Source organism: Helianthus annuus, chromosome 2 (genome assembly GCF_002127325.2).
Source record: "Helianthus annuus cultivar XRQ/B chromosome 2, HanXRQr2.0-SUNRISE, whole genome shotgun sequence".
In the NCBI taxonomy this organism is placed as follows: Eukaryota; Viridiplantae; Streptophyta; class Magnoliopsida; order Asterales; family Asteraceae; genus Helianthus; species Helianthus annuus.
In genome coordinates this window covers 112,185,330-112,257,418 of record NC_035434.2, presented here as the reverse complement: position 1 = coordinate 112,257,418, position 72,089 = coordinate 112,185,330, and the positions used below count along the sequence as shown (strand labels likewise).

At 35.5% G+C, this 72,089-nt stretch overlaps 4 protein-coding genes across 4 annotated transcripts; 3 read left to right on the top strand and 1 right to left on the bottom strand.

Annotated features, from left to right (window-relative positions):
- The first annotated feature begins 30,455 nt into the window (after positions 1-30,455).
- LOC110925915 lies at positions 30,456-33,409 on the top strand. The gene is made up of 5 exons (XM_022169710.2): positions 30,456-30,818; positions 31,419-31,825; positions 32,148-32,253; positions 32,340-32,441; positions 33,138-33,409. Exons 1-5 carry the CDS (start codon positions 30,627-30,629, stop codon positions 33,258-33,260), a joined length of 930 nt encoding a protein of 309 aa, XP_022025402.1. The 5' UTR covers positions 30,456-30,626; the 3' UTR covers positions 33,261-33,409.
- Positions 33,410-34,865: 1,456 nt separating this feature from the next.
- LOC110921043 (classical arabinogalactan protein 5-like) lies at positions 34,866-35,539 on the bottom strand. The gene has a single exon (XM_022165307.2). It carries the CDS (start codon positions 35,429-35,431, stop codon positions 35,075-35,077), a length of 357 nt encoding a protein of 118 aa, XP_022020999.1. The 5' UTR covers positions 35,432-35,539; the 3' UTR covers positions 34,866-35,074.
- Positions 35,540-52,341: 16,802 nt separating this feature from the next.
- LOC110925547 (replication protein A 70 kDa DNA-binding subunit A) lies at positions 52,342-55,986 on the top strand. Its single transcript, XM_035983999.1, has 13 exons — positions 52,342-52,478; positions 53,203-53,218; positions 53,259-53,358; positions 53,453-53,720; positions 53,835-53,934; positions 54,040-54,167; positions 54,264-54,348; positions 54,438-54,573; positions 54,657-54,853; positions 54,933-55,053; positions 55,141-55,317; positions 55,415-55,468; positions 55,567-55,986. Exons 3-13 carry the CDS (start codon positions 53,338-53,340, stop codon positions 55,807-55,809), a joined length of 1,530 nt encoding a protein of 509 aa, XP_035839892.1. The 5' UTR covers positions 52,342-52,478; positions 53,203-53,218; positions 53,259-53,337; the 3' UTR covers positions 55,810-55,986.
- Positions 55,987-57,108: 1,122 nt separating this feature from the next.
- Positions 57,109-63,357, top strand: LOC110924579. Its single transcript, XM_022168575.2, has 14 exons — positions 57,109-57,199; positions 57,289-57,327; positions 57,413-57,496; positions 57,585-57,623; positions 57,730-57,912; positions 58,022-58,060; positions 58,160-58,198; positions 58,282-58,644; positions 58,748-59,186; positions 59,283-60,223; positions 60,318-61,400; positions 61,693-61,823; positions 61,912-62,641; positions 62,744-63,357. Exons 1-14 carry the CDS (start codon positions 57,109-57,111, stop codon positions 63,355-63,357), a joined length of 4,815 nt encoding a protein of 1,604 aa, XP_022024267.1.
- The last annotated feature ends 8,732 nt before the right edge of the window (positions 63,358-72,089 follow it).

The window sequence follows — 72,089 nt, the reverse complement described above, 5'->3', positions numbered from 1 at the left end:
GATGCTGCCCAGGGTGATGGAGTTCTAGCTGAGGATGTCATTGTTGTTCCATTCGTTGGGATTCCTATTATTGAGGTTTCATCTGATCATTCTATTCCAGATTCTTTCGAGTCTGTGTCATTCACCGCCTTGCATGCAGTGGGACTACGACGTTACGCCCCTGATACTGATGACGACACAGCCATGTCGGCTGCACCGGTTCCCTCACATGACATTGAGCCTGGACATGAGATTGACTTTATTCCCGACGATCAGCCTGTTGATGCACTCGCTGATCCTGAGCAGATGCCAGCTCCTGAGCCGATACCAGCACCTAAGCCGATGCCTGATCATGATCCTGTACCATTTGGCATACCTGTTGTTGCACCCCTTATACCAGACCCGGTTCCTGCACCCGCTGACCCTGCTGCTTTTGTCGATCAGATAGATCCCCGATACGCCTTCACCAGCAATGGGTGGATAGAGGATGATGATGATGATATGCCCCTTTTTGTTGAGCCTGTTACTCCCCCTCATACACATGCACCTGTTGATGTTGCCCCTTTTCACCCGATTGTGACCGATACTGGCCTGCCTATCACTTTCTTACAGGTCATTCTCGCACCCCCGTCCAGGGGAAGGTCCGTCTAGCCAGCAGCCTAGCCATGTTCCACATGTGTCAGCAGCTTTTTCTCACATGCCTCAGTATACACCTACTGCTCATTTTACTTCTGCACCGCCAGGCGAGCCACTCATATGGTTTCTGCCGAATACTATGCCATTTTCTGATCCATACCATCCCTCCCACTTTATTGGTTACACGAGGGATGAGTTACTCCTGTCCTTGCAGCTTCAGCAGGAGATCCTGTGTCGTAGAGTTATGGAGCTTGAGAGGACTCCATGTCCTCCACCTTGTTCATGTCCATCACCTTTTGCGACTCCACCTGCTCCTCTTTTGCCTTATCCGGATTTTGATGTTCGATTTCTCACCATGGAGCAGTAGATCAGTTATCTGTCGTGACACGTTTATGATCTTGAGGAGGAGCTAGCGCATGTGCACAGCTTGCTTTTTGTTCCTCCACCTCCTCCTCCACCGCCATTAGCATAGCCGGTTTTTGGTTTTATGCAGGTAGCCTATTTTTGATGAGAGTATCGCTATTGAGCCTAGCTTGCAAAGCCTTTTGGAGGCCGCTTTTTGAGTATATGACTGTTGTAGACTGATAGACATTTTGGACAAGGTGGTGTGACCCTGTAGTCCCTTTTGATGAGATACGATACATTTGTAGAACATGTAACTGTATTTGTGGTCGATGATTTATGAAAGCTAAATCGCAATGTTCTCATTATATGCGTTGTTAAATTATACATTGGTAATATGAATGTGACGTTATGTGCTTACTTGCGTTTATAAATGATATTACATACACGTACTACATACTTAAATACATAAGACCTGACCTATACAATCTTCTTCTAGAAGATGCCTCCTCGAAGAAACAATCAGTTGCCCACAACAGAGGCGGAACTACAAGAACGAATTTCACAAGCAATAGCACAGCACGAGGCCTTGCGATCTGAACACAGCGAGGATACCTCAGGAAATAACCCACCTCATGGTAATGTTTAAGTCACTAAAGACACATTATGTTGCATTTGGATATTCCATGTGTGTTCGCTAATGCTTTCTGTGAATGATGTTGCTTATACAGCCTGCACCTACAAGCAGTTCCTTGACTGCAAGCCTCTAAATTTCGACGGCATCGGGGGTGCTGTAGCTTTTGTTAGATGGGCAGAGAAAACCGATTCTGTGTTAAGAATGAGCAAGTGTGCGCCGAAGTACCAGGTCACCTACATTTCTGGACTTTTTCTAGACAGAGCTCTATCGTGGTGGAATCTCCAAGTTCAGACTCTGGGAGAAGAGGCTGCGTATGCTATGACTTGGGATGAGATGAAGGAACTTATGCGCAAGAAATATTGTTCAAGGGATGAGATTCAGAAATTAGAAACAGAGTTTTGGAACCTCAAGATGGATGGTCCAAAGATTGCTAAGTGTGTGCAGAGATTTCATGACTTATCTCGCGTCGTTCCTTACATGGTTGAACCGGAATTCAAGCGTATCGAGCATTTTATTTGGGGATTGGCACCCCAAATCATGATCATGGTGACGACATCAAAGCCTCCAACGATCACCGAGGCCATTGATCTAAGTGTGGCATTGACTGAATAAGCGATTAGGCTGAACAAGTTCTCAATCTCTGATGGAAAGAAAAAGGAGAATCATGTCAAGTCATCTGGAGAAAACAAGCGGAAGTTCTCTAACTTCAAGAAAGGTACTCAAGGAAGCAATAGTAGCAACAAGAATAAAGATGCAAACCCACCAACCGAGGTCAAAACTGGTGTTGAAAACAATGGGAAAGGATACATGGGCATTTTGCCTAAGTGTGATGTATGCCTGTTACATCATGTCGGCCCATGTAGGTATAGGAAGTGTGAAAATTGTGGAAGGAATGGTCATTCAAAGGAAACGTGCTGGGGTGGTAATGGTAATGGTCATGGTTATGGTGGCCAGAGAGGTAATGGTAGTGGAAGTGGAAACTGTGGTGGAAACGGTACTGGGAATAAAAACAATCAAGGAGGAAATGGCAGTAATGGTAATCGTGGTGGTACTGGGAACCAAGCTGGAAATGGAAACCGCAACAACAACCAAGGTGGTGCTGGAAACAAGCAAGGATGCTTTAGTTGCAGGGATATTGGGCACTTCAAAAGAGATTGCCCAAAGAACAACCAAGTTCAGGGGAGAGTTTTTAACATTGGAGCTAGGGAAGCTCGCCAAGATCCGAACGTAGTCACGGGTACGTTCCCTATCAACCAACACTTTGCATCTGTACTGTTTGATACTGGTGCCGATTATAGCTTTGTATCCCTAGAGTTTAAGAAAATACTTGGGCTAGTAGCTAGTAAGCTAGATATTCCGTACTCGATGGAGCTAGCTAATGGAAAACTAGTAGAAGCAAATGAGGTCATTAGAGGCTGTGTAATAGAGCTTGGAGAGCATGAGTTTATGCTTGACCTTCTACCAGTCGAGTTGGGAAGCTTTGACGTGGTAGTTGGAATGGATTGGTTGTCGAGCAACCGAGCGGAGATCGTATGCCACGAGAAGATCATTCGCATTCCGATGGCGAATAGAGAGACGATTGTAGTGCATGGAGAGAAGCGTGATACGCCTCTAAGGATTATCAGTTCTTTGAAGGCCCGAAGATGTTTGCAGAAAGGATGTGTTGCCTTCTTGACGCACGTCGTGGACAAGGAAGCCGTTGCGCCAAAGCTGGAAGATATCCCATGTGTGAGGGAATATCCTGAAGTCTTTCCCGAAGACTTGCCAGGATTGCCGCCACAACGACAAGTCGAATTCCATATTGACTTGGTTCCAAACGTCGCGCCTGTAGCCAAGGCACCTTATCGACTTGCGCCTTCCGAGATGCAAGAATTGTCGACGCAACTTCAGGAACTTTTAGACAAGGGATTTATCAGACCAAGCTTCTCTCCTTGGGGAGCTCCAGTGCTGTTTATTAAGGACGGTAGTTTCCATATGTGCATTGACTACCACGAACTGAACAAGTTAACCGTCAAGAATCGGTACCCTTTATCGAGGATTGATGATCTTTTCGATCAACTTCAAGGTTCAAGTTATTACTCCAAGATCGATCTTCGATCAGGTTATCACCAGCTGCGAATTCAAGAAGAGAGTATATCGAAGACTGCCTTCAGAACTCGTTATGGACACTACGAGTTTCTGGTAATGTCATTTGGGTTGACAAACGCGCCAGCAGTATTTATGGATTTGATTAATAGAGTTTGCAAGCCATATCTCGATAAATTCGTGATTGTGTTTATCGACGATATTTTGATTTATTCAAGGACGAAGGAAGAGCATGAGCAACACCTTAGATCCATCTTAGAATGGCTCAAGAAAGAGAAATTATATGCAAAGTTCTCAAAGTGCGAGTTCTGGTTGCGTGAGGTTCAGTTCCTTGGTCATGTAGTGAATGAGGATGGAATCCATGTGGATCCCACCAAGATCGAGGAGATCAAGAATTGGAAAACTCCGAAGACGCCAACAGAGATCCGCCAGTTTCTAGGTTTAGCTGGTTATTACCGCCGATTCATTGAGGATTTTTCGAAAATCGCTCAACCTTTGACCTCCCTTACTCAAAAGGATAAGAAATACGAATGGGGAGATAAATAAGAAGAAGCTTTTTAGTTGCTGAAGAATAAGCTTTGCGATGCACCTATTTTATCCCTACCCAAAGGCACCGACGATTTCGTGGTGTACTATGACGCCTTGCGTTAGGGATTAGGTTGTGTGCTGATCCAGCAGCAGAAGGTTATCGCTTATGCTTCGCGCCAGTTGAAGGTTCATGAGAAGAACTACACCACACATGATTTGGAATTACGCGTAGTGGTGTTTGCATTGAAGATTTGGTGACATTATTTGTATGGTACGCGATGCATGATCTTTACAGATCACAAGAGCTTACAACATATATTCGATCAGAAAGAGCTTAATATGAGACAGCGCCGATGGGTGGAGCTGTTAAACGATTATGATTGTGAAATCAAATATCATCCAGGAAAGGCGAATGTAGTGGCAGACGCCTTGAGTCGAAAGGAGAGGATTAAGCCCATAAGGGTTAGGGCTTTGGAGATGATTATACAGTCAGATCTCTCGTTGCGCATCCGTGCTGCGCAGAGAGAAGCTCTTAAGAAGGAGAATCTTGTGGATGAATATCTCCGTGGGATGGAGAAGCAGTTGATACCCAATGAGGAAGGAAAATTGTGTTTCATGGGAAGAATTTGGGTTCCCCTCTTTAGTGGTCTTAGAGACGTGATTTTTTATGAAGATCATAAATCGAGGTACTCGATCCACCCAGGATCGGATAAGATGTACCAGGATTTGAAGGATTTCTATTGGTGGCCTAGATTGAAAGGTGATGTTGCAACTTACGTTGGAAAGTGCTTAACCTGTGCCAAAGTAAAAGCCGAGTATCAGAAGCCTTCAGGTCTGCTGCAGCAATCCGAGATACCCATGTGGAAGTGGGAGCAGATCTCAATGGATTTTATAACCAAGTTACCAAAGACACCTAGAGGTCATGACACGATTTGGGTAATCGTAGACCGTCTGAAAAAATCTGCGTTGTACCTAAGGGAGATAGTAGCACGTCATGGAGTGCCTATCTCGATTATTTCTGACAGAGATGGAAGATTTGTGTCAAGGATTTGGCAATCTTTCCAAGAAGCGTTTGGTTCTCAATTGAATTTGAGTTCTGCATTTCACCCACAGACGGATGGTCAAAGCGAGAGAACAATTCAGACGCTTGAAGACATGCTGCGAGCTTGTGTTATGGACTTGGGTGGCAGTTGGGACACTCACCTACCTTTGGTCGAGTTCTCCTATAATAACAGCTACCATACAAGCATACAAGCTGCACCTTTTGAATCCCTTTACGGACGCAAGTGTTGATCGCCGTTATGCTAGGCAGATGCGGGCGATAGACAGCTAGTTGGTCACGAATTGGTTCAAGAAATGACAGATAAGGTTATACAGATCTGAGAGCGCATTAAGGCCGCTCGTGATCGACAAAAGATCTATGCGGACCAAAGAAGGAAACCTTTGGAGTTTGAAGTGGGAGATATGGTTTTGTTGAAAGTCTTACCTTGGAAAGGTGTGGCACGCTTTGGGAAGTGTGGAAAGTTAAACCCACGATTCATTGGACCGTTCAGAATCCTGGAGAGGATTGGTTCTGTAGCATATAGGTTGGACCTCCCTGCGGAACTTAATGGTGTTCATGATACATTCCATGTATCTAATTTGAAGAAGAGTCCAACATAGGAAACGGTTGTTATTCCTGCTGACGAAGTATCCATTGACGACACACTCCACTTTACAGAAGAACCCGTTGAGGTCACGGATTGGAAAGTTAACAAAACTAGAAGGAGTAGCGTTAAACTTGTTAAGGTTCGATGGAATGCACGTCACGGCCCAGAGTTTACTTGGGAACGTGAGGACCGCATGAAAGCTAAATACCTGCACTTATTCCCTAACACCCTTGCTGCTAATAGTAAAGCTTAAAATTTCGGGACGAAATTTTCTTAACAGGGGGAGAATGTGACAACTGTAAAAAATCCAGGTATCCGTACAATTAATTAATCTTGATTAATGCTTAATGACTGTGCTGAAATTACAAGTAACTGCGTTTTGATTACTGCCATACACAAACATGTGCATCATACATTGTTAAATGTTATATCAATATTGCATGAAAGCTATATTGCCTCAAATGATGCATTAAATACAGTTAGCACAGTTATCCGATAAATCAAAAATATGTTGACGAAGTTCAGTACATAGACAGACAGTGTTTTTGAGACCCAGGGTGGACCAACGACTAAGCACTACACTAGTATAGAGTGTAGGGAAGTAAGGATAACAAAACTGCCTTTCTAAATGATAGTCTAAGTGTCGGAAAGTGCCTAAAACTCACCCAAAGTGTTGAATTCAGTAGAATTCATCATAAATCCGCATTTTAACAAACTTATTTTATGCAGAAACATGATAAAATGGTCCTGAATGCTTTCCTAAGTGTCTGGAATTAAAAGTGTCACAAAAGGGTACATAAAGAACACTAAACTGTATAGTTTAGCACTTTAACAAAACAGTATCTAACCAAACAACCGGACACTACCAGAAACATCAAAATTACACTAGAAGCATTGTTTTAATGTTTCCAAGCTAGTTATGATCCCCGAACATCATAACAGCTCCTAAAAATATCTAATAACCAAAACATATAACTAACACTTGGTTTTCAACTAGATTGTAACTAAATTGGTTTAAACCTATGCTAGACCCCTCCCCCCCCCCCACCTATCTCACGGCCCACACATGGCCTATTTGATAGATTTTATTTCATTTGTTTATTGGATTATGTTGGTACTTCACTAAACACTAAAACCATTGGAAATTATGTTGAGTTTGGATATAAGTAAGACATGGAAGGATAAGAGCTCATTATCTCACACCCACTAACGCACACTTCTTCTTCCCTCTCCTTGCTTGTTCTCGGCCGAACCATCACCCACACACCTCCATCATTTTTGTTCAACCTTCAACCATTACAAGACCATACAAAGGTGTTAGAAGCAAGATAAGGAAGCTTGGTGGCTTTGGAACTTCAAGGACCTTCTCTCATTGCTTTTATCCACTCACTTTCTTCACTTGAATCTTCCCTAGCCTTGAGCTAGTGGTAAGATCCTTAAACACTCTATTTTACATCCATTTTTAGTGGTTAAAGAAGTATCATAATCAAAACTTCAAGAACACTAAAGAACATAAGCATGTAACTTGAACATAAGCTTGATTTATGAAGTAATCTTGGTGAAACTAAGTTGTTTATGGTATGAATGCTTGTTGATCATTGATTGTTCGTAAAGATGATGTTGATCATCATAACATCTTGCTAGATCATGATTAAAAACATAGTTTAGCAAGATGAGAAAGTAAGAAAGTTGTAGGATGAAAGATCATCCACACTTGACTCATGAACTTGAAAAGGATACTTTGGTTTCCTGAAAAATAATAATCAAAGTGAGTTAATAATCATATAGATCTAAAATTTATGAATGGTTCTTCAAAATAACCAAGCTTAAAATATGAGTTTTGGTGGATCTTGGTTCTTTCATAAACAAACACTATTTTTAATGGTTAAACAAGTGTAGAAACACTTGTGTAACAAGAAGATTACATAAAGAAGCATTTTTAGAAAATGTGTTTTGAAGTTGTAAACATCCAACTTCTTTAAAAATGAAGTTTTTTAAAGAAGTAAACACATTCTTTAAGGGTAACTAAACACACTACCAAGTTACTACAAATTTTCATAAACTTTCAAGTTCATGAAGTAGTAGACTAAGCATGATTTTGGCAAGATTGGTAAGTGAATGTTGTTTGTTGATGATTGTAAATTGTTTGTGGAGATTTTTACAAAAGAAAATGATAAGCTTGAAAGCATGGAAACCTCCATTTTTAAGGGAAACTATGGCAAAATTTTCTAAAAATATAAACACTTAGAAAAATATTTTTAAACAAATATTTATAAGTGTATTTTAACCATGAGTTTTCTATATAAACCATGCCATAATTTTTGTTGCAAAAATACAAATATTGGAGGTTGGTTTTTATAAATAAAAACTAGGTTATGGACCCGTGTGTTACACGTGTTAAATAATGAAAACCGTTACAATTTTGGAAAAAAAAGCCATTTTGGAAGCATAATTGTAAGATTTACATATCGGTTTATGGGTTTTAACGGACACACTTTCATTCATCAATTTGTGTAGAACACATACATCATGTAGACACAGAAAATTAGATAAAAGATGTAAAGTTACCTGACGAGTCGAAAAGTTAAAACATCAATTTTGTAATCAACTTGTTGAATAATCAAACAATTTATAAATACAAGTTCAAACAACAAAAACACGTCCAGAATACCATATCTCCAGCAGTACATTCAGGTAGGTACCACTACCATCTGATTATAGTTGTCTAATTCACGTAGTCAGAGTGCACATCCAAACACCCCATAAATGCATTTCAAATTTGTAATCAAATGTAACTATGCCATCTAAAAGAGATTAAATAAACAAATGTCAACCAACCAGAAACAGAGGTTCCCCAACGATTCTTAATATCTTCTACAGTAGCTGCAATGGCTTTCCCCTTTTCAATAATTCTCTTCATACATGCAACTGCATCATTATAAACATTTTGCTATAAAAAGGTAAGAAGCAGTACACTGGTTGAATAATGATAACAATATAATTCATAAAATAATTTATAAGCATTCCAAACAACCTTCCATACAACCCAGTTGACATTTCTACTTCTTTTAAGCAATTAGTTTTTACCTTTTTCAAATGTTAGAGATAAAACATATATGAACCGACCCGTATACAGGGCAAAATTGCAACTTTACTTTAATACATAAACTTCAAATTACAATCACATTGCTATATATATTACTGTTTTGACCCGTTAAACTAACCCGGCCGTATTGCCGCCTCCAAACAAAAAACTTGAACTTGCAAAAAAGTTCATAGAAAAATTATCGAAAACTAACAATGTTGTAGTATTTATGTTTAGAAAGGTTTTTTTTAATATAAATACTATTTTATGGCTCGCTTAATAATTGAGGATTTTGATTATCTTGAATAGGATTAACAACCTATGAACTGTTTGGGTTGGCAACAAAAGAGGCTACAAGAACTGAGATCTAATTCTTTTAAGTTATATAGTCAATTCGATTAAAAGTAAAAGTACTAACAAAAAAATGAGTTTAATTATATTATAACTAAATAATAAAACATGTTTCACCATTGTTATTGATATTGATTAAAACATAGATATACACACGTATATGGCATAGGGGAGACAGTAGAGGTAGCATAGATAAATATAATGCTAATGACGGAAAATAAGCATAGAAACATGATTTGCATGCTTACCTCATTAGGTTGTTCAACATCAATCCAATGTGAAGGATGCAAGCCAAATCATGCGTTTTGCACCGAACTTCCGCTGTATTACCCATTGCTATATGATGAAAGACCATCAAGAAAAGGGCTTCTCCCTAATTTAACCACTGTAATATTATCAATAAATACAAAAAGAAAAATGAAAATCAACAAATTTAGAGTTCTTTACATGAATAAGTACTATATATATATGGTGTCAAATGAAGGATAATTACAAGCAAACGAATAGTAATTCCCAAACATGAAAATATATTGTTACACAGATACCATTATGGTCCATAAAGTTTGATGAGCCTTTGTGTATGGATGCTACCATGACGATCCTAGCTTCATTCAAAAACAATAAGTTATTAAAGAACAAATCTCATAAACAGAGCCTTACTTCTAGATACAGCAAAAACATAATCTCAACATCTTTTACCCGTAGAATTTCCAAATATACTATTATTATTTTAAGATTACAAGAAACTGAGTTCCACCACAAGCAAAAACAATGAAAAAAAATACTACAATGAATTAACTGTAATCAAGAAAAACAAAAACAAAATGGAAAAGAAAGCATTTTTATCAATTTCAAAGTTGACATTTAAATGAGAAGATCACAATAGCTATATGTACTTCAATTAAACCTAATTCAACAACATGTATGTAGAGAACACTTACCAGCTTTCAGTGGTTTACGCAAAACGACTTGGTCAGGAAAATCAGCAAACTTGTAAAACGACACCACCGGGAGTTGAAACTCGTCATCATCTCCGATTCTTCGATTCCAAACACCGAAACGGAATCAGCCACCGCAAATGGCAAAGAGATCGTAACGCTACGAGATAAGCAAGATGAGGGAATATGTGGAACGGAGAACAAAGGAAAAAAAGATTAGTGCTTCACTGCTTCTCGTTGAAGACGATGATGAATAGATTGAGGAGATAATTCTAGAATTTAGAAGTGTGGCGATAGAATTAGGGTTAGAAGGCGAATTGGGCTTCATAAAGAATGGTCGGGTTTAAAGATCCGTGTGGATGTAAACCGGTATATGGTAATGGGTGGGAAAATAAGGAGAGGTTGGATGTGAGAACGACACGTGTCCAAATTTAGTTTCTTTTATTAGATTAGTAAGATGAATAAATATATATTTAGAATATATATGAAGACACACATGTGTGATTATGTGTATAGTTTGTGTAATAGTTATGTTATTTTAGGACTTAAAATAATATAACACATTAAAACACCAAGAATTATAATCCAAAATCTTACCAAAATCTCAAGGAATAAGCATACAAGTTACACACAAAAATATTGGCGAAACCGAACAAGAAATGTAACTTACAAAATATTCCGGAAAATATGTTCACAAAATATATTTTGGTAAATAGTATTTTGGATACAAAGGAATGAAAATATGATTTTCACAATTACATCAAGGGTATATCAAGGGAAAAATATAGTATTTTTGACAAGTATAAAAATATATATTTTTTTTGGAATTATTTGAAGATATATGATTTTTGGGAAAGATATATATTTTCTTGAATACACTTGAAATACATTATTTTGGATGAAAATAAGTTTATAAATATTTTCTAAGATTAGACTTGAAAATATATTATTTTGGAACTACAAATGTTTTTGAATAATTTTTCTAAGTAATACTTCTTAAAATATATATTTCGGAAATATATATGTTGGTGGATTTTTATTAGAAATAATAATCCTGAAAGTTTGATAATTAATTAAGTATGAGGATACTCAATAAATACATTAATAATACGTATTCTCGTACGTATAGATACACACCAGAATACGACCACAAAATATGGCAAAATAGGCAAGTATAAGACACCCCATCCTTGGGAAGGAAATACAAGTATTAATACATGAGGAGTATTAAGTTAATATATATTGCTTAACAATTATTCCAAAACTTATAAATATAATTTAAGTTAAAATATTGACTATTTTGACAATAATTATATAACTTGGAATAATATCGAAGGCATAAAAGAAACGTAACTTAGAAACGTTAACACTAAGTCAAGGCACGGCCCGTTCGTCTAATAGACATTAGTATGTTGTAGGTAGTCGTGTTCACCGGAGAAGTACGAGTTACGATTGTTGAAGACACAAGACTGTGAGTTCCGTGTTCCCCCTTTTACTTTAACTGTTTTCAGTTTTATAACTTCGGGGGTCAAATACATGTTACAACTGTTTACATACATTGTTATTTGGTATGGTTAGCTAAGGAAGGGTACACTTAGATCATGTGAGTGGTGGGCACAACGCTTAAGGCCATCAATCCTAGTTATAGGACCGAGAGACGTGAGTGATAGATTTATTTGGGTGTAGCGAGCCCCGCCCATGTTGGACCAGGGTTTGGCCCATGGGTAGACTATGTCTTACAGCCGGAAGCCCGGTGCAAAATTTGCTAGGTTTGAGCTACCTGCATTACGTCACACATATCAATGGCCTTACAACCCATTGGTGATCTGTTTTCTTTGTTGCTTTCATACCGGGATTTATAAACATACATACATACTTACAGTGATTTCAAAGGTTTAAAACATACACACAAACAAACACACGAACTCGCTCAACTTTTGTTGATGTTTTCAAAATACATGTATTTCAGGGAATTAGTAAGTGGATCTGGCGGGCGTTGGAAGTTTCATGTTGCGTTGTGAATAAAGATGTCATCCATGGTTTTGAGGTCTGGGTTGAGTGTCTTTTTCCAGGACGAGACACATCTTCCAAACCTTGGTTTTATTTAATGTCTTTTAATGAGTCCGTAGTGAACTCCTAAAACAATTCGTAGGGTTGTAACTTGTGTTTGAAGTCTACGTTTTAAAACAATGTTGTTATGTTTTCAAACTTATTTAATGGATGACAAATCTATGGTTTTATCATATAGTTGATGTTATGATTGAATGCAATGGTATTAAGAAAGTCACACCATAATCACGCTTCCGCAAAAGTCAGGGTGTGACACGTGCGGGCACGCGCGAACGTGGCTAGCGAATCCAATCGGTCAAGTGATGAGAAGACTTACCTTGTGTATGAAAACGGATGTTTTCGTCACGACAAGGGATGCAGTAACAACAACAGTTACCGCAGACAGCGATGCGGCTTAGCATCGCATCCTATACACATCTTCGTCAAAGCAAGGGATGCGGAAACAATCGCGGTTACCGCAGATATCGATGCGGCGTAGCACCGCACCCTATTGACGATGCAAGTGGGACTGAATCTTGACTCAGGTGGCCAAAACAAAAAGTGGCACTGATGACGGTCATCTGTCAGCCCACATGTAAACAACGCTGGCACACAGAGTGACAACCACAGTGGGACGTGGCGTCACCTCCATTGCCTACGCGCCTAACACACCTGCAAGGGGCTGTGCGTTGTCAGTCTAGACACTCAATTACCCTCCTTCACTCCTCGGCTATATATACCCATCCCAGACCAGGTTTGAGTTATCGCTTATCAACTCTCTCACTCTTACTATTATCACACACTTTACTCTCAAGCAAATTACTAATTCTCACGTCGGAGAGTGGTAACAAGGAGGAGCACCACCCACCCTATCCTCCTTGTTACGAGTCACGGTGTGTTTTTCCCTGTGCAGGAGACAGATCTGCGGACGATCCAGCCACCGATCCTCGAAAAGAAGTGATTAACCCTACTTAACGAGACCAGTGACTTAACCTCTCTTGGTTAACCACTGTTTCATCAGAGTCCAAAAAGGTTTCATTGTTGCCATTTTAGTTCACTGGGTTACCTTCATCCATTTTTTTTGTTTAGAGAAGGGCATTTAGGTCATTTTATATGACCGAAATGCCTTCTAGTTAACAAAATTACATATAAAATGACTGAATTGCCCTTCTGGTTAATAGAAAAAATGGATGAAGTTAACCTAGTGGACTAAAATGGCAATGGTGAAACCTTTTTGGACCCACAGGAGATAAATGAAACCTTTAAACTTGTGACACCCCGTACTCTCGATCCCAATCATCGAGAGGAGAATATTCGAGTTATTATTATTATTATTATATTATTATTATTATTATTATTATTATTATTATTATTATTATTATTATTATTATTATTATTATTATTACTATTGTTGTTATTATTATTTACTAAAATAATAATTTAGATTACTGATATGTTATTATCAAATAACCGAGCCAGTATAATTGAGCAAGACGCGTAGTTGTTTAAACGGGTTAAGTTTCCCACACACGACGCAAACTGCCCTGCGTTAAGTTTCCCACACACGACTTTTAAACGTCGCAACGCCCGCATTTCTCGACCGTATACGCAACCCCTCACGATTGTGACTTGAAAGAGTATCACCTGACATTAGGAAGATGCACAATAATCCGCAACTCCAGCAATTAAAAGATATTCTACGGGGTGCTTCTATCGTATCCTCTCCTATCCCAGGGCATTGATGAAATATTTGCCGGTACCTTCATGCGATCGAAGAAACCGACAAGCTCTCGAACTTGCAACCATCTACTTGATAGAAGTAGATGCTGGGCACGGAGTGCCGACTTCTATCACTTTTGATCGAAACCCACGTTTTGCATCCGATTCGTCGCAGGCTTTGCACAAAAACTTTTGGCTCACTGTTAGACATGAGCACTGTTTACTACCCGCGGATGGGGTGGTCAACCGAACGCACTCTCCGAAACCCTTGAAGGCATGCTGAGAGCATGTGTTATCGACATTGGAAAACAAGCGACACTTCCTGTTGTAGAAGTCTCTCCCAACAACAATTTCCACACTAGCATTCAGGTAGCACCATTTGAGGCATTGCACGGACGCAAATGCCGATCACCTCTGTGTTGGGCGGAAGCCAAATTACCGGCCCAGAACTTGCACTTGACACAACGGGTAGGATTGCCCAGAATAGATAACGCATGGCGGCAGCTCCAGACCGTCAGAAAAGCTACGCAGATAAGCGTAGGAAACCTCTAGAATTCCTAGTCGGAGACTGGGTTCTACTTAAAGTTTCACCCTGGAAGGGTGTGGTACGTTTTGGCTAACGGGACGAGCTTAATCCGCGATGAAACATTCGTTGTTCCTTTTTAGGAACTCGTGATCAGCAACAAACTACGCTTCATTGAGGAACCGGTTGAGATCAAGGATCAAGAAATCAAAACCCTCGAGCGTAGTGTAACCAACAGACCGAGTTTGTTTGAACTCACGCAGTGGCCCAGAGTTTACCTGGGAACGGGAAAACTAGCTGATGCGCATGTATCCCCAGTTGTTTACAAACATTACTTCCAGCACTGAAGCTACAACTGAATTTCGGGAAGAAATTTCAAGCCAACATGGGGATGATGTGACACCCTACGAAAACGTTTAATCACACTAGCTTGTCAATGGCTGCGCACTAAATTTCGGGACGAAATTTCTTGAACTTGGGGATGATGTGACACTTCGGGTCTCCCTGTACGTAACTTGGATGTTATAATTAAATTTGTGAAATTCTATACTATGCGAAATACGTACGAACTCTATGGATCTTGTGCTACATGATTTTCCGTGCTATGTGACTGTATGTGCTATGTGGCTTACATGTTCATTCTGTGGACTTTCATGAAACTGATTGTATCTACGTATAGTAATGGAAATCTAAGTATACATTTAGAGTGAATCGCATGACTTTTGCTTAAATTTCGAGGACGAAATTCCTGTAACATGGGGAGAATGTGACACCCCGTACTCTCGATCCCAATCATCGAGAGGAGAATATTCGAGGTATTATTATTATTATTACTATTGTTGTTATTATTATTTACTAAAATAATAATTTAGATTACTGATATGTTATTATTAAATAACCAAGCCAGTATAATTGAGCGAGACGCGTAGTTGTTTAAACGGGTTTACGCACTTGGGCTAGGCCCAACCCAACTAACCTAAGCCTAAACCCTAGACCTTTTTAATACTACTTATACCCTCACCCCCTTTAATTTTAAACCCCTAAAACTCTCATTTCATGCTCCAGCCGACACCCACACTTTCTCTGCCTTTCCGGTGATCAGAGCCGCATCTCCGGCGACTTCCGGCACCCCCCCCCCCTCTTTCTCGACTGATGATCTTCATCGCACGCCCTTCTCCCTCGTACACCTCCACACCCATCCATCTACACGCCATTAGCCTCCATCACACACATATAGAAAGAGAGAGTGAGCTGTTGACAGAAACAGAGCAGAAATGGACAACGATGCTAATGGCGACATGAAGGTGGTGGCTGCGGTTCAATTTCCGGCGAATGACATCAGCAACGGCGCTGCAGCAAAGGGGCAGGGATGGGGAGGCTCGTCGACGCCTGGTTGCAACGAAGCCGTGACAGCGGCGGCGGTGTTGTGTCTCCGACGAATCTCACCGGTAAACCCCCCCCCTTCCTCGTTTCCCTCATTTTTATCCTGTCTCTGATGAACTGATGAACGTTGATGGTGATGATGTTCAAATTTTTCATGTCCGGGTCTCGGGTCAAGACTAGTCAACAGGCCCGAGTTGTGGTTCGAAGCTCTGTTTTGGTTCGGGCTCAAAGTCACAGCAGCAATGGTCAAAGCAAACCCTTCGGTCAGTGTTAAATCATCATTTGCACCTGTGTGATTTCCGATTTTTACATGGATTGAGTTAGTGTTTGCTTGTGTGAATATACGAGGCATGAAAGTTGTATAAATTGATTATATGTTCATTTGTTGGCACTGATAAATGTTGATTTCATATTATTAATTAAAAATATGCAAATGATTAGAATGATGATGATAGGATGTATTGTATTCTTTTCAGACCTAAATATAAGTGTGATGATACTGCCTTTGAGTTCCTCATATGTTGTATTGGTTGCTAGAAAGGAAATTTAAAAGCATGATCAAAATAACCAGGCACCAACTGTTTTGTATACGGATTCAAAAGGAGGATATAAAGTGTATTGTAGAAATAGGTTTATTACATTGATGAGGATTCTTAATAATAAATTGCTTGTTGATAGGCTAGATATTATATCTTCAGTGTTTTGAAAAGCGTGTGTTCCTTCCTCAAATTTGATAAGTATGATGATTTAACTTAGTGCTTGGTAATGAAAACCTTGATGAACTGTTGAAAGTTCTAAAGATATTTGAAATGTGTATATTTGATCTGTTTTGGAAAGTGTACGGTAGAATAAGCATGTTAAAGAAATATGATTGGATCATACACATGGATAAGGTTCTAGAAAGATCCCACAATGTTTGCGAGTCGAGACCAGTGGATCCATCAGTGGTTTCGACCCAGCAATTGCTTCATTCGAGATTGCGACTCGAGACCAGGGCGTGCATATCAGGGACTCGAGACCAGCTAGGTTGCGACTCGAGACCTCCTTATCTCGACTCGAGACCTGACTCAAGACCTCTATGGTTGCGACTCAAATGTTCACAACTCGAGACCACCTAATTTCGACTTAGAGTTTAGTGGTTGCGACTCGAGACATCATAGTCTCGAGTCGAGACTATCCGGTTTCGACTGGGCTGCTTGACTCCGTTATTGGGCCGCACTATGTGATAACCTGTTTCGGACTGTGTGTTATTTTCCACTGCTTAACTGGACTTTGTGCTGCTACTATGTAACTGCTCATATGTTAGGATAGGCCCAATAACGTATATGCCAGTATGACTTACGTGCTATGTGTTAGATACGTGTAGTTTGTACGTGACATTTTCTTGCATGAGAACCTAATAAATATTTAATAACCATAATAGGGTATGGTTGACCAACGTAACACGAGTAAATTGTCAACCGAGCAAAGCAAAGGTGAGTTCACTACTTTTTACTTAAAGCATGCGTTCCCGGTGGTTGGGAAACGGAACGAAACAACTTTTCCTGGTTTGGAATTGCTTACTATCTCCTTGTGCGGGATGCGGTATTTCTATCTCCTTGTGTGGGACGGGTAACAACACTATCCCCTGTGGGGGATACAAACCTACTTTTCTCCCCTTAAGCGGGACCCTTAGTTAATTACTATTTATACTGGATGCAACAAGCGAAACTAAACGAAACTCTATCACTCAAGTCCTCACTACTTAATACCGATTAATCGCCGGGGCCTGGCGAACGGGTTATTAGTTGATAGCGCTATTTAGGTCTCACCAGCCTCACACCGTGCCCGTGTATTGGATCGGGAGTGAACTAATAGACTCTGGTAAACCGTCAATGATGATAGAACATTGACAAACGGGGCATTACGGAAACGTACGGATGACTAGTATTCGGTATTGTAAAAACAGTTTAGTGGCTTACTTATGGGGTAGCTCCCCATGGCACGTATAAATGAGTAAATTAACTGTTGAAACAAGTTTTTGGAATTAAAACTGGAAAACTGCAAACACGTGAACTCGCCAACGTTATGTTGACACTTTACTGCATGCTTTGCAGGTTGCTCGATACAGCTCTGGACGGACGTTGCAATCAGATGGAGTGCGTGGTGCGTAAGTATCATAATAACAAACTTGTGGTTTTCAATTACGATGCGTTTTCTTCCCCTTTCCGCTGTGAACTTAAACTATGTTTTGAAAAATTTAAATTAAGTCACTAATTATGCTAATGTTTATAACAATAACTAATCCGTTCAAAATAATTAGTGGCTAAGATCTTGGTCGTCACACACCTCGTGGTAAAACTCCGCGAGTGGATTTTGAGGGTGTGACGAAACTAAACTAGCAAAATGACACAAACCACAGGGCCTAAAATGACATTTAACTCAAAAGTTATTCTACAAAATCTCCTAAAAAGAAGAAGTGTGCAAAGACATAATGGATCGTAAAAGATGACACAATGTCGAGCAAAATATAACATAATGCCAAAAAATATAACACAATGTCGAGTAAAAAAGACACAATGAGGTATAAAAAAGACACAATGACGCAAATTATAAATAAAAGACACAATGACAATAAACAAAAATTGTAAAATCTACAACCTATAAATCCAAAGGTAAAACCTAAAATCTAACATCGTAGAGTTCAATAAGACGGCTCCAATCCCACTTGAATTGGGTCAATCACAGTCCATTTGATACCATTTGTACTACTTCTTATTTTTATGAGCCTTTGTATTTGATCCTAAACAATTACTATATTATTTAATAAGATCTATGGGTATTTTAGTTATTTAGCCATTTTCCATTAAATACTAATTCCACTAAGGTTCTTTAAACTAAAATAAATTTTATATACTTAATTATTGTTTTTTTAAAATATTATACCATAAAATCAAGTATTTTTTTATCTTTAATATGAGTAACATGTAGCTATTCATTTTATTTATAAAAGTGACTTTTAAAAAAGTTACAAAAAGGTGTTTTATAATTGTGCTAGTTATGTAGCTGGAATTTGTTAGTTTGAAAAATATATTGTGTTGATTTTAAATCTTTGCGTATGTTTATATTTTGTTATGTAATTCTTATGTGTTGCTATTTTTTTCCTTTTGTGTTGTTACTGGTAGCCTATTTGGAAATAAACTTATTTTCTACTAGTTATGTAATAGTATGTGTGTTATTTATAAAATTAAAACAAAAACATGAAATTGTGCTAGTATGTAACAGTATGTGCTGTTTGCAAAATTAAAAAAAAAACATGAATTGTTCTAGTTATGTAATAGTATGTGTTATTTACAAAACTAAAAAACATCGTGCTAGTTATCTAACAATACGTGTGTTATTTACAAAATAATAAAAATAAACATGAGATTGTGCTTGTGCTAGTTATGGTAGTATGTGCTCTTTGTATAATTAAAAATAACATGAAATTATGCCAGTTATACAATAACATGTGTTGTTTACAAAATTAAAAAATGACATTGTCAAATTTACAAATTATAAATGGCATGAAAATAGGGATTTCAATAATAAAAAAATGAAATTGTGCTAGTTATGTAACAACATGTATGTTGTTTACAAATAAAATGTAAATATGAGATTGTGCTTGTGCTAGTTATGTAGTAGTATGTGCTCTTTGTATAATTAAAAAAATAACATGAAAGTATGCTAGTTATGTAAGAACATGTGTTGTTTACAAAGTTAAAAAAATGACATTGTCAAATTTACAAATTATAAATAGCATGAAAATAGAGATTTTCATAATCCTTGTATATTGTCAAAGACAAATATACCTTTGTTGAGTCTTTATGTAGTAGTATGTGCTCTTTTAACCACCATACTCATACCCATAGCTTCGATTCGTTCCAGGCTCACGGGTCCGCGTGATCTCTCTCTTTTTCTCTTGCTTTGGTCACACAAGACCACTCCCAATTATGTCCACCGTACATTTAAGATACTTTACACTTTGCCAAAAAAGTTGAGTAGTACACCTGACACCCCTAAGCCCTTAATATAAGATATGCTTTGTGTAGGATCGTTTGCACGACCAAACGAGTCGTTCAGAAGAGATCTCATCCAATACGAGAGGCGGAAACAAACGTATCTGAGTTATTTCAGCTAGTTTGCACACAGATTCACTTAAACTGTCTCTGTATTGAATATCAGATCGTTTTACAATGCTGGAGACACTTCGGCAGAGCTTCGCTACCGAAATCGCTTGCAGGTAAGCCAGCCCCTGTGCCAACATCTATATCAACACCCATAAAAGGAAGCCGGAGCCGCATATGGGACAAGCGGTAGGTTAGATCATCATCTCAATTGGAAACTAGAGCACATAATCATTTGCTATGCTATGTATTTTCAATCTCTCTCGAATACAAAATGATTCTCCCTCCGAATTCCTACTCCCTATTTGGATATGATGAACAGCTGGTTGAGCAAGTAGACTACCTACTTTCTTTGCCCTTTCTACCCAAAGGTGATTGGGAACCTAAGGCATGAACATCTCCTTCGTTCTTGGTAGGCACAGACCCAGCTTTATCCGCATAGATTCGCAGAAAGACGGCTATAAGAATAAGAATCTTTCTCATACCGTGAGATTGTGAGTAACTAGCTAGGCTAGCAACTAAGTTGCCTACCAGCTTCACTCCGTCATAAGATGTATTACACCGTAATCCAATTCAGCAAGGTATAAGCTTTATTATTAAGGATGTCAACCTTCAGGCTAATTTCGGGCTAAGCACTAAACAAATACCATTCCGCACGAAACGGTTCACACGAAATGGCTATGTTCCATTTCGTACGAAATACACTTTCCATTTCGTGCGAAATGAACATCTTCCATTTCGTGCGAAATGGCCCATCCATCATGATTTCCGTTTTTCTCATAAAAAGTGCCCTGATCTATCTAATCTAATACAAGACTCGATACAAGATGAAGTCGACAGACATATGCACCAACAGCCCCCTTGGATGTTGACGAAGTCTTCGGTGTCGAGTCTTCGGTATGTCACATCTTCAGTCTTTATCAGTCCTCTCATTCTCTCCAAAGAATTCTCCATTGTAAGCATCCTCAATCAATCTCTCAATCAGAATCTCAATCTGTCTCTATCTTCTCTTGATCAGATCTCTTGATTCCTTAAGTTCATCAGCATCAGCAGCTTGCGTGAACACAGTTCTAGGATCATAAACTAGCTCTATACATTCCCTCTTTGCTGTCTTCAAACTCCCCCTTTCGATAAGCTGGGATCGCAGTCTGGAATTCACAATCTTCCAGCTTTTGGATCGAAAACTTGGTTCTTATAATTCTCACAGGTTCTAAGATCGTAATCCTGGCTTTAACCTGCACAAACTCTACCTCAAAATGAATTTCACAAATTTAACAATTTGACAAATTTATATATCTCTTACAGGTATCGTTCAATCATTAACAACTTACTTTTGGGTAGATTTATTTATAATACTTTTTCAAAAACAACTCTCCCAACCCACTGTTGTTCGTCATGTTTAGCACTTGGAATTTTGAAAATCAGCTTTTTCAACATCAGTTGTCGAAAATCTTTTTGTATTTTTTAAAATTTTATGCTAAAACACACTTAAACTCTTTTTTTGGATTTTGTTTTTTTTAAATAAAATGCAGTAAAGAAATATTTACATACAATATTTTGTGACTTTGTGTAAGAGGATCATATCAGTTTTTGAGACAAATGACTAACACCGTTAAGCTTTAAACATTTTAAGTTCTGAATGATTCACTTAGATTGTCATTATACTGATCCACTTAAATTTTCACACAAAGTTCAGTTGTTCCGAGATACAAGATTAGTGTTTTAAGAACTTGACTTATTCGCGTATCCCACTTCAGAATATACTCCCGTATCCAGACTTCTATATTCAATCTTACAGGTGAGTGTACACTAATGATATCTGTAAACGGGTAAATGCGAAACCATGAGAGCTCAGGTTAGAACTTCCGTTCAGACAAAGAGATGATGGCTCAACTTTAGGTGTGTCCCGTTTGGGGATCTTTTCTTCAACAGCTCATGATTAGCATTTTTCAATGTTTCATCATTTTTTATGCTGAGGGTGAGCTTTAAGATTAAAGCTGTGCAAAGTATTATACGAGGACTAGGTTATTGCTCCCGCAAAATCAGAAGTCCCGGTATAATACCCCAGATATCATCACGCACAAAGACCTAGTATGTCAGAAATAGAAAATCTTTCAAACAAGATTTCGGGGGTTACCCATATATCCGAGAGATGTTCTCCACGAGATAAGTAAGTATTTATATTTAAGTTTATATCTCGAAAACAATCTACTGAATATATAAAAACCTACTGGCATATCATCAGTGAGATCGTTTATCACATTTGACTTTCCAATTCTTTAGTGTGTTGTGATAGTCCACTGATGTACTATCATTTCCTCTTTTTCACAACAAAACTCGTTTTTGATTTTCCAATGTTTTTGAATTTTGAGATTTTATCATGTTTTTGGATTTTTCAAATTTTCGAAATTTCTAAATTTTTACTCCCCCTAAAATCAAAAATATATTTCAATTTTTGATTTTCAAGGAAAATTTGAAAACAAACTGTACAAATAAAGTGACAACTGATTCGAATTGCTTCAATTCTCCATCCACTTGGCTTAAACAATCAGAACTCCCCCTGACAACAAACTATTTTCCCATTAAGATTTCAAAACACTTAAGTTTGTTTTAATCAAAATGGTTTTTCCGAAAAATTAGTTTTGTTGATTTTACAAACCATTTGTAGGTTAGGGGTTTCATCATATTGTTTTTCAATCACTTGTATGAAAGTTAAATCAAGTTCAACTTAATGACCTTGATTACCACTTGTAGGTCTTTCAAACAAACATATTCAAGAGTGATGTCGATTCCTGCTCCACGATTACCAACTTGGTAGCTCCGGCAAGTCCAGAGTTTAGTCGTGATAGGTTCTATCCCAGTTACTAACCTGGGATGACCCATCTTCATCTGGTTTCTTCGTTTTCAATTCATAAAATTCCTTTACCCCTTTGACTTTCCCGTCAATCATTTTTCCAAAAATATTTTGAATTGTGGGGTTAAAGGCTTTTTCAACATCAAATTCTTTCCTTTCAGAAAAGAATTGATTTGAAATTTCAATTTTTCCAATTTTTTATTTCAAATTTTCAGCCCGCAATGGTGAAAAATTTTCATCATCCAAAGGCGGCACTGAATTTTCACCTTTTATCTCAACTTGTGGCTCTTCTAACTTTGACGAGTCAGATTTATCGCCAGAAAATAGCTCCTCTGATTTTGACAAATCAGAATCATTGCTAGAACTATCATCTGATTTCTTAACAACCCATCTTCAGTTGTTAAGCTTCACTTTTCTTTTGTAAGCACTCTTTGAACATTCACCAACTTCAAATTTTGAATTTTTGAAAATTTTGAATTGTTTGGTTGGTGGTTCATTCTCAACCATTTTTTCTTTGAGTTTTTCAGAGACTCCCTGTTTTGCTTGGATTGCCTTTGGACAATTCCTGGCAATATGACCAACTGTTTTGCTTTGAAAACAGGTTCTCGTCTCTTTCTTTTTCTGAGCAACTTCCTTCTTCATTCCCTCTTGCTTCTTAGCAAGGAATTCTTTGTTTGTCTGCTTCTTGAACAAATTTTCTTTTTCTTCTTCAGATGATGTTCCTGAAACAAAAATAGTTTTTGGTTTATAAGTTTTCTCATTTTTATGGTTTTCTGATGGAATAAAACCCAATCCCTTCTTTTTGAAATTACCGTTATGGTTTGGTTTCTTTCGATAACCTAAACCAGAACTGTAACCCTTTTTCTTGTTTAATCTTTGTTGAACCCTTGAGGTGTAAGATCTAGGTTTTTCAGTAAGATTTACATATTTTATTTCAGAAATATTAATTTCTGTTAGTTTGAAAACCTTTTTGATCATTTCAGTTTTAACACCTCTTATTGGAAATTTTTCATCAGAATATAATTTGTCAGAATCATTCAAAGTATATGCTACTTTGAATATTTCGTCATTCAAATTATTTTGTGATAACAGAAATTCTTTATTATAAACTCGTTTATCCTTTTTGACTGATGGACTTGAAGTGTTGGACTCAGACTTTGACTCTGATTTCAACTCCTCTGTTTCATCTTTTTCCAACACCTGATCGACCACTTTCTTAACTAACTCGGACTCATGATAGTGTCGGATGATGTGAAAGTGACATCAATGTTGTCTGGCAATTTATCTGAAGGTTCAGATTCCCACTGTAAATTGGTTGCCTTTTTAACTCTTTCTGAATTTAGATTTTGTGGTAATATCCATTTTTAAGCGGGGGTGGACACTTGTTGTAACTAACACTTTGTTTCTTACCAGAATTCTTCACTTCAGTGTCTTCATTTGTTTCAGACTTCTTATCTTCATATGTCTTTTCTTCAAACGCCTTCATGCCTTCAACTGTTGGGGAAATCCTGTCAATCACATAAGAAGAACATGATTAACTTTTTAACAATTTGTTTACTCTTTCAATTTCTATTCTCTGAGATTCCAACTTCTGTTCAAGCTCAGCACACATCCCAATGTAATAATTGACCATTTCTTGCTTTATCATGTACGCTCCATTGAGTGTCTTCATGGTTGTAGCTTGTTCACTGCTTGATTTGTTGTATTGATTCATGGCTTTGTCTAAGACATCATACGATTCTTTCAGTCTGTTCATGTTGTGAATCAACTCATTGTTTTGCTTTTTTATAGTCTCACAATTTTCACAATTCTCAGACACCTTTTCTGCAACAGCTTCCTTTTTAATCTCGAAAGCTGTGACTTCTTTAACCTTTATTACTTGGATCTCTTCTTCATCATTCTTACCTCTCCTTCTTTCTGCATCTCTCTCGGCTTGAAATTTTAAAAGTTCTTTCGTTCTTTCTGCATCATAATCATCATCACTATCATCTTGTTTTTTAATCTCCTTCTTCTTTGCCATTCGAGCATTTTCAGCATCTCTCTCGGCTAGATATTTTAAATTCTCTTTCATACTATTTGCCCAATAATCATTGTCATCATCTTCAACTTTTTGAGCAACAAAAGTTTTATGATCTGCAGTTCTGTTAGGATCATAATCATCCCAACTGAAATCGGTTGGAAGCCTTTCATCATCTTGATCTATCTGACATGCTTTACTCTCAGCTGAAATATATTTATCCCAACTGAATCCTTTAGACGATTTTCATCATCTTGATTAACAAGATAAGCTTTCTTTGATTCTTCAATCTCCTTTCGAGCATGTGCAGTTTGTGGCTGTTGTTGTTGAAACGGCTGTTGAGCAACTTGATGATAAATCGCTTTCCAATAGTAATCATTGTTTCCAAAGGGATTTTGAGCTCCACTTGCTTCGCGGTTTGTGCATTCTCTCTTGAAACGCCCTTTCTCCCTGCAACGAAAACAAGTAACTTTAGATTTATCAAATCCTAAAGTAGAAACATTTGCATCACGAAAATCATCTCTTCCCGGAATTTGTTTAAACTTTTCAGCTCTTCTCAACACGCTCGCTAAACACCACTTAATATCCATAAGTTCCATCTCCTCAGCATCAACCTAATCGTAATCCCCTTTTGTCAACATCGGATTTCCGATCCTTCCTGCAACTAAACTCCCGTAAGATTCTAATACAGTCACCAACAAAGACATATGGCTTTTGGCTACTTCTTCAGAGTAATTTTGATCATTCTCAAGATTTAAAGCAATGTTGCATTGTAACACTTTGCCACTTTTTGTTGCTGAAAAATTTGGATCGAATGATGGATATGAAGAGAATCCAGTTTTGCTAATTGATCCTTGAGATGAACTTCCAGAAGAACTTTTGGCATTGAAAGCAGTTTCAATCTTCGGTGCAATGTTGGTCTTATCACTTACACCACCTTTGTAATACAGACCAATGTCTTGTTCACCATCATAGTTCTTCATTCTTGCTATCTTTCATTGTTCCATCTCTTGAGCTTCGAGTTGTTCAATAAATCCGCTCAGTGTTAGATTGTCAAAATCAGGTTTATTTTTCAACATCATAAGATACGTGCCCCAAACATCTTGTGGCAACGCATCGGCCAACTTTTCAATCAATTCATCTTTATCTTTATTGATGCTCAATCTACTCATATTCTTCATCAAATTGCAGTATCTTTCTATAATCTGCTTGGTGTTTTAAGTTCTTAATCCGCGAAATAGATCAAATTCTTTCTTCATAAGCAATGTTTTGTTCTTGATCATCTCTTTACTGCCAACAAACTTCGATTTCAGTTCTTTCCATATTGATTGTGCACTACCGTTGTGTTGTAGTAAGATCAAGATTTCTTCCTTAATAGCTTGCTGCAAGAGACTAACCATCAACTTTTCATTTTTGTATTTCTTTTTCTCATCCACATCTAGATCTCTAATGTCAATTTTCTGTCCATTGTCCTTAACCGGTCTAATATATCGAAATTTAGTATATTCCCATGCATCTAGACAATATGCTTGAACACAATTTTCAAAACGTTCAGCCCATCCACTATACTCCTCAATACTCATAAGCTTAGGCGGTTTTTGCGTGGTTCCCGTTTCATTTTCTAGCATCATATTCTGAGTAATAGTCATCGGAGTAGCAAAGGCATTGTAGAACTCGTTTTCCATGATTCGGTTATCAAAAATTCTTAAACACAGACTGTTCAAACGAGATAAATGATTTTCAAACGAACTGCCCCTTACACGCGAAATGAACCTCTCAAGCGAAATGGCCTTTCAAGCGAAATGAACTTTCAAACGAAATGAACTTTCACACGGAATGAACCTTTCAAACGAAATGGACAGTTTCAAGCGATATGGACCCTGCTCAAACGAAATGAATCTATTCCTCCTAATTCATACGAAATGATATGATGTTTCAAACGAAATGGCAATTGGTGCGAAATGGAGTCTCAATCCGCGCGAAATGGAAACACTTTCAAACGAAATAACCCTTGGAGCGAAATGAAGGTTCGTTTCGTACGAAATGGAAGCAAAGTTCAAACGACCTGATATCCAATTCGTGCGAAATGGAGCTGACGTCACACGATCGGACAGTTTTTCGACAAATTGATCAAGTTTTACTTCGAATTAAGGTCTGATTCTTTCAAGGGTTTGTTAAAACACTGTTTCGCACGTAATATGTGAAAATTAAGCCATTTTAACCGTGAAAACTTGTTAATTTTGAAAAAGAAGGTGTGGAATTCAGAATTTTAGAGGAAAAACAGCTGAAATAGTAAGAACTCTTCCTCTTGAGCTCTAATACCACTTATAGGATCGTTTGCACGACCAAACGAGTCGTTCAGAAGAGATCTCGTCCAATACGAGAGGCGGAAACAAACGTATCTGAGTTATTTCTGCTGGTTTGCACACAGATTCACTTAAACTGTCTCTGTATTGAATATCAGATCGTTTTACAATGCTGGAGACACTTCGGCAGAGCTTCGCTACCGGAATCGGAACGTTACAAATGAAATGGACAAGGCACGTATATATAGGCAAACCATTCCGCACGAAACGGTTCACACGAAATGGCCATGTTCCATTTCGTACGAAATGGACTTTCCATTTCGTGCGAAATGAACATCTTCCATTTTGTGCGAAATGGCCCATCCATCATGATTTCCATTTTTCTTGTAAAACGTGCCCTGATCTATCTAATCTAATACAAGACTAAATACAAGACGAAGTCGACAGACATATGCACCAACACTTTGTTATGTAAGTATAATAGTATTATTATTATTGTATTATATATATAGGGAGGTTATCGTACAAATTGCCTTAATGTACGCTGTGTACGCGATTGCCTTACAAGTTACAACATTCGAAATATATTTTTATTTTTTGGTAAAGTGGTGATTTTTCATTCCTTCATGGAATGGAAAGAAATATATTATCATTATTCGTTTTTGTATTATTAATTTTTTTACCATTATTATTATTATTATTATTATTATTATTATTATTATTATTATTATTGAGGCAATTATATTTTTGTCACTTTTAATAAATTGTGTTTCGTTACCTTTTCTTTATTTGTCTATCAAAGTGTACAAAGTAATGATTTTTCTATTCACATATAAGTAACCAAATATCACAATGGAATGGAATGATCCATTTAATTCTGTTGTGCATTTCAATACTTTATTCATTCTATTCTCTCGTTCATTCAATTATCTCATTCCAAACAGACCCTGAACACTTAAACAGTATGACTAATGATATCTTCGCTTACCTATTTCGCTTTTATTAATATGAATATTTTTTTATTCAGAATTTTTAGTTTATATAGCTTGCTCCTCTTGAGTCTGGACCTGTACTCATCCGAATTACTAAGCCCAATACTATGGTGCTGACCCATGTTAGTATTGCTAATCCATCTCAGGCCCATATGCTAATCCTTCACCCCGCTCAAAAATCTTGCAATGCACGACAAAAATTCTACTCGGCCCCAAGACACTTAGGTAGTGTTTGGTATAATCCTTCAACCCGCTCAAAAGTCATGCAATGCACGACAAAAATTCTACCCGGCTCCAAGAAACTTAGGTAGTGTTTGGTATGCAGGAATAAGGGGTGAAATGAAATGGACCATTACGAGTGAATGAAGAAAATGATGTTTGTTTGGTCAATGGAATGAAATCACTTATTACATAAGGCATTCCATTCTCTCAAAATCATTTCATCATCCCCCACGTTTTTTTTTCATTCCATCTCCTCTTGCACCCTTCATTAAAGACAACATAACCCACCACTGTCACCACCACCCGCCGCCAGCACCACCACCGATGCCCACCGTCGTCGCCACCTGCAACCCGCCACCGTCGCAACCCACCACCGCTACCCTGAAGGCCACCACCGCCGCCACCCACCCGCCACCGTTGCCACCCACCACCGCCTCCGCCACGACCAACCACCAACACCGCCACCACCAGCACCACTCGCTACTACCGCCACGCACCACCATCGCCGCCGCCGCCACCGCCCACCACCACTGCCACCAACCGCCACACACCACTGACGCTCACCGTCGACACACCAACCAGTCGCTGCCACCCGCAACCTGCCATCGCCTTCGTCGCCACCAACCGCCACCCACCCACCCGCCATCGCCTCCGCCTCCACCTCCAACGCCACCAACCACCACCACCACCACCACTCACCATCGATTTTATTACTTCGTCTTTTTTGTCTGCCAAACAATACATGGTAATAATTCATTTCATTCCCGATGGTAATCAAACAAGACATGGAATGGTAATGATCCATTGCATTCCCTCGTCCATTCAATTACCTCGTTCATTCTATTATCTCGTCCATTCCATTACCCATACCAAACAGTGTTTATTTGTTTCTCACCTTATCTACTTTAGTGTTTTTGTTAATTCATTTACTTTCATGTTTTTTTCATTCATTTAAATTTAAAAAAGTTAAACTACTTGGTGTTCCGGCTCTATGTAAAGCGATTAAATTATGAGTTATATTTTCTATGACCCAACCCCATCTAACATAAACCAATATTTAACATGTATCGTGTTTTCGCACGATATTCTTAATAATTTCATTAAAAGACTATATTTGAGTTAGTCAGAGACAAAACGTGTATTTAGTTCACTTAAAAGCACGTCTTAATTGTTCATGTAGCCACTTGATGAGTATTTTTAGAATCATTTCATCACTCAGGGACTTAGGGGGTGTTTCACTAAGCTTATTTAACTAAAAAAACCTTTTTGTTTAAAGAACTTATTGAGTTATGACTTATAGAAAAGGAGTTTTTAAAAAAATGTTTGGATTAGCTTATATGGTAGGAAAAACCAATAAGTCAAAAAGTTGTTTTTTAAAAAATGTTTGGTTTAGCTTATTCCTGTAAATTGATTAAAAGGGACAATGTTATAAGGAGTTTGAAAAAGCCACATAACTTAGGGCATTTTTGTAAAACTTTTTATGAGAAGTTATAGGTGGCTTCAAAAAGTCACAATGTTCTAACTTTTCAAAACTGACTTTTTCTCTCTAGGTACAAGAAGTTATTTTAAAAATTTGTTTTGAGTTTGGCACACTTTTTCTCCTTATTAACTTTTTATAAAACTAAATAAGTTATAAGGTGTGGAAAAACTTAGCCAAACGCCCCTTTAATAACTCAGCACAAGGTTGCGAAAGAGACCCTAAGGCCATCCGGGGCGGTCACCTTTTAGCCCATGATGAACATATATAACGAGTTATAAAAAACAAAAAACCGCCGCCACCATCGAGTTTAACGCGAGAAAATTATCACGCGTGAAGAATGGTACGTGTTGTTTGATTTGTTGGGTTGTGAGGGTTTATTGTTGGTTGTTGTGAGTGATAAGCATTTCCACTAAAACGCATCACTAGTGATGGAATAATGGATGATGACATGACGGAACTTGATTGAAAGTTGTGAGTGAGTGAAGACCACCCCTACCCTAACTATTGATAAGAATAAAACCGACTCGGAGTTCAGGGGCAAATAAGTCATAACGCTCCCCAAAATTCAAACATCTTCCAAGACCCCCCAAAACCCTCGTCTTGGTGCGGAAATTTACGTTAATCAATCTTTCATTTTCAACCAATTCTTCTGAATCGATTGATTTCAAGATCATGCACACCATCACCGATTGACAGACTGTCAACAATGGATCTTCCGCAAGAAATCGACGATTACTTACGCGAATCGCTAGAGTATGCGCTCGGACATCCGGTATCTGCACGTACTCTGGAGCTAAACATTCGATCTTCAGAAGAAACACAAAGGCATATTCGCGATCAATGCTTCATTTTGAAGTCGAAATTGTCGGAGAAAGATAGAATCATCCAGTGTATTAGGGTTAGCGTTTATTCACCCTTTACATTTGACACTTTTTTCCTATTGATTAACATATTAGGGTTTGTTTGTTGTCTGGAACTGCAAGATTCGTATAACACACGTGTACTATTTATTATGTTGAGAACTGCAAGATTCGTATAAAACATGCGGTACGTAACACGCATTGATATTTTAATAAAGAGAGAAATATAGTGGGGTAGGCTGTTAAGTAACCTTCTTACGTGTTATTATGTTGAGAACTGCAAGATTCATATAAAACATGTGGTACGTAATGCATTGATACTTTAATGGGAGAGAGAAATATAGTGGGGTAGGCTGTTAGGTAACCTTCTTACGTGTTACATTTAAAGTAAAAGATACATTTGTAATATTATGTTGCATGTTGTTCTCACAGTTCTCGACATAATCTTGATTCTAAAGACGGTTTTCTAATGACAAATATGCAATTATCTTTTGTGCATTATGCGGTTCTCAGCATAATACTGGTTACCAAAAAAACGCACCCCACGAGATTAAACAAATAAACCATAATTTTGATTTTGAAATTTGGGCATGTAATGGAATGACAAATGAACTTTAGAGGTTCTAATTTTGCATTAGGCTGAATCAAGTATGAATGCACACGCTTTAAAGAAGTTTTCGGAAGAGAATCAGAAATTGATCACTGAGCACACTGAGTTGCTGGCTCGATGCGCAAAATGGGACGTTGAGTGTACATTGTATGAACGTGATATAGAAGCGTTGAAGGAGTTCGGGAATCAGGCTGATGAACGGGCAAAAGAGGCAGAGTCTCGTGTTCTTTGTTTGGAGGATGAAACAAGCAAGTTGTGGGAAGAATTGCAGTCTCTTAAGAAACTTTCGGAGGGAGAATTTACAGAAAACATTCTTATTGATACGTTTATCTCAAGTTTTATCAACGAGGATGAAGTTGCATCAGCATCTCTCTCGTTTTTAGAGGCTGATAGTCGAGTCGATTTGTGCCAAAAGATGCTAAAGATTTGGGATGGGTTAGTTCTCTTTTTAGTTTTTTTCATCCCATGGATCATAACAATAAATAATTCCAATACATATATCAAAAACTGTGTATAAAATGGCAATAGCTGACAGTACGCGTAAAACGAAAGGCATGAAAATAATCAGGATCTTTGTTGTCATATCTAACATGTCTAACATACAAGATGTGTTCGGGTGACGTATTTAATACATGTATTTAATTAAACGGGTCGACTAGCCAACTCGTTTGACTTGTTTAGATATACAGTTTAACGGGTCGTGTTTTGGTAAACGAAATGTATTTTTTGTGCTAATTTTCGACGGAAATGAATGCAGTTTAAAGCCAGTAACACACACTGTTTTAGCTCTGGCTTCTGAGGTCAAGAATCTGCAGAAAGATAAAGATATGTTAAGGATGAATCTCATCAAAGCTGAAGAGGAGGTTTGTTAATCAAAGCCTGTTTTTTTATTATTTATTATTTTTGTTAATACATAGTTTATTAAATTAGCATTATTTGATGTTGTAAGGTTGAAGCCTTGTTTAAAGAAAACAACACACTAGATAAGGAATACACAAGATTGACAAACCTTCTTGATTCAGAGGGAAGCCATAGCAGTGGATCCATCAAGGTATATAATAATCTGTGGTATTTATCCTGTCAAAACGGGCGGAGTGGGTGACGGGTCAACTGGGTTCAGTCAAAACGGGCTGTTTAAAAAAGTATCTATTTGACGGGTCAAGTTATTCTACAAACCCTCTAATTGTAAGAAGTGTAAGAAGGATTTATAGAGTGACTAGTGTCCAATAAACTAAAACTAAACCCACTACATCACCACCAAAAACCTAAACACCCACCCCCACCCCACCACCACCCAAAAACCTAACCCTCCCCCCCCCCCCCAACCAAAAACCTAAACCCCCCCACCCCCACCCCCCAAAAACCTAAATAAAAATCTAAAAAAAACTAAACACCCACCCCCACCCAAAAACCTAAACCCCCACCCCCACCCTCCACCCCTCACCCCCTCAGCAAAAAAAAAAAAAAAATCTTTTTTTTTAGGGTGGGTGATGTGTGTGTGTGGGGGGGGGGGGGGGGGGGTTTAGGTTTTTGGTGGTGTTTTTTTTTTTTTTTTTTTGTAGTGGGGTTTTTTTGTGTAGTGGGTTTTTTTAGGTTATTGGACACTTGTCACTCTATAAATCCTTCTTACACTTCTTACAATTAGGATCCTTTGTATTTGATCCTAATCCCTATTTTACAGAATTTCTTTAGGTTATGAAATAAAGATTTTACATTTTTCGTATGATATGTTTCTTGTATTTTGCAGAACTGTGAACGGAAATATAGCAACAGCGCAGTTGAGAAGATCGACTTCAGTGATGCTGCGGATTCACCTAGGAAACTACTGTCTCGTTGCTACATAACACATAGCCCCTGCAACCTTATATAAAACTTGGTTAGAACTAACACTGGATTATAGAAACATTGTTTTCCAAAAAATATCCTTGAGAAGTGTGACAAAAGTATAAAAATAACAGATGTTACAGACTTATGATCTTGGGTGCAATATCATAATGCTCCATGTTTTACATTCGTCTACTCGAACGCTCACTCTCTCCACTCCCTCGGATGTTCTTCCTCCCTCCACGGGACGGACTTTCTCCACGGAAAATTTGTGTCGTCCTTGGACCTACTACACCACATAAGTGCTAGCTATAAGCGACGGGTCCAAGCACCTCCATTGTGGAAGGTCATATGCCCTTATACAACCCTACATAGTAGCTTTTATCTGCATTGAAAAGAAAATTTGATCATTTTAACAAGAAAAGTAGAAAACTGTGAGATATCGGATACACACATGTACTTGAGGTTTTAATTGTGGAACATAAAGTTGTTATATAGCGCAATGTACAAGCGCTTATGCGATTATTGCGGTCTTTGATTTGTATTCAATGGGTGTATATTATGAGCCGGGTCAAATATGAAGTGCATTTTGCCTTTGAAGTGTACTTGATGAATCTAGACCATTGATCAATGCAAAATCAATGGCTTAGATTATGGGTGTGGTTTCGGGGGAGTAGTTAAAACAAAATGCGAGAAAAATAATACTAACAGTAGTTTTAATATTTATAGACACGTTATTGTAATCAACAATAACGTTATTAGTGGTAGTATTATTTTTATTATTGGACACATCAATGTAACCAACAATGTATTAGAAAACAGCTACTTTTAACTATACCATTTTATTATTCCACTTAATTATGATAAAAGTTTTAACTTTTAACTTGACATGTGCACTTTACTCTTCGTCTCTTGCAATAATTAGTCACATACAAACCCAACAAAAAATATACATATTTATTTCTTCACAGCTCAAATTCACATAAAAAAAATCTTAAACAAAACAAAAAACACAAGGAATCATATGCACTTCTGTCCTGCACACCCTTCCTGTCAGTGGGCCCAGATTCAACACAAACAACCTCGAATAAAGAAACCAAACACATCATGGAAAAGTAACATGCCCAACTCAGTAAAGATGTATCTGCACATGGCTCCTGTTCATCCCAACTTTAACAAATTCCTACCAAAACGACATTCTACCTTAACAAAACGACAATCCCTACCTCCTTCCTCTTGCCCCACACAAATTTCTTCCTTAACACATAAGCTACACACATTATTCACTTGTACCTTACATATCACTCATGCATAGTCCACTTATACATTATACACTAACAATACCCGTTCAAATTTACCGTTCAAAAAATAAACAAAACAACAAGAAGTTCTGATTTAAGAATTGAAATCGGTATACATAGAAACTCCTTTGAAACCGGTTAAACCGGTATCAAACCGGTCAAATTCCGCTCAGATCTAGTCAACAAACCAACATAACCCAATCCGATCTAAACGAAAACAGGCTTTGACCTTCTTTTTGACCAATTCAAATCGGTTTTAACCCTAACCGATCTTGAATTGTAACCCAATTATTAGCAAAACACGCAACGACTACTGAGCTAGGCTTTTAAAATAAAATAAAATAAATAAATAAATAAAAAGCAATGCATATATAGAACAAATGAAGATATATTACAAGAAAATAAAGTATCCATCATCATCATAATCATCGTCAAATATAACAATCACATCATAATAAACCCTAGCATCAACAACTATAAAAATTGAATAAAATCCAAAACAAACAAAATAAATAAAACCACCACTTTCACTTTCACCAAATCTCACACCACCAGATCTCTACAGCAACAAACCACCAGCAACAACCGCAACTAAACCAAATCCAACACTCTTCAAACCAGCACCGTTAGGAGAAGCAGTTGGAGATCCGGTAGGAGTCGAAGCAATCGACGGCGGAGATGCCGCCGGACCTCCGGCAGGGGTATCAGCGGTGGGAGGAGCCGGTGGAGACGCAATCGGAGATTCCGTTGGAGTTGATGTAGGCGCGGTTGACGGCGGAGTAACCACGGGAGACGGCGGCGTAGCGGTAGGAGTGGCCGTCGGAGAAACGGTTGGTGCGGCTGTCGGAGACTGAGATAGTGCAGATCCGGCAGCTAAAGCGAGGAGGAGAACCATCACGAGTGTTGAAGACGCCATTGTTGTGTTGTTTCTCTCTCTAGAAAGCTTGATTTGTGAAGTTTTTAGAGAGAGAGAAAGCGGTTATAGAGAGAGAAATTGTGAGACGGTGTGGAATATGAGGGTTTATGTGTATGTGTGATATATATACAGGGTTTTTAACCTTTTAGTCGGTTTGAGTTAATCATTAAGTGACAACTCATAGAGACGAAATCGTGGACGTCGATTTTGGTTTATTATTGCGCGTGAAGTGGTTGGTGCGTTAATCGTCGTACACGTGTCCTGTGAGGGGAAATTACAGCTTTGCATGTTAATATGTCTACAAGCGGTTGATCGGGTTGATTAAGATGGTGAATATTTTATTAAGATTATTGCGATCTTGTTGTAAAAATAATATTTGATGGTGGATGTATAATTATCTTTTGTTTTTATATTGTTTAAATATTGACTATATGTTATTGCGATCTTGTTGTAAAAATAATGTTTGATGGTGGATGTATAATTATTATTATCTTTTATTTTTTATATTGTTTAAATATTGACTATATGTTAGGTTGTAAGGAGTGGTTAAACATTTTGGAGTGGCAAACCAAAAAACCGACCAATCAGAGTGCGCCATGTCAATCAGTCAAAAGTGTTTAAACTTTGCTGAAAAGTATTGGCAATGGCTTAGACATTTGGTGAAGTGGTAAACTTTTAAAATAAAAAAAAAAGAAAAAAAAATGTGATTGGTTGAGATTTGAATGGACCCCACCCCACACCCCCCCCTCTCTCTCTCCTTCCTTCCTTCCCCGTGTCGATAATGCCTCACCGATTGAACACCCATTTCGTCAAACACTTCAATCGGCAAAGGGTTGGCATTGGTTTGCCGCACTTTACCGAATCGGTAAAGTGGGTTTGCCGAAGCACACACCTTACGCCCTTATTGCGATCTTGTTGTAAAAATAATGTTTGTTGGTGAACTAGAGTATGCCTCGCCCGCGTTGCGGGGCGTTAAACCAAATATTTCTCACTTTAATAACATATACACATTTATTTCGGTTAGTTATACATGCAACACGATATCAAAAAAGATACATCAAGTTAACCGAGTAAAGAAAAAACTATCATAGTTATGGTAAAAAAATAACTAAAACGATGACAAGCGTGTAATTTGGAGTTGGAGCAAAACGATAATTTGTCAGGAGCAATTAGCGAGTGCTAGGCAGTTGTTTGGCACAAAAAAAACTAAATTAAGTCAACCAAGTCAAATAAAAGACTATAATAGTTTTGCCCAAAAAAAAAAGCGTTGAGAAGATTGTAATTTTTAGCTGGGGTAAAATCGTAATTTTAAACTGGAGGTAAAATAATATTTTCAACTGAGGGCAAAATCATGTTATTTTGAACCGGGGGCGAAATTGTAGTTTTAAAATGAGAACCAAATTAACAAAGAGCAAAATCGTAGACTAAGCTGGGGGCAAAGCATAAATTCAATTTCGAACTGGAGATAATATCGTAATTTTTAATAGGGAATAAAATCGTAATTTAACAAGACTTATAAATAACTATTTTATGAAGAAAAAAAAAGATTATTAAAGTCAGCCGCCATTTTGGCCAATAACTTTCTTTTACTATTTCCGCCGACTTTTGTAGCTTAAGATTGTATGTATTGAAAATGAAAATTGAAAATGTATAAGTATTATTATTATCTTTTATTTTTTATATTGTTTAAATAGTGACTATATATTATGTTACATTTGAAACAATTTTTGAATTGAAGTATTGTTCCCATCTCAAACCGTCGTTATCATCTCAACTCAGACAACTCACCATCATCTTAACACCCTGTCCCCATCATTCATATCCTACATCCTGGACACCCATGTGTAGACATGCAAACGAACTCAACATTTAGTGAATTCTTCTAACAAAGGTTCATTTATGTTTGTTTACATTGTATATATCCGTTCATTCATTTGAATATACATTCAAATTTAGTGTTTGTTTACGTATACGTATGTACTCGTTCGTTCATTTGAATATCCATTCAAATTTAGACAAGTAAACGAACTCAGTGAATGCTTAAAGGAGGTTATGTTCGATCATTGTTTAAAGAACAAGCATGGACACACAATTTTGTTCTTTTAATTAAAAGAAGAGTAAATTACAAGTTTTGTCCTTTATGTTTGTACCAAATTGTAGGCGGTGTCCTTTACCTTTAAATTTGACGAGTTTTGTCCTTAATGCTTCAAAATCCTGCACGTTATGTCCTTTAGCTCTAACTCAGTCAGATTTTTTTGTTGAATATGGTCATGTGCCTTGCACATGAGGGTATTCTTGTCATTTTACCTCTCAAAAGACTATTGAGTAAATAACTTATATTGAGGGACTAGATGTGTAAAATATTAATGAATAAAATATTAATTAAAAACTCATCCTCTCTCATCTCTCTCTTCTTCATCTCTGCTATCTCTCTTCTTCATACCCATTAATCAAATGTTCGTCTCCAACTACAACATTCTTCATACCCATTAATCAAATGTTCATCTCCAACTACAACACAAAGTAGAAGCCTCCGAAGAGTAATTACAGGAAACATAGTGCTTCAGTTGCTAGAAAGATGGATCTTGATCAAGAAACTGATATAAAAGTCAATATTTCGGTACCCATAGCTGCATCAGATACAATGGATACCGATAAAAGCATCATCTTAGAAACGGAAAAAAGACTACCTTCTAATAAATCAAGATTTGGTTCTTGTGTAGCTCCATCTATTGACGATTGTGAATTTGATATAGACAAGAATCCAATTGAATATGTTTATGGCAATCAGGATGAGGTTGAGGATCTATCTCGGATCCAAAAACAATTACCCAAATTCAATCATCCCCAACTGGGAACAAAGTGAGAGCCTTTTTCTCCTGTGGAGGCCACTAATCATCTGCATATGAACCTCGAACTGGAGGGCGCTTAAGGGTTCTCGCTGGCTCATCGCCAGCGAGCTCAGACGAGTCAAACTTTCAGGAATTGGGTTGAGACGACGGCGTAGAGATTGCCGGTGGTTGTTGTTGGTGGTAGTGGATGTTGCAGGGGTTGTGGGTGTTTCCGATATCCAAAAGCGATTGCAAGATTGGGGGTGATTAAGGTTTCATTAATGGGCATGAAGAAGAGAGATAGCAAGGATGAAGAAGAGAGAGAGAGAGAAGAGAGAGTGTGAGTTTTAATTAATATCCTATTCTTTAATATTTTTACATATTTAGTCCCTTAATATAAGTTATTTACTCAATAGTCCTTTGAGAGGTAAAATGACAAGAATACCCTTATGTGTAAGGCACATGACCATATTTAACAAAAAAATCTCACTGAGTTAGGGCTAAAGGACATAACGTGCAGCATTTTGAAACGTTAAGGACAAAACTCGTCAAATTTAAAGGTAAATGACACCGCCTGTAATTTGGTACAAACATAAAGGACAAAACTTGTAATTTACTCTTAAAAGAATGAATATGATATATGCCTCGGTCATTTATTTATATTTGTTTACATATATTTTGTATATCCGTTTCATGAAATTTATTTAAAACTGACATTGATTTAAAGTTAATGTGGTTTTTGCATTTTTAAAACCCATTATATAGATATCTTTGTGGTGGTATTTTAGGGGATATTCTCGTTTAGATGTTCATTTATTTCATTCATTTATGTTCGGTTATTTCTTTTATGTTCATGAATTGTTTGAATTGAATAGTAACGAATGAACAAAATCACGTTCATTTTCTTCATGAACAAAAGAAGAAGATGAAGAGATTTCATTCTCTTAAAGCTGTGCGTGTTCGTTTGTTATATACATAATATGATACATTTTTCTAAGTGGTTATTACATACGCCGGTATGTGATGATTGAATATCCCTTTGTAATATATTTATTGACTCGTATCTTGTTATGTTACAACGCCATCCCGCGACATACTTTTACGCATTTTTAATAAATATAATAATATTCATTATTAGCGATAGATTTAAATTGTCGCTACCAAACTTCGACCATTCCTTATGTTGTTACCATCTCATTGAACGCTAATATCCCTTTTCTGTCACTGATCTTCTCAACAGTTCTATTTCCTTTGATTTTCATGCTTTAACACAAAATCCTATTATGGACACAAACACACTTGGAAATCAAACCATGCAACAATATGGAGAATAGTGGAGACAACCACGTCGGAGTGAATACCAAATGCGACACAAAAAGCGGTGATTATGAGCCTTGTAAATTAGTTATACAAAAAAAGAGAGAGTGATAGAAAATTCTTGTAGATTTGTGCTTGTGTAAAAATCTAACCTAACAAGAGAAGAATGACGAGGCAATATTTTGTAATAGTCACTTATAGAGATGGTGGTGATATGAGGTTGTTGGTTGTCAAAATCATATAATTTCATCTTAATTGTAAATAATTATCCTAAAATTGTCATTCAATTAAAGTTGTATACTTTTCTGGTGTCAAGTAAATAAATGTCCATTTTTAGATCGTAGATTACATAAAACGCTAATATTTCAAGTTTGTTATATCAATAGTTAAGAGCGTGATACAATACATGACAAGTTAAGTGTATTTTACAGCAATTTACTTCTATATTAAGTAATTAACTTTTATGTGACTAACGTCGTGTAATACGGTGAAAGAATGTTATTATTATAGCATTGTTTATTTAATATGTACGTTACATTACATTATATTAGACTTTGATAGCGTGTATATGTAAATTATATGTTTCATTTCAAGACCTATTGATCTTGTGATTAGGGTTGTCAAACATCTGTCGAAAAGGAATAAACCTGCTAAATCGTAGCAATTTAGTCAAATTTCTTTTCTAAAATATGATTGTCCGAGTTGTTTTTCTCAAGTCACCATATTGGGTTTTAAGGTTTCTATGAGTAACTTAAACTAATCTAACAAGTCACAAAAACACAAAATTGCTTTAGAGGTATTTGTTGAGGTTGATATACAAGTTTATATCAAATAAATTGCAGGGTAAGTTATAATGTTTACGACTTTACGTTTTCACTTATGGATTTAATTGACTCCATAACAATAACAAGAAGCTATATCTTTCTATAGTTTTGATCCGTGAACAAGTAGAACAACTTATTCAATAATCGGCTCGATTTTAAAACATTATCTGGATCTCGTTATCTTTCTATTCTCTCTCTTTCTCCCTCTCATATTTTTCTTCTCGATGCTTCTCGAAGATGAGAGTATTCTCTTAAAATTTCTCTTTGGTGTTTTAGCTACCAATTATTATCGTTGACCCATGATAACCAATCGTGGTCAATTTTGATATGTACCCACTACTCCATGTTCATGCAAGCTACGATTTCCATTATAGTTCATGTTTTGTTTGTTTACTTTTGTAAGTGTCTAAGTAATAGGGTTAGTGGGGTTTAACCATTTAGTCCATGTTTTATTAATTCAGTTTGTAATTAAGCCTATAAAAAGGCATATGTGTTAGTGTTTGATTATCAATGAAAAGAAATGAATTAGTCACTTACAAAAATCTCTAAATTCTCTCAAGTTCTTATCTATTTTCTTTGGATCAATTGGTTAACGATTCGTTCGTAACAATTGGTATCAGTGCGGTCTTGATCCCCTCATGGACGCTCACGAATGGAACGAGTCATTGGATCGAATCATATCAACGATTGCTGAGATGATCGATCTTCTAAAAAACGAGTCCCGGAGATGGGCAACTTCACCCATTTTTTCTACATCGCTACCGTCACCAGCTGCCACATCACCACCACCAACTTCCGCTCCCGTACCTACACTTCCACCACCCGTTTCCGCCACTGCACCAACAACTACAGCACCACCACCAGTTCTCTCTCCCGTGCCACCATCGATTTCCGCCCCCGAACCACCACCGGCTCTTGTGGCTTTACCGACATCAGCCCTTTCTTCTCTTGCTTTTGTCTCGAGCCCAGTGCCCTTAATCTCACCTTCTATACCTATTTCAGTTGCTATAAAAATTCAACCTCTCATACTACCCCTATCAATTCAAACCAATAGTGGCATCAGTTCTCATAACCCCTACAAACCCATTTTTTTCATTACCACCTTTGCAACAAAAATCGCCCAGGTCACGGCCAACCTCCCTCACTCTCAGCCACAAATTATTCAATATGGATTCAATTGCAAAATGCCACTTGAATTCAATTTCATGGTGGTCTCCAAGTCGAGGCACCAGTCCCTCACCCTCACCCTCACATGGGAAATGCATACACAACAATCTTGTCACCACATCCAATTGCTTTGGTCTTGTAAGCAGGAAAGAAGTTGACAAAGGTGAAGCCGAGTGTCACACCCCAACCAATGGCGGAAACATCGGGATGAGACGAAGTGTGAAGATTGCTCGAGACATCATAACGCTATTTGTGACAATAATTTAATAATCCAAATTTCATTTCCAAAATAAATGTCAAAACATTACAAGAAAAGCAAATAACAACATTGTTCAACATAACATAAACAAAATTGATACAACACTTTAAACCTAAACGTCTAAGTGAGTATTTAGGCATCTTTGCTATCCGTTTTCATTTCATCATCATCAACCTGTAACATGTTTAAAAATACAATTCAATGCAAAAGCAAAGGCGAGTATACAAGTTTGGTACGTACATAGCATAAGTTAAAAAGTGTGATCAATTCCTCATGGCAAGCATATGATTCAAGATAAACCTTAAATATGGCATGTGTCTAACATATCAAACCAAGAAAACGCAATATGCTCAAGACATAACCTCAAGTTTACGGGCGGGTCGTTAATCCTATAGCGCTACATATGTCAAGGTTTGGCTCGTACGAAGTTAATGATAAGTTCAACACATAAGAATAACCCAAGTTTAAAGTATCAAGTCATCACGTATACAAGCATGTTATAGGAACGTTCATGTGTTTAACAAAGTGTTCATGTGTAAGTTAATAGGTAAACATGTTACACCCCAAAAGTGGTAAAAGTAAAAAGGGGGAAATACGAGTATACTCACGGTTTACAAGTGGTGACTTGAAATTCCGAGAGCAAGTTTGTAGATGAATTAGTTCGGAGCACCTTGTCCTTCTACACAAGGAAACGTAGGTGTGTGAGTTTGGCGTATAACGGAAGATTATAGATTCGGAGTTTTTAATATATAGAAAGTAACATAGGTGAAAATAATCATCTTGTACGCATAACTCTTGTTCTTGACACTATTGAAACTCAAAAGAGTTGGTATGATTTCATGGATTCTAAGATCCATTAGAGTCGTAACAAGGGCATGGTCATAGATGATGTAACGTCCACTTAACAAATAACTATTAAGTCATCATCAAGTCTTAGTTACTTAGATGTATACATATAGAATAACTTAGATATTATATAGTTTACAAGTCTTATGATTCAAGCATGAGGTAGGAGATTAATGTCTCCATTTAGGTACCTCTTTGTGTCATAGAATACATACATGAGGTAGGAAGAACAAGCTTCCATTTAGGCACCTCTATTGTTCACCACTACACTTGTTGTTATAAACAACAAGGAGGGTCATGAACATACAAGTATCAAGGTATTAACAACAACTAATCTATAGCAAAACATCAAGTAATGAGTGGATTCTTATGAAGGATAGCCCAAGCTAATCCAACCATCACACATTCAACAAGTTTCACACTTGAACATTACTTGTGGGTAAAACCCTAATTAAAAACAGAAAGTTTATGAGGTTTTAACCTCTGATTTAGATGTCTCAACCTTGTTTTTAAGATTAACCAACCATGGGATAAGTTGTAAGCATTAGGACATAGGTATGAGATGTGTTGGACACAAGTTGCATAGATTTAAACAAGTTTTTGATGAACATAAAAACAAACAGAAAGTTTATGGACTATTTCGGGGCATTTCCAGGTCTGATTTCTCCAAGGAGAAGTCTAGGAATCGAACCCCATGATTATACAAGCAAGTAGGAAAAAGAATCGAGTGAATCGGATAAGAATTGAGTGAGTTATGCTCATTTTCGTGAAGGGGTGTCAATCTACTCGAACCCTTGCTTTCAGCTACGGTTTGGTGGATGTTTTGTGAGTTTTTAGGGTTGCAAAAGTGGTAGGGAGGCTGGTTATATGTGGTATTTATAGGGGGAAGGATTAGGGTTTCAATGGGTTGGGCTTTGGAAGTGTTTAGAAGGGGTTACACCTTGAAACTAGCCCACAAAACCCAACTATATGGGGCTGAATTTTGCTGAATTGGGCTGCCATATTTCTTTATTTTTTTTTATTTTTTTAAAACATTATAATGAGTAATTTTGTTAATTAAGTTGTGTAATAATATGCAACAATGTTTCCCCTAACTTGTAACAAGGTGAAATATGAAATAAAACATGATTTAACTAGGTAAAAAGTGTAATGTACAAGTTTTATTTACGAAGCAAGTTCCGTATTTTACAACGATTACGATGAAAGAATGGTTATAAGAACACAAGATTTCCAAAGATAGAATTTCACGTAAGGTTTCTAAATGTAGGATGTTTGAAAACGCAGGGCGTTACAGTCTCCCCTCCTTTAGGAAATTTCGTCCCGAAATTTATTCAAGAGGAAGGCTTGAAAGAGTTTTTGGCATAAAGGTGATCATTAAGAATTGAAACTTGGGAAGTTTGAAAGTTTTGAAAAGTACCAAATTTTGGAGAACGTCAAGGTAGATTTGCAAGGGGAAGTTTTTAAGGATAGTATAAAAAATCATACTTTCGTAAAACCTGTTTATTGAGAGGAACGAAAAGGTTTGTTACTTTAAATAAAGCAATAGAGGTATACTAAGTATAGTTTCACAAGAATCAAGAATAGGGAGGCTATTTTATAGGTAACGAGGTAAGTTAGGACTCAAATGTTTAAACAAGCTGGATTGCGAACGAGTTTTGTATAAAATAATACGAGTATAGAATGAACGAATGACTCTTAAAGAGTACAAGTATGTGAATAGCATAAGTGTTGGATAGATGAACGTAGTGTGTTAAGGATGAAGTCTCGTCATGAATAATCGGATATAATGCGTTTGTGAGTTGCGTGAAGTTGTATTAGGTCCAAAAGGTCTGCAACACACTGAATTTCTCATGGCACGTTTTACGAAAGTTTGGTAACATGGTGAAAACACTTATATATAGGAAGTACCAGCGGCGTATCCACCATGTTTTAACCACATTACGTCCGTTTCGTTACTTGGGGTCATGTTACGTTCCGTGTCTTACCATACACAGTAGTACACTCTATGGTTCTCATACGCCTATCACTATAATCCCGTGTGCACCCGTGATTATTTTGATCGTCGCATGATCCGCATAGCTTGTACTAGTTGTGTATGAATCGGGGTATACATAAAAAGTTTAGAATGTGTACGTACAAGAATATAGTATATAAGCAAGTCCATGCTTAAGTATGTGTGGGACCCACGCAAGCGAATCCCTCAGGTTACGCTCGCGTATAGGTACGAATGTATGAATCATGAGTAAGGATGAAAGTATGAGCATAAGTTTAAGTATGAATACGCATGTATGTATGAGCATAAACATAAAACGTGTAAGTAGTATGTGTACAAGCAGAAGCGTAAAACGTATAAGTAGTATGTGTATGAGTACAAGCATAAAACGTATGAACATAGGTGTAGGTATGAAAAATAAATATTGCGTATATGGTGTACGTTGAGGCATCGTGGATTAGAAAGGCTAAGTATGTAGATACGAACGATATAAATGGTGTTATCGCGAGATATCGACTAAAACGTGTATGACAATGTGCATGTATAGTTGTTCCAACAAAACGTTGAGTTTATCGAATCAAAATTAGATTGAGCCTGGTTTGAAAGGTAGAATATAGTTTGTATATGTAAAGGAACATAAAGTACTCGTTGGTTATGCATAACGTATTTTGTAACAAATAGAAATGCTAATTTTGTTTAAAAGGGTTTACGTAATCCGAAAAATGGTCGGTCCCTATGAAGTCTTCTTGCCCACGTGTTTTGTAAATTGGTGTAGGAAAAGGGTTTTCGTTAAAAAGTAAGTTCATTTCATCAAAGAAGAAATTATGAATTTAGGAGGTTCTTGTGAAAACTAGGATCCTTAGAAGAGAAATTTAGCAAAAGGACTTAGTGATTAAAAAAATTAACAAATGATTTGTTGATGTTGAAAAGGGTATTTGGTAAAACAATCATATAACTTCTATAAGATCTTATAAGTATTTGAGAAAGGTTGTTTGGATTTTGATTAAAAGTAGAAGGTGAGCATGTTTTAGTGATTAAGTCGAATATGAAGTTCATGGGCAAGAGTTTCATTGAGCCGATTAAATTGATAGGTAGCATTTCGTAAGGTTTTGAAGTTGGAGCAATAAAACGTTTTAAGACATGATTATGAATTTCGCGTATATGAGTTGAGTGAAAATAGATTGTAGAATAAGAAGTACGTTTGATAAAACAATGCATTTTGAAATCGGTATGAGTGGGTATTTTGAATAATGATAAACAATTTGGGTATAAAATATGATCGAGTTTGCATAATAAGATATTTTGAAGAGACGTTTTGGTAACGATCACCTAGGAAAGGGAATCACCCCTAACTCGTTGGTGATGTCGTTTTTTTTTAAGAAAAAGGGGAGTGGAGTTAGTCGTCAAGGTAAGGAAATCACTCCAATCTTAATGATATATCTCCACTCGTCGTTACAAGGAATATGAAATTATATTATATGAAATCATGCATATATATAAATGTATGGAAAAGGTTCAATATGTTGTGTGCATGAAAAGAGAATATCGAAAGTATACTCGAGTTTGAAAGATTGCATCATATAAAATAAATATTAGGAACACATGTTGATCAAAATTTGGATGGTTCCAAAACGGAACTTTGACTAACCAAAGTGGTCGAAAAGTCTTTTGAATTTGAGGAGCATGCTTTGGCCTAATAGGTAAAAAACTCTCGCCGACAAGTCGGTTAACGGTATTTACCCTTCCGGTTACTACATGTCCCAAATCAATCGAAGTTTCGAGACTTGGCGGGATTTATAAAAAAAAAAATACCAAGGGGTGGAACTAGTCGACAAGGTGCGGGTTTCACCCCTAACTTGACGATTTCGTATCCTAAGTGTGGTTGGTACTCGTCGGGTCAAAATTTAATTTCGACATGTTGACGAGGGTCCACTAGAATTTGAAATTTGAGTTTTACCATTAAGATGTGGATTTCACTCCTAGCTTAATGGCGATATCTCGTGTAAAAAAAAGAATATGTAGATTGAGAGTCGTTCACCAAATTGTGGGTTTCACGCCTATTTTGGTGAATTCGTCTCGAGTGTTTACGGATTTAGAATAGTCGAGTAAAATGCATGAGGGAAAGAGTATGTTAAAGGAATAAACAACAAATATAAACTCACAATGAAGCATATTAAGAATAGCACATAATGAGTGGGACAATAAAACATGTATTAGCACATAATAAAGCAAGTATAGCATGTCAAGTGTTAACACATAAGCGACATATATGCTTAAAAGATCAAAAGAGAATAAGTAAGAGCAAATAAGGTAGCATGCAAGTAGTTTCAAGTAAAACATAAGAATAAGGCTCTAAAACTATAGACTAGGCTAAAGCATTCCTACTTTTCCTAATTCCCTATAGTTATGGCTCTGATACCAATCTGTCACACCCCAACCAATGGCGGAAACATCGGGATGAGACGAAGTGTGAAGATTGCTCGAGACATCATAACGCTATTTGTGACAATAATTTAATAATCCAAATTTCATTTCCAAAATAAATGTCAAAACATTACAAGAAAAGCAAATAACAACATTGTTCAACATAACATAAACAAAATTGATACAACACTTTAAACCTAAACGTCTAAGTGAGTATTTAGGCATCTTTGCTATCCGTTTTCATTTCATCATCATCAACCTGTAACATGTTTAAAAATACAATTCAATGCAAAAGCAAAGGCGAGTATACAAGTTTGGTACGTACATAGCATAAGTTAAAAAGTGTGATCAATTCCTCATGGCAAGCATATGATTCAAGATAAACCTTAAATATGGCATGTGTCTAACATATCAAACCAAGAAAACGCAATATGCTCAAGACATAACCTCAAGTTTACGGGCGGGTCGTTAATCCTATAGCGCTACATATGTCAAGGTTTGGCTCGTACGAAGTTAATGATAAGTTCAACACATAAGAATAACCCAAGTTTAAAGTATCAAGTCATCACGTATACAAGCATGTTATAGGAACGTTCATGTGTTTAACAAAGTGTTCATGTGTAAGTTAATAGGTAAACATGTTACACCCCAAAAGTGGTAAAAGTAAAAAGGGGGAAATACGAGTATACTCACGGTTTACAAGTGGTGACTTGAAATTCCGAGAGCAAGTTTGTAGATGAATTAGTTCGGAGCACCTTGTCCTTCTACACAAGGAAACGTAGGTGTGTGAGTTTGGCGTATAACGGAAGATTATAGATTCGGAGTTTTTAATATATAGAAAGTAACATAGGTGAAAATAATCATCTTGTACGCATAACTCTTGTTCTTGACACTATTGAAACTCAAAAGAGTTGGTATGATTTCATGGATTCTAAGATCCATTAGAGTCGTAACAAGGGCATGGTCATAGATGATGTAACGTCCACTTAACAAATAACTATTAAGTCATCATCAAGTCTTAGTTACTTAGATGTATACATATAGAATAACTTAGATATTATATAGTTTACAAGTCTTATGATTCAAGCATGAGGTAGGAGATTAATGTCTCCATTTAGGTACCTCTTTGTGTCATAGAATACATACATGAGGTAGGAAGAACAAGCTTCCATTTAGGCACCTCTATTGTTCACCACTACACTTGTTGTTATAAACAACAAGGAGGGTCATGAACATACAAGTATCAAGGTATTAACAACAACTAATCTATAGCAAAACATCAAGTAATGAGTGGATTCTTATGAAGGATAGCCCAAGCTAATCCAACCATCACACATTCAACAAGTTTCACACTTGAACATTACTTGTGGGTAAAACCCTAATTAAAAACAGAAAGTTTATGAGGTTTTAACCTCTGATTTAGATGTCTCAACCTTGTTTTTAAGATTAACCAACCATGGGATAAGTTGTAAGCATTAGGACATAGGTATGAGATGTGTTGGACACAAGTTGCATAGATTTAAACAAGTTTTTGATGAACATAAAAACAAACAGAAAGTTTATGGACTATTTCGGGGCATTTCCAGGTCTGATTTCTCCAAGGAGAAGTCTAGGAATCGAACCCCATGATTATACAAGCAAGTAGGAAAAAGAATCGAGTGAATCGGATAAGAATTGAGTGAGTTATGCTCATTTTCGTGAAGGGGTGTCAATCTACTCGAACCCTTGCTTTCAGCTACGGTTTGGTGGATGTTTTGTGAGTTTTTAGGGTTGCAAAAGTGGTAGGGAGGCTGGTTATAAGTGGTATTTATAGGGGGAAGGATTAGGGTTTCAATGGGTTGGGCTTTGGAAGTGTTTAGAAGGGGTTACACCTTGAAACTAGCCCACAAAACCCAACTATATGGGGCTGAATTTTGCTGAATTGGGCTGCCATATTTCTTTATTTTTTTTTTATTTTTTTAAAACATTATAATGAGTAATTTTGTTAATTAAGTTGTGTAATAATATGCAACAATGTTTCCCCTAACTTGTAACAAGGTGAAATATGAAATAAAACATGATTTAACTAGGTAAAAAGTGTAATGTACAAGTTTTATTTACGAAGCAAGTTCCGTATTTTACAACGATTACGATGAAAGAATGGTTATAAGAACACAAGATTTCCAAAGATAGAATTTCACGTAAGGTTTCTAAATGTAGGATGTTTGAAAACGCAGGGCGTTACACCGAGAAATGCGAGTGGCGCCCACCATGGCGCTTGATATGGAAAACGACTCCGAGTGTTAGAGTACGAGTCGAGTGGCGTCCGCGTTGGTTTACACCAAGTCGTATCCTGATTTTCGACTTGCGGACAAGTCGAGTTCGAGTGGGGTGGATTGATATGTACCCACTAGTCCATGTTCATGCAAGCCACAATTTCCATTATAGTTCATGTTTTGTTTGTTTACTTTTGCAAGTGTCTAAGTAATAGGGTTAGTGCGGTTTAACCATTTAGTCCATGTTTTATTAATTGAGTTTGTAATTAAGCCTATAAAAAGGCATATGTGTTAGTGTTTGATTATCAATGAAAAGAAATGAATTAGTCACTTCCAAAAATCTCTAAATTCTCTCAAGTTCTTATCTATTTTCTTTGGATCAATTGGTTAACGATTCGGTTCGTAACAAATCTTCACTCCTCACTTTTCACAAACGATTTTGTAACGGCATTGAACTTGGATCTAATAAGGTACACATTCAAAGAAGAACAAATGGTGGTTCTATTGATATACACATTCAAAGAAGAACAAATGGTGGTTCTATTTAGGGATTCAAAGAGGATATCAGATTTAATTTTAATTACTCGAATGAGATGGAAATTTGTTTCTTTGGTAATCATACTTAGTCTCATACACCTCTTAGTAGGGGTGTGCATGAGTCGGTTTGAGTTGTTTTACTCAAAACCATAATCATAACCATAATCAAATGGTTATAGTGATTTCGGGTAATTGGGTTTGAAGGTTATAGTCGGTAGGTTATGTGTCGGTTAACCATGAATTTGACTCTAGCTAAAAGTATCTCAAAACAATATCATTGCACTACTAGAAAAGTGCCCATTTTACTACCAAATTTTGCTACGGAAAAAAATGCGTCACAAATTGTGACAAATTTGTAACGCATTTATGACGACAAAAAAAACCCAAATAGTTGTAACAAATTTGCTACACAATAGTGACAAAAAACCATAAACATCTAATTTTGTCACAGTTTTGTTGTAAATTTGTCGGATATTTTTTTTAATATATCGACTAATTAGTTAATCTACCATTTTAAATACATATTACTACTTTGTGACGTATTTCCTACGAAAACCAATTAACTTATTGTATTTTCAAGTATTCCGTTACAAATGCGTTATAATTTGTGACACATTTATAAGAGAGAACCTTCCATTCATTAATTAGTTTTTTTTATTCCCACATCATACACACCCAAGAGACCTTTTAAACTAATCAATTCGAAGACCTTTTGCTATCTTTTGGGCATATCAAATCTATATTTTCCTGGTTCTTTTTCGGTTGCCACAACTAGTGTTGTTACCATAACAAATTGAATTGACACTCATCAAGTTTCCGCTGCGTAGCGCAGGTAAATCCCACTAGTTTTAATTAGATACAAAACATCTGTATACATCAAAGCATAAATAACAAATCTCTATACTTATAAATAAAAATGATTGTACACTTGGCATTATTTTATCCCATCCTTTTTAATTTTCCTCTTACTAAATTAACCTAATGATGCCACCTAGGATTTTTCTACACGTGTCATCTTATACACTAACATTGTATGCGTCTCTCTCCTAGGGTTTTTTTCTTTTGAGAGTGAATAGAGAAAATCCTCCCAAACGGCCGATCTCCTTCCTTCAGCCGCCGCTGCTACCTTCAGCCGGCCTCCGATATGAATTAAACTCTATCTAAAAGCAGATATAGATATTATAGAGAATGATCTACTCGCAGATATGGGCATCGAAGATACAATGTTTCGTCTCGTGACCGATCCACTCGTAGATTTGTTAATCAACGGTCAAATTTCGGGTTAGTATACATGTTTCGGTCTTTGATTGAAGCTATTTTTGCATAATTTTTTTTATATTTGACAGGAAATTGTTGTTTTACCTTCATGTTCTAAAATGGAAGTTGTTGCAGTTTCATGGACAAAACAAGGATTTTTTTTGTTTATATGGTTAGCAAGAAGCAAGATGTTAAAGGTTCAAATATCAACAGTCCATATGATGAAATTGCAATATGTTTCTTCAATACCGTAAGAACACCCCCCACTAATTTTTTTCTCATTATTTATCTTTACGGCCTGAAGTAATTAGTGTTTTATGTATTTCAACGGGTATTATTGGCATATTGAGAAGAAAAATCTGCAAGATCTTAATGGTAAAGGGTTTGGATGATGGGCATTATTGGCATATTGAGAAGAAAAATCTGCAAGATCTTAATGGTAAAGGGTTTGGATGATGGGCGTGTTGTTAGCAACTTTGTTCACAGGTAAAGTTGATTCCCTTTTTAATATATTCTTTGATTAGTTGATAAATGATAAAGGATGACTAGGATTAGAACTGATCATCTAGCATTAACCGACCCAACCAGCAGAAACCTGAAAATACAGAATACTTAAGTTAGGGATTGATGTTGGGCATATTAGTTTTACACTACACCTGAGGTTTCCTGGTAGCATACCAAAGTATGCAACTTAAGTTTTTTTATTGTTTTTTTAATCATGTTATTTCTTTATTTGGTCTCACCAATACCATTTATTTTGATTTAGTAGCTTATGGCTGCAATTTGGGGAGTTTGGAAGAAAGGAACAACCTGCACTTGCAATATGTTGCATTTGAAGGACCTGATGATTAGTATTTATAAAAAAATATCCTCATAAGCTATTTGAAGGCCCATTTGAATGTAATTTCATCCGCCACTCCAGCTTTGGTTGGGTGATAGAGACTATCTTCTCTTTGGGATAAGACCAGAACGAGTTCAAATCTTGATATGAGGTAGATTAGGATTTATTATACGTAACTTAGGAGTAGGGTTATTGTAACATTCCATGTAAAAAAAAGAAGGTAATTTCATCCATGAGAAGCATTTATAGATAAACAAATGATTCGCCACGTTTGATTTTTCTTTTCGTATAATGGTTATTATTAAATTTTCACTTTATAGACTCATTAACATTCAAGGATCTTACAGACATGCCTAAAGCATTATTAAAAGTGAATTCTGAAAAGCTAGCATTTTCTCGTCATTTTCTCTTGTGAATTGTGTTACGTTTTTGTGCAGTGAGAGATGGTTGCTTTCGGGAAGAAGTTGAAAGACGGACAGATTGAAGAATGGAAAGGGTATGTGGCTTTTTTCTTATAATATATGTTAACTTAGACGGTAGTGAAATAATCACATAAATTACTATGATTTATTATGTTGTAGATATTACATCAATTACAATCTCATGAAGAAACAAGCTCATTAATAATTAATTCAAAAAGTTAATTATCGTTTTTAAATAATTGATTTTTGTTTATACTAGGAAGCTTTAAAACGTTTAAACACGTGATGGACCTGGTCTTTAGGACCTGGTCGTTTTAAAATATATATATTTCGATATATTTAAAAATTTAAGAATTTAAGAAATAATATTATGATATGAACAATTTTCTTACCACAAAAACTTAAAAAATCTGTTATCTTTAGGACCATGTAAATTTCAATCAATCTTATTATTATGATAATAATAAATCCTTTATATTTGTGCAACGATAAGTAAACAATTGATTAACCTTTTAAATGTAAACAACAGTTATTTTTAGAATCTTTTTAAATTTCCAATCAATCATTTTTAAAACTTAATAAATCCTTTATATTCCAATCAATCATTTTGTTAATTACGGTCAAACTAATTATATTTAGAAACTTTTTAAATTTCCAATCAATCAAACTTTTTAAATATCGGAAATGAATCTTCTTTCTATATAACCACTTTGTAATTTAAGTATAAATAGCTAATCTTTCATTAGAACACAATACACTCTCACCGTGCATAACATTCTCACCCACTTTCTTCTACAGCAAATGGAGCAGGCAAATGTCACTTTGTTGAACGACTTGAATGTTATGATGGACAATGTGACCTTAAAGGTCCGCATCATAAGGCTGTGGACCAGACCATTGTTCAACAGCACCAAAGGATTCTATTCGAAAGAGATGATCATCATGGATGAGGCGGTATTTTAAAGTTTATACTCCATATAATTTTTATTTAAATCTCTTTAACATTTAAATTGAATATAATTAACTTGGTTATGTGTTGTATATGTAGGGCAACAAAGTTCAATGTAATGTTTTGTATAAAAATTATGGAAATTTTTCACATCTTCTTCATGAAAACCAGTGCATTTTCATTGATAATCCAACCTTTGTTGAGAACAAGGCCAAATATAAGTATGTGATCAATGCACATAAGGTCTCTTTGAATCAAAACACTACTGTCAGAAGGTGTAACAACTTTGCTGGGTCACGGTATGGATTTTCTTTTGCTGCATTTCAGGCTGTCTTGGAGAGGACAATTGATTTAACTCATACAATTGGTTTGTTTCTAATTCTTTTTATTTACACAGTTTGATTCTAATTTGTCTAACCATGTTTTTATATTTATGTGATTAAATATAAATAGTTAACAAAATCTGTTTTTTTTGGGCTAGATATCATCGGAATGATTGATGGCATACACAAGATGGTGGTAGAGACCTTGGCTAATGGCAAGTTATCTAAACGAATCAACCTCAAACTACAAGACCTAAAGTGAGAACTCTTATATTTCAGTATACATTTGTATTTAGCATGAAATATAAATCCAAATATTGTTTAATGTATTGATTAACCTTTTGAATATACTTTTATATGCAGTGGCCATTTTTTGGATGTTACTTTATGGGATGCATATGCTGAACAGATGGCCACATTTCAGGCAAAAAATGCTGATCGTGCAGGTGTAGTTATCATTCTTCAGTTTGCAAAAGTCAAGACGTATGGGGGTAAGTATAAGTTGTTGTATTTTTATATTTACCGTTGGATATGATTTATAAAACTGATTATATACATAATATTCATTGTTACTTCAACATATTCAGATTCCATTTCGGTTTCCAATTGCTATGAAGTTGCTAGGCTTTTCATTGATGAGGACATCGATGATGTTGCAAGTTTTAAGAAAAGGTGTTGTAAATTAATTTGTTTTTATCATATTCCATATAATTCCTGTCACATCAACCATAGTTAAAAGAGCCTTATATTTTTATCAACAGTTGGTCTTCTAAACCACTAAGTGAAACGTACTCCAGTCTTCGTGGAATTGGTTCTTTCATATCAGGTTCTTTGGATGATGAATTTCTGAAAGATCATCCATTCACGTTCATCTCTGATGTTAGTCTAATAACTGAGGTACTATTTTAAACTACTTACTCTAAAATAATTTAATTACATTTCTTTACACGTATTTACTATCGTATGTTGATTGTTTATAGATAACCAAGGTTATCATTCTTGCTACGGTAGTTGGTGTTAAGGCTGATATGGAGTGGTATTACACTGGATGCAAGAAATGCAATTGTAAGGTTTTCCCAAAAGTAATTTTAAATGAAACCGGTGATGTTGAAGAGAAGAAGGTCTATGAGTGTCAAAGTGAGATATGTAAGGACCAAGAGATAACTGCAGTACCCAGGTATTAACTTAACTGTCTACTTTTTAACCTTTTTTATTTTTTATACATTTTACTTTTCACATACAAAATGTTGTTCTAGGTACAAAATTCCGATCAAAGTTATGGATATCACTGGAACAATGTCTCTTACTATGTTTGAGCGGGAGGCATACAAAGTTATTAAAAAATCATGCTATGATTTGGTTGAGAGCGTCTTGGATGTATGATTATTTTATTATTTAATTAATTAATTGATGAATAATATAATTGATGGCGATTAAGTATGGGTCAACAATTTTGTTTTACAGGGAAAAGCTGAATTGTTTCCACTGGAATTAAACGCTTTGAAGGACAAAAAGTTTGCATTCATGATTTCAGTTAGACAATATAACTTGAAAAACAAGAATGATCTTTATTCCATCACTAAAATGACCGAAGATCCAGAAATTCTTGCAGCTCTTGAAAAGAAGTTTGATGTCGGACAGGTATGATCTTTGCTACAAAAAAATCCGACTCTACATGTATTCCATCTTTTATGCTTAAAAACGAATGTATTAATTCCGATTAATGTCAACAATTTAGGTTACTGAAACTATTTCAGTTGAAAACGAAGTCACCTCTTCAGTTGGCAAAAAGGTTTGAACTATTTGATATAATAAATACATTAAAATACAACACATAAAAAACCATGTTTAATTACAATTATTAATTGTTAACGGTATTATCTCTCACAGATTTCGATCTCTTGCGTCGGTGATAATGTAACGCCAATTTCTTCTGCCGGCAAGGGTCACACGTTGGAAATGGATGAAGACAATGAGGTATCTCCAAGTAACAGTCTTAAACGTAATTTAGGTTATGTTTATGACGACGATAGCGCGTGTCAGTCTTCCTCAAAAATTCGTGGCGGTGTTGATAAAGATCAAGATAACAACAATGAGAAAGAGAAGCTTTTGATACCCAAAGTCGAGAAGTAGCTCAATCGGTGTTTCAACTCGAAAGGATGAATTTGATTTCCGAATTATTTAAAAACTGTTTTTATTTTGATTGGTTTGAGACTATCTTTTATTTTTAGTTATTTATTACCAGTTTATTTGTGGCTTGTGACGTTTGTTACGTTTAAATAAAATGTCCTTTCGAGTTTTAATCTCTCACGTTCGTGTTTAATTACGTTAGAATATCCTTTTGTGTTTTTCTTAATTACCTTTTGTTGTGTATGTAGATAGCTAAATCTTGAGATTGTTGCTTATTTTCTCAAGTCTAAGTTTAGATTCAACTTGATAATGCTGAATATAATTAAACGAATTCATAACAATTGACCAATTACTTCAACAATCAAAAAAGCAGTATACTTTATTTTATTTTTTAAAAGAAATGGGAGCCTTCATTCATAATCATAAAATTCAAATCCTCTATAGCCAGAACACGGTTCGGGAACAATTTTTCATATCTATGCTTACAGGGAAATTGCAAATAGAAAAAATGAAAGGTGCTCAATTGAAATGGCTACTACTAATAAATTAAATACCAAAAGAAACATGTTAAAATGAAAACTCACGTTTTTTTTCCTATGGAACTTACAGGAATATAAAAAAGATAATTTTTTTTATTTAATATCAATCAAGAATTATTAGTTTTTGCATACTTCCATAATTAATTGATTCTAATCATCCAAAACTTACTAAACAAACTTTAATCTTCAACTAACAATTAAATCTTTCCATTTTTGTCTTCAATCACAATCATGTGTTGTAACTATTAAATCTTTCCAAATTGTCTTCAATCATCCGGCCGAAATCAAGCGACTTTCCACTTTTTTATACAGCGTTTTTTGTCTATAAATATTTTATATCCTTACGGTTTACTACCACACACCACCTACCTTTCTATTGAACACTCGAATAGCCCGCCAGTTTTTTTGCCGCCGCCGTCGCACACATTCAAGTTATATTGCTTTGCCAGTTCAGTCCAAGCTTCGCCAGTGTCGACGGAGCTCCGGTTCAAGGTAAATATTTTATCGATTAATAATTCTTTTTTATATTCTTCTAAGTTCCATAGCAAAAATTAGATGGCTTTATGATGGATAAAGAACATTATTTTTGTATCTTATGTTTTAACAATCACCATGTTTGTTTAATGTTTGCTAAATCATGTAGACAATTGAATGTAAATACATAGCCTTGTATAATAAAATTGAGTTGGATTAGTTTTCTGTTTCAGATTTGTTCTATTGTGACTTCTATTGTTGACCAAAGGAAAAATTACTGAATACATTGATGTACAAAAAAACCGAAAGTATGCCCAAAAGATCAAAAGGTCAACGTTCAACTTCCAATAATGCTCCTACCATCATATATAATGCAAATAGTAAGCTGTTATCCTTATATATTATGTATCTATAGGTTTAAAATTCCAAAATAATTAGTCTAGGTACTCTCATTTTTTATCTTTTGTAGATCACATTCAGAGATATCCGTTATATGACGTTTCAAATGGTATGTATCTTTTTACCTTAAATATCCAAAACAGTATTTCAAGACCATTGTCATTCTTTATTACTTGAATTTGTATTATTTTCAGCTTCAGTTCTAAACACCAAGTCAGTAGAGGCGGCTCATAGGCGTAAATTAAGGAAACAATATTTGGATACCAAAAAATCAAATGGTAAGCTTCACAAAAATTATATTATTTATTTTCACGTTTCACATAAAATTCACAATTTATCTAGCTATAATGTCCTTATCCTTTGTAGGTACTGAGCGAGGATATCCGTTAGCTAACATTTCAAACTGTATGTAACTTATATTAACTTCTTTATGCAAATAAACTTTTTCTATACTTTTATATATTACTTGGGTTTTAAAAACACAACTGCTTATATTTATATTGTTTTCTAGATTTGAATCCCAACACTATTAAAATGGAGGCTACTTATAGACGTAAATTAAGAAAGTTGTATTTGGATAATAAAAGAAAAAATACCACATCAGCGCTTTTGAAAGATCCAACGAACTCATCAACTCAATATGCAACTCAATCATCCAATAATCAACGATACTGTGTTCCTTCTGTGTCTGTACGTTCAACCAACAACGCAATACATAAGCTTTTGAAAAACCTTTCTGTTTTTACATTTTAAAATAGTTAACTCACCGGTAATTAATTTATGTTTTATTATCCCTTTTGCAGGTGACGTGCTAATATCTCCGGTATCTTGCGTTTCAAATGGTATGCTTTTTATAATATCTTTTAAAACATATTTTATGTTTCAAACTTTAAAATAAGTAAATTAAAGTTTTAACAAATTTTTATTTTTTTATTCTATAGCCCCAGTGCTAAGAACGCCGCTCTCTAACATTACAAATGGTAAGTAACGTATTAGATCTTAGTATATTGTCTTTTCAAATGCATTTTTATATTACTTTGATTCAGTAATAATTGTTTTACAGTGGCAATTCCCAGCACTTCAAACATTGAACCTGCTCATATGCGTAAATTAAGAAAGCTACACTTGGATAGTAGAAGATCTAATACGATTTCACCATCATCAAATCTAAATTTGAATTCGTCACTTAACCTTACAACTCCATCATCCGATAATAGACAAACTTCTATTTCTTCAAATCGAGTCGCATCCACCAGTGATTCGACGTTAACAGAAGATTTTTCTTTACGACGATTACCATCACGGAAACGTAAGTCGGTCACCAATTCACGAATAACATCTCCTATACCAATGTTTGACTTGACATTAGATGGACAATTTTCTATTCAAGAAATTATTGAAGACCCCTCAAAAGGCATCTCTAAAGGTATTGCATGTAAAAAATCTTACATTACTACTTTAGATACAACATGCATTTTTAAAATGTATTTTAACCAATAAACGTAACTGAGTGCCAACTAATTCAACAGATTACTTGGATCACGGTGATCAAACTGTTACATGTGAAATGTGTAACGCAAAATTATGGGAACATGAAGCTTCTAGGAGTCAAGACATGCATGGAAAAACAACATATTTGCAGTGTTGTGCTTATGGCAAAGTTGAGCTCCCCCCTTATAAGGATGCAAGAGCCAACTATAAAAGTCTATTTTTGTCTGCTGATTCTAAAAGTAAATACTTTTTGAAGAACATACGTCGTTTCAACTCAATGTTCTCTTTTACTTCAATGGGTGGCAAGGTTGATAACAAGATAAATCGAGGTAACGCACCGTATGTGTACAGACTAAGTGGTCAAAATTATCATAGCATGGGAAGTCTTCTACCTGAGGACGGAGACGAACCTAAATTCTCACAACTATACATTTATGATACAGAAAATGAAGTTGAAAATAGAAAAAATTTGTTTAGGTATGTCCTTAAAGCTGTAAATTATTTATTATTATTTTTTTAAGGTATACATGTTTCTTTTAAATATTTCTTATGAAATACATACATTCTTATCAGTGGATCAAACTCTTCGTCGTCATCAAATTATGATGTTCTTGATCGTGAAATTATAAACCATCTCAAGTCCATGTTAGACTCAGACAACGCTTATGTCAAATCATACAGGATGGTTAGAGATTGTTTTAAGGAAAATACTCATGTTCAGATTAAACTACGACTTATTGGGAAAAGAGATAAAGATGGTAGGACATTCAATCTACCAACTGCTCCTGAAGTTGCTGCCCTGATTGTTGGTGACATTGATAAGGATTTTGAAAAGAGAGATATTATTGTAGAAACTAAAACAGGACGACTAAAACGTATAAGTGAACTACATGCTTCGTACCTTCCTCTTCAATATCCGCTTCTTTTTCCGTATGGTGATGATGGTTACAGGGTTGACATTCTTCATAGAGATGTTATTTCGGTAGAAAAAAGTAAGAGACCAACGTGCACAATGAGAGAATTCTTTGCGTATAGAATTCAAGACCGTCAAAATTACTTCTCATTGATTTTAAACTCAAGGAGGCTTTTTCAACAATTCTTGGTTGATGCATATACCATGATTGAAAGTGAGAGACTCAACTTCATACGTTCTCAGCAAAAGGTGCTTAGAGCTGACACATACGATAATCTTTCTAACTTGCAAGATGTTGAAGATCCAAATATGGCTAAAAATGGACAACGTGTGATATTACCTTCTTCTTTTACTGGTGGTTCTCGGTACATGACGCAGAACTACTTAGATGCAATGTCTCTATGTAAATGTTATGGATACCCGGACTTTTTCATAACTATAACATGTAATCCAAAGTGGCCCGAAGTTAGTAGATTTCTCAAAGACACCACAGTTAACCCTGTAGACAGACCTGATATACTATGTAGACTATTTAAAATCAAGCTTGATGCAATAATCAAGGACTTAAAGGATAATTCATTATTTGGCAAGGTTGATGCAGGTATGTTGATCTTTTTATTTTAATACCTTATTATTTAATGCATGTTTTATGTAAAAAGGCATTGTGACTGATTAAATTTTCTTATTTTGTGTAGTTGTTTATACAGTGGAATTTCAAAAGCGTGGTTTGCCTCATGCTCATATATGTTTATTCATGAACCTTAATGACAAGCTTCATACGGTTGAGCATGTTGATCCATTTATATCTGCTGAAATTCCAAACAAAGATGAAGATCATGAGTTGTATTCACTTGTACGCGAGTTCATGATTCACGGACCTTGTGGCAGTTATAATATGAACTGTCCATGCATGATCGACAAAAAGTGTTCAAAGAACTTTCCTAAGAAATTCTCTGATTACACGTCTCTTGATGCAAATGGTTTCCCTTTGTATAGAAGAAGAGATTCTGGAAGTTTTATTGAAAAGTCCGGTGTTAAGTTAGACAATCGAAGCGTGGTTCCTTACAATAAAAAACTTTTGAAAAGATACCAGGCGCATATTAATGTTGAATGGTGCTGTCAGGCTTCGTCTATAAAATATTTATTTAAATATATTAACAAAGGTGCTGACAAAGCTACTTTTGCTGTGATACATAGTAACAGATTACAAGATCAAGATAAGCCAAAAGATGAAATCAAAGAATATTATGATTGTAGATATCTTTCAGCATGCGAAGCATCTTGGAGGATATTTGCATATGACATCCATTATAGGTATCCTTCTGTTATGAGGCTTTCGTTCCATCTTCCTGGTCAGCAACAAGTCATATATGGTGTAGACGATGATATTGATATTATCCTCAATAAACCAACAGTTGGTTCTTCCATGTTTTTATCCTGGATGGAGTGTAACCAAAAGGATGTACCAGGAGCACGCAAGCTTACTTATGTTGAATTCCCTTCAAAGTTTGTCTGGAAACTTGAAAAAAGATGTTGGAAACCACGTATAAAAGGAGTTTCAATTGGTAGAATTCATTCAGTTCCTCCTTCTCTTGGTGAAGCCTATTTTCTAAGGATTCTTTTAAACAAAGTTAGGGGGCCGAAATCATTTGAAGACATCAGAACCGTAAATGGAGAAGTGTTTCCTACGTTTAGAGATGCATGTTACGCGCTTGGTCTGCTAGATGATGATGCGGAGTATATCGAGGCGATTAAAGAAGCAAGTTTTGATGGTTCCGGTTTTTATGTCCGCGCTTTATTTGCCACAATGTTACTATCAAATACTCTTTCTAGACCAGATTTTGTGTGGGAAAACACATGGAAATACTTATCAGATGACATTGTTTACAGACAAGCAAAGATATTTTGAGGTATTATATGTTCATATTAAGTTGTAAATAATTAAATAATTAGCACATTATTCATCTTACTTTTTTTAAATTGTTTATTTTTTATTATCTTATCTGTTAATATCTTAATTCAAAAAAATTGGATATGGTAATTATTTTAATTCTTTATATGTTTTTGCAGGGGTTTCAGTTCCTGATGCACGAATTAAAAACTTGGCCTTATATGAAATTGAGAAATTCTTGCTTCGTAATAATTCCTCCTTACGAAGATTTACGACTATGCCTTATCCTGATCACGAGGCTTTGTCTTCTGCAAACAATCTTCTAATTAGCGAGGAGCTGTCTTATGACATAACAAATCTACAAACTGAGTTTGATTGTTTGTTAAATTCGTTAACAGATGAACAACGAATGGTTTTTGATGAAATCATTACAGCCGTTGACGGCAACACAGGTGGAGTTTTTTTTTGTTTATGGTTACGGTGGAACTGGTAAGACATTTCTTTGGAAGACATTATCAGCATCTATCAGATCAAAAGGTGAGATAGTTTTAAATGTAGCATCAAGCGGAATAGCATCATTGTTATTGACCGGAGGTAGGACAGCTCACTCTAGATTTCTAATTCCAATCAATCTTAACGAGGATTCTCTTTGTCATATAAAACCGGGTGGTGATGTTGCACATTTATTAAAGGAAACAAAGTTGATTATATGGGATGAGGCGCCAATGGTTCATAAACATGCATTTGAAGCTTTGGATAGAACCATGAAAGACATTTTTAGTTCGGGTACTTCTATCAATGAAGAAATACCTTTCGGAGGTAAAGTTATTGTTTTTGGTGGTGATTTTCGACAAATTCTTCCTGTTATCCCCAATGGTAGTAGACAAGAAATTGTTAATGCTTCTTTAAGCTCTTCTTACCTCTGGAGAAAATGCAAGTTGCTTAAATTAACAAAGAACATGAGGCTAACCGTAGGAAGCCAAACATCTGATACGGAACAAACAAAAAATTTTGCTCATTGGCTTTTGGATTTGGGTGAGGGAAAAGTTGGTGATACAAATGATGGTGATGCATGTATAGAGATACCGGATGATCTTCTAATCAAGGACTCATCTGATCCTATCAAAAGTTTAATTGACTTTGTATATCCCTCGGTTCTTCAAGATTATGAAAATCCAGACTACTTTCGTGAACGAGCAATTTTGGCGCCGAAAAATGAAGTTGTTCAAGAAATCAATGATCGCATGCTTTCAATGTTTCCTGGCGAAGAAAGAGAATACCTAAGTTCAGATAGTATTTTACAGACCGAACATATTAATGATCCATTACAAGAACGCTTATACTCTCCTGATGTTCTCAACGGTCTTAAAATATCCGGATTGCCAAACCATAGGTTAGTTTTGAAGGTCGGTGTTCCTGTAATGCTGTTAAGAAATATTGACCAAAGAAGTGGTTTGTGTAATGGGACGAGACTACAAATACTATCACTTCACAAGCGGGTTATAGAAGCTAAAATCATATCTGGAGGTAATATTGGAACTCGGGCTTTCATTCCCAGAATTAGTTTGATACCTTCGGACAGAAGGATTCCTTTCAAGTTCCAGAGAAGACAATTTCCATTATCAGTATGTTTTGCGATGACTATTAATAAAAGCCAGGGACAATCATTATCTCGAATTGGGTTGTTTCTAAAAGATCCAGTTTTCACGCATGGACAATTGTATGTGGCGTTATCAAGAGTTAAAAGCAGAGATGGAGTTAAAGTGCTTATATTAGATGAAGATGGTCGTGTCACGAATAAAACAACAAATGTGGTATACAAAGAAGTGTTTAGAGATTTATGAATTATTATTGCATTTGTTATATTTGTAAGTATTAATTTTAATTACAAGTCTGTATTCTTTTAATCAATATGTCATAGTTTATTCAAAATGTATATTAACATAAGAGATTATATTAGCTCGTGTATCACACGGGTAACTAACCTAGTCTATACTATATAATAAAAGAAACCAATTTTGGGACACTTGTCATTATTATAGACCATCCTTAATTGTAGATAATTATTATTTAATTTAAATTATTAAATATCAATTAAATTAATATAAATCTTATCAACCCTAAATTATTGGCATAAACTTAACTTCAAATTGTAAAGTCTTATCTAAACTAAAAAACATTGTTTTACTTAATAGTAGATAAACATGCATATTATTTATTGTTAATGTTATTACTAAAAAGCATTGTTTCACTTGACAGTAGATAAACATGCATATTAATTATTGACATAAACTTAACTTTAAATCGTAAAGTATTATCTAAACTAAAAAAGATTATTTTACTTAACATATCATTGAAAGGTGAGTAATGCAATGTCGTATACACTTATATATTCGTTTCATTCCATTTTCTATTTAGATTGTAAATACTCAAAAAGGTTTATTTTCTAGCCATATCAATGTGCCTGATAAATTTATTTTTTTTCTTGTCTCATGATGAACATATGACTTAGATTTAGAAATACAGTATACGCGTAAGTTAGTCTTTACAATATAAAACTTCTTGAAATATTTTAGCATGTTAAAACTAAGGCCGAAGGGAGTGGGGGCATGGGTTGGTTCATCAATTGCCACGTAGGAACATTAATTGATTGCTACATCACCCATTTTCCTCATTCACTATGGTTGACATGGATTAAACCTAGGGATGGCAATCGAACCCGAACCCGATGGGTAAACCCGAAACCCGACACATTTGGGACGGGTTTGGGGTCGGTTAATCGGGTATTATTTATTGTTAATGTTATTACTAAAAAGCATTGTTTTCACTTACCACTAGATAAACATGCATACTATTAATTGTTAATGTTATTATTGTTAACTATGAGAAATTATATTAAACAACTTATTAATCAAACAAAAAATTAAAATAGTATTAACCTAATTTAAAAATAATAAAAAAAATCCATTTTGATTTAAAAAGATTTTTTTAACAATGATTTAGAAAGATTTTTTTAACAATAGATAAACCCGTGTAATACACAGGGTTTTTAAAAATATAACAATTTTTTTATTATTTGCTATATAAAATTAGACTAGGTTCCCCATGTATTACACGGGTTAAGTAAATAAAAATCAAATAGTTAATAACGAAGATTTAACAATTATAAAACGATATTTTTAAAACGCTTTTCTGATATCCAAACAAAATTTTGTGTCATGTACCCAATTTTTGTAAAATGCACGAAGAAGAGGTGTATCGATGAGGGAGTTGCAGGTGGTGAGGGTGAGGGTGAGGGTGGGGTGGGGCCACTTGAGTTAACTTTATCTTTTAATATCTATGCTATATAATAAAAGAAACCAATTAAAGGACACTTGTCATTATTTTTGACCATCATTAATTGTAAATAATTATTATTTAATTAAAATCATATAAATCTTATCAACTCTAAATTATTGGCATAAATTTGATTTTAATTCCTGTAAGTGAAAAGAGTTGTATAATTATATATTTATTAACTTAGAATTCATTAATGAAAAAATAAATCGGTTATCACATGATGAATGTTTATTATCATCATCATTCAGATGATAATCAAAATTTTAATTGAGAAATTACGGTTTGTGAAAAAGAAATAGTGATTTTCAAAGGATAAATTATACTTGGATAAATGATTTTGAACATAAAAATTTGGACTTTTTTTTTAAATAGAACTTTTATATGATCAAATCAAAAATTTAAAATAGTATTAACCTAATTTAAAAAATAAAAAAAATCTATTTTTATTTAAAAAGATTTTTTTAACAATAGATAAATCCGTGTAATACAAATGGTTTTTAAAATATATAACTTTTTTATATTTTGGTATATAAAATTACATTTATTTAACCCGCACAATACACAAAGTTCTTACAGATATAACTTTTTTATTATTTAATATATAAAATTATATTTACTCAACACATATAATAAATAAGGATTTTAAAAATATATTATTTTTTATTTAATATATAAATTGCTTTTATTCTACCCGTGTAATATACACGGGGTTCTAATATAGTAAAGGCGTTAAACCAGTGTAATTTTCAAAAGTTGAGGACTATAGGTATTATTTTACAAAACTACAGGAACTATCCGTGCATTTTACTCAAAATTTAATAATTTAAATTAAATAATAATTATCTACAATTAAGAAATTAAATAATAATTTAAATTAAGTTACAAATTAAATTATGTGTGTATTTTATGACCTAATTATAACTTAAAAAGAAAAAAAATGACATAAGATTTAATAATTTAAATGTAAATTGTATTATATACATTTGGGTTTTTTTGGTAAATTTTACCTTTAATATACTAATTTGCGGGGGAAAAGAAATCGGGTTGAATGGGTCGTGTTCAGGTCAACCCGTAAATATTCAGGTCTTGTTTGGGTTTATATGTATGACATGATTTTCGGGTATGGGTCGTGTTCGGATTTTTCTAAAATTTTCGGGTTCGGGTCAGATTGAACCCACCAACCCATGAATACGACCCGTTTAACACCCCTACTTTGTAAAAAAATGTTATCTTTGATGATCATACGACACAAGAACTTACAAATTGTCAAATTGATAATGAACAAAAATATGTGGTTTATATAAAAAGAAAACTAAATAAAAAACAATGGGTCCAATGGGTCATAAGCAAATATGGCTCCTATGTAGCCTTCTTCCGGTGGTTAGAAAACAAATTATTAAATAAAGAGTAAAAGTTGTATTTTAATTTAGAGAAATAAATAATAAGATATTTTATTAAATTTTATCCGTAATTTCTTAAATGTTTGAAACATATTAAATTTAATAAATTCAATTAAATAATAATTATATACAATTAATGATGGTCTAGAATAATGACAAGTGTCCATATATTGGTTTCTTTTATTATATAGTATAGATTAATTAAACCCGTACAATACATGGAGGGTTTTTTTAAAATATAATTTTTTTATTATTTAGTATATAACTACATTTCTTCAACCCGTGAATACACAAGGTTTTTTTTTTTTAAATATAACTTTTTTATTGTTTGGTATATAAATTTACATTTATACAACCCGCACAACAAACAAGGTTCTTAAAGATATATTTTTAAAGATTTTTTTAATAATAGATAAACCCGTGTAATACACATGGTTTTTAAAGATATATCAAATAATATAATTTGCTATATAAAATTAGATTTATTCAACCCATACAATACACAGAGTTTTTTAAAATATAATTTTTGTTATTATTTAGTATATAAAATTATATTTTTTTCCACCCATGAATACACATGGGTTTTTTTTTAAATATAACTTTTTTATTGTGTGGTATATAAAATTACATTTATTCAACCCTCACAATAAACGAGGTTCTTAAAGATTTTTTTTATTATTTAATATATAAAATTATATTTACTCAACACGTGTAATAAATGGGGTTTTTAAAATATAATGTTTTTTATTTAATATATATAAAATTACATTTATTCAACCCGTGTAATACACGGGGTTCTAACCTAGTAAATACATATAAAAAGATAGATTTGTTGGATTTTATCACCCCCAAGTATCGGCCTTTGGCCGTTGCCACCCCCAACTAACACTTTGACACCCGGCACCCCCAACTTGACTTTTTGTTTGTATTGGCACCACTCAGTTATCTTCACTAACTAGGTTTGTTTTTTATCCAAAATTTGAAATTATCAACAAACTCAGTTAAATCTTTACTAACCTCCATCTCTTCTTTATAACACCAGACAATAAAACAAATAGTATAGGGTCACTGACCGTCATCTAACACCAGATAAACAAACAGTATAGGCGTAAAATTATTACTTTTACCATTTCCTTTTCATCATCACCAGATGTAGACGATACACATAGTAACCCTTACACGCACTCAAACCCTAAGCGTCTTCTCCAATCAATCTCTCAAGTCACAATCGTTTTCTGCATCAAATTCCTCAAAATCATCATGTTCTATGCTCTATTTCAGATCACCTATAGATCAGTTTGTTGATAATTTCAAATTTTGGTTAACTCAAACCCTAAATAACCGCCACCACCGCAACCACTGCTTCCGCGGTGAATGGCGGACTCAGTAGACGTAGCTCCGCCGGATTCATGGGAGGTTGCCGACGTAGACGCCGCCGTGAGCAGGTTAATGCTCTCTTCGAAGCGCGAAAGCAACAATTCATCGCCTAATTTGACTACTGGTTCTTCGTCGGAGATTAATTCGTTTTTTTAGCTCCGGTGAGGTTGTCGTCTGGTGGTGTGTTGGAGGATTTGGTGAATACTGTTGATCAGTTTCTTCGAAGGATCAGTTTCCGCCTAGTGAACTGCCAGAAGAAGGTTTTGCTCTTCGCGAATGGAGGAGGTGTGGTTTTTGACTTTTAGTTTTGACTTTTAGGTCTATGGATCTGAGTGTTTTTAATGTGATTTTGTGTTCGATTTGTTGTAGATCGTTGAGTAGTTGATTATTGATTAGGTTAAATTGCTTCAGATCTGATTAGAATTCTATTTTTGAACGCGATTTAGGTTTATGATCTTATTGAATTGATCTTTGTTGCATTTAGGTTTGGCAATTGAGTTGTATTGAGATTTGAGAACTGGTTTTATAGGAAGTGTGTGTGGTTTGTGCTACCTAGGTTTAGAGGGAGTTATTTGCTTACTGTGATAATCGAGCTATTAGGTTAAGGAACTGATCAATATATTTTGGAAGATGGTGAAAATTGTGTGTTGGTGATCTTGATATACATAAGGTTACAGATTTTGCAAGTTTAAAGGTTATGTATGCAGCTTGATCTTGATTATAGTATTTGGATTTATAGGAAGTGAAAGACTACATATAGAATAATGGTAGGGTAAAGAACATGTGATGATGAGAGAAGGCTATAATTCATGGAAGGTTTTGTAAATGGAGATATACTGTTTGCAAGTTTCAACATACCTTATTATGATGTGTGAATTATGAAAATAGCAAGTTTTTCATCAATTAGGTTTAAATACAGATCACACTTGTAGAAGTGGATGTAAATATTATAACCTTTAGGGTGCTTACCCAAGTGACAATGTTGTGTGCGTAGGGGTCAGTAAGTCACAGATAACTGATACCTCATGGTCTCTCATTTAAGAGTGAGAATTGAATATCGTACATTCCTAATGCTTAAACTTAACGTGTTTGGTCCTTTTTATTTTGATGCAGTCCCTCATATTACCTCATGGTCTCCCATTTAAGAGTGAGAATTGAATATCGTACATTCCTAATGCTTAAACTTAACGCGTTTGGTCCTTTTTATTTTGATGCAGTCCCTCATATTACCAGCTTTATGTTTTTTGAGAATCAATGGGAGTAAGACCATAACCACACAGGTAAGTTCTAAGACATTTATAACATGATTTTTGGCGGATATCGTGAATCAACTTTAAAAAATGAACAATCTCTCTTGTCCGTGTGGTTCTACTTATTACTTAAGATAAATAAAGAGTAAATTACAAGTTTTGTCCTTTATCTTTACATCAAATTGCAGGCGCTGTCCTTTTGGCCAAAAGTTTACAGGCGGTGTCCTTAATCTTTTAAAATCTTGCACGTTTTGTCCTTTAGGCCAAACTTAGTTAGAAATCTCAGTTAAAAACTGTCATGTGCATTCACATGAGGGTAGAATAGTAATTCCCTCTCAACCCTTTCAAACTCACCACTCACTCCATCATCTTCCCCAAATTTCTGCCGCCTGGTTTCTACTAATCCAAGAATCACCGATCTTTAGCCTACCTGATTCTGACTAATCCAAGAATCACTGATCTTTAGCCTACCGTGAATCTTCATCAGGCCTTTGTACCAACTTGTTATAATATGAGCCATTTTTGCACTTTCATCAGCAGATCCAAAACAAAACAGAGTGTTGTAACTTGTAAGTCTAGCTTTTCAATCATTTCCCCTAATTTTTCTAAATATATAAAACTAACAATTTGTTCAAAACAGGAAAACTAATCAAATCCTAAATATGTACATGATTAGATATCTATAGACGATCTTTGGAATACCATAAAAGGACATCAGCAAGAGAGTTGCATGTACCTGATTTGGATCTGCGATTTGAAGCACCGATCTGAATAAAAGAAGAGGAGTAGAGATATCTGCGATTTGGATATCCGACGGCGGAATTAGTAGTTCCGAGGTCGATTCCGACGACCTTCTCTGCAACAACTCTGAGGCCGCCATTGTTGCGGCTTTTTTTGAGCTTTATGGATGAGATTTGTTGAGGGAATGAAACGGAGGTTCCGAGACCTTCGACGACCTTCTCTGCAACAACCCTAGAAATTTGGGGAAGATGATGGAGTGAGTATTGAGTTTGAAAGGGTTGAGAGTGAAATTACAATCTTATCCTCATGTGTATTGCATATGACAGTTTTTAACTGAGATTTCTAACCAGGTTTGGCCTAAAGGACAAAAGGTGCAAGATTTTGAAAGGTTAAGGACACCACATATAAACTTTTGGCCAAAAGGACAGCGCCTGCAATTTGATGTAAACATAAAGGACAAAACTTGTAATTTACTCTTAAATAAATGTCATGAATGATCTAGTTTAGAGGTTATGAGCTGAATTTTGGTTAAGTATGACTCGAGCACTAGATTTTTCTCTTGGTTTTAAGTGCATTTTTATGTCCAACTAACAAATATTTTGATTCTTTTAGAGTTCACAACTCGGGCTTACAAGAGGAAGATGCATTGCATGTTGGTTCCAGTAGCCTATTTTTTCTTGGAGGAAATGCCACGAGGTGCGTCCTTAATAGATGGTTTCTACTTATTTATGTTTTGTTAAGCTTTAATATTTATTTGTTACAAGAGGAGAGTAGGTTGAGTACGTTTGATTTGAAGCAGGTAATATTTTTGTAGCATTAAATATACAAAATGACGTCAAACTTGTTATATGCTTTTCTCAAATAGTTAAATTGACATGCGTGTAGGATGAAACAAACTTATGATTGGAGAGGTTGATACACAATGATATATCAATGGTAAATCAAGTACATTTTCTAATATTCTTTGATGCGGGTTTCGTGGTGTTACGGATAAATGGGCTGCGTAGATCGAAAGGTTCATTATGCTCTTTGAAATCAGCAACACTTTGGAGTAACCATAAAGGTAAAATACATGATACTTACTTTGTATATGTGTTGGCTTAAATACTTTTTTTTGGTTATATGTGATTGATATTAATTAATTGATTTGAAACTAAATACATGCTGTAGTGTACAAAAAAAATTGTGGAGAAGCCGTATAAAGCCAAGTCGATTGTGGAGAGGCATAAAGCCAAGCCACTTTTTGATTTAAGACAATTTTTAAACAAGTGACCAGTTTTTTTTGAGTATGGACCCATTGAAAGAGAAACTAGTGTAAAAGAAGACGAGAGAAATTGGCACGATTGAAGGTAAAGAATATCTAATAAACTCGATTTTAGTTAATTGATATTTTGTTATATCTTGACTTTCATGGGTCTCCTCTTTTGTAGCTGCACGGTTTGTAAACAGTTGGTTCACGGCGAAGCGCGGGATACATTTACTTGTCCTGTTCTAATTTAGGCTTGGTTTGGGTTTTGGTGTCTTATCTTCTTATATGGCGTGTTCTCTCTGCTGTTTTGTTTATATTGATTTATGTTTTCTTTATCGATTTAGGTACAACCTTAAGAAGCTAACTTGCGAAGAGAGGAAGCAGAAGCTTATTGAGAGGTTGAATGCTTTGAATGCTGATGCGGGAGCAAATGATAATGATGATTCAAACAAAGATTGGTGATTTTTAAAGTTTGTTAAATGTTTTTAGTATGTGGTTTAAACATATTCGAAGTATGTTGAATTTAAAACAGTTTTTGTAATTTTTGATGATTTTTTTGGTAATCTTTTAGATAGAAAACTGGATTTCTCGGTTTTATTTTTATTTTTTTATTTCTTTTAATTATTCCGTCACAAATGCGTTACAATTTATTTTAGTTTTACGTTACAATTGCGTTGCAAAACTTTAAATTGGATAATTAGGATAGCGTAGGAAATGCGTCACAAATTTCCAACGCCATATTTTTGTCGGAAATGTGTTATAAATTGTGTAGTAGATGCGTAGCAAATAGTTTCCGACGGGGCTTTTTCCAACATCATGGTTTTGTTACAAATGCGTAGCAAATCTGAGTTTGCTACGCATTTGTGACGGAAAAGCTCGTTAAAAAATGCCAAATTTCTAGTAGTGTTGGGCATTATTTGGACTTGAAATTTGGGCTTGAAATTTTCTTACTATGAAATATATTGTTATCACACGTTTATAAATATACTAGTATATTACATAGTATGAAAACAATACACATAATCAACAATATTAAAAGTATATATAATCAACTCGGTTCAGTTTTGACTTTTTACAGTTATGAAATCCTTATATTGATCTTAGTATTTTTATGTTGTTCATCAAGCAATAATGTGGACACCTACGTGCACAACTATATAAAAAGAAAATAATGAATGCGTACTGTCATCTACAATAAGTTTAGTTGTATCTCGTTTGTA

Excerpts from the sequence above, each read along its gene's own strand:
- LOC110924579 (XM_022168575.2), top strand. The coding sequence starts at position 57,109 with ATGTACAAAAAAACCGAAAGTATGCCCAAAAGATCAAAAGGTCAACGT. Across the intron at positions 58,645-58,747 it reads CTCAAAAGGCATCTCTAAAG|ATTACTTGGATCACGGTGAT; the intron begins GTATTGCATGTA and ends CTAATTCAACAG. Across the intron at positions 61,824-61,911 it reads ATCACGAGGCTTTGTCTTCT|ATGAACAACGAATGGTTTTT; the intron begins GCAAACAATCTT and ends ATTCGTTAACAG.
- LOC110925915 (XM_022169710.2), top strand. The coding sequence starts at position 30,627 with ATGGATCTTCCGCAAGAAATCGACGATTACTTACGCGAATCGCTAGAG. Across the intron at positions 30,819-31,418 it reads GAATCATCCAGTGTATTAGG|GCTGAATCAAGTATGAATGC; the intron begins GTTAGCGTTTAT and ends ATTTTGCATTAG. Across the intron at positions 32,442-33,137 it reads ATAGCAGTGGATCCATCAAG|AACTGTGAACGGAAATATAG; the intron begins GTATATAATAAT and ends TGTATTTTGCAG.
- LOC110925547 (XM_035983999.1), top strand. The coding sequence starts at position 53,338 with ATGATCATCATGGATGAGGCG. Across the intron at positions 53,721-53,834 it reads TGATTTAACTCATACAATTG|ATATCATCGGAATGATTGAT; the intron begins GTTTGTTTCTAA and ends TTTTTGGGCTAG. Across the intron at positions 54,349-54,437 it reads GTTGCAAGTTTTAAGAAAAG|TTGGTCTTCTAAACCACTAA; the intron begins GTGTTGTAAATT and ends TTTTATCAACAG.
- LOC110921043 (XM_022165307.2), bottom strand. The coding sequence starts at position 35,431 with ATGGCGTCTTCAACACTCGTGATGGTTCTCCTCCTCGCTTTAGCTGCC.